General features: G+C 35.7%; 2 protein-coding genes and 1 long non-coding RNA gene across 4 annotated transcripts; all 3 read left to right on the top strand.

Moving 5' to 3' along the window:
* The first annotated feature begins 1,662 nt into the window (after positions 1-1,662).
* Positions 1,663-7,042, top strand: LOC132618802 (uncharacterized). Its single transcript, XR_009574324.1, has 4 exons — positions 1,663-1,898; positions 5,560-5,628; positions 6,183-6,268; positions 6,497-7,042. It is a non-coding gene; the product is annotated as an uncharacterized LOC132618802 (long non-coding RNA).
* A 1,121-nt stretch (positions 7,043-8,163) lies between these two features.
* LOC132618859 (protein Brevis radix-like 4) lies at positions 8,164-14,835 on the top strand. 2 transcript variants are annotated; one of them, XM_060333860.1, is made up of 6 exons: positions 8,164-8,724; positions 8,869-9,040; positions 9,358-9,749; positions 13,357-13,492; positions 13,606-13,991; positions 14,492-14,835. In XM_060333860.1, the coding sequence occupies exons 2-6, from the start codon at positions 8,918-8,920 to the stop codon at positions 14,571-14,573; spliced, it is 1,119 nt and encodes a 372-aa protein (XP_060189843.1). In that variant the 5' UTR covers positions 8,164-8,724; positions 8,869-8,917; the 3' UTR covers positions 14,574-14,835. The 2 variants fall into 2 exon arrangements, with proteins under 2 accessions (XP_060189843.1, XP_060189842.1); XM_060333859.1 differs by having other exon boundaries at positions 8,165-9,040.
* Positions 14,836-18,416: 3,581 nt separating this feature from the next.
* LOC132619732 (uncharacterized) lies at positions 18,417-19,412 on the top strand. The gene has a single exon (XM_060334548.1). The coding sequence runs from the start codon at positions 18,417-18,419 to the stop codon at positions 19,410-19,412; it is 996 nt and encodes a 331-aa protein (XP_060190531.1).
* Positions 19,413-61,645: the final 42,233 nt, after the last annotated feature.

Below are 61,645 nucleotides of genomic sequence, written 5' to 3'. Positions count from 1 at the left end.
CACCCATCAAATCGAAAGTATACAAGTCTAGTTTCCAACGCATTAAACTGTTCATCCATACGACTTCGGAATAGATAGATATTTGCATTTTTGCGAGACTGCGCAGTCAGCTCCTTTGGGACCCACTTGAGGCGGTGGAAAATATTCAGATATATATCAAACGCCTACAGCTCGTTTTATTTCATATTTTTCACTATTCCCAGACCCAAAATACTCCCAAAGCCTCTCCTAAGTTTCTCCTATCAATTAGATCAAGTTTTACGGGTTTATAACGCAGTTCTAGTTTTAGAAAGTTCATGGAATCCAAGTGCTCTTCCTCTCTCTTCTTGTTGATGTTTTGGAAGTTGTTCCAGTGGGACTCAAGGGCTGTTTTGGGTTGTTTGAGTTAATAATATCTCTCTACTTCATATATTTGGATTTGTAGATGTGATGGTTAGCTTGTTTGGTTAAAAATCCGCAAGTAAAAGCCCAAAAATTGCACGTATGTTGGTCGTCGAATATAGGACTGTTTTGATGGTTGTTGCAAGCTAAGTGAAGCTTGGATTTCGACTTGAAGCTACTGTAAGTGGTAAGTATATTGTGTTCTTGCTTGTGCTTAAGGTTATCTTGATATTGGTTAAGTTAAATGGATGTTGAGAATAATTGGATTTGTGGACTGTTTTCTTGTTATAAATATATGGTATAAGGCTGGAATCATTGATGAATAACTTCATTATCATGTTAAGGATATTGTTAAGTTAAATTAAGAAGTCTATAAGGGGTGATATGAGGTATACGGATTCCAATCTGAGCTTGCCGCTCGTCGTGAAATAGTTATGATTTGTTGTTGCTATATGGTATCTTGTTGTTGATGTTTATGCTTGCTGGATTGCTATGGTTGTTGTTATTGGTATATGGTATTGGAGTAAGCCCTTGTTACAGAGGAGACGCTGCCCGAATTTACGTAAACAAGCTACTAGCCTAAGTTACAGACTTATCCTTTACTTAGTATTGATCATGGACCCTTTTATGTTATATTAGATTAAGATTGAATTGTTGGAGAATCAATTGATGTGTATTGACGATTGAGCGGGATTAAGGTATGTTAAGGTTATTCCTTTCTCTTGGCATGATCAGAATGAAACAAACGTAACGAACGATATCCACAATGGTTCTATTCTTAGAAAGTGTTAGAAGATTATGTTCTTGTTTCCATATGACGGTTCTTGTATTATCTTATAATCCATTGATTCTTGAAAGAAGTTATGTTGATGATGTTAGTTTCATAATGATAATCGGAGGTGCAATGACCAATGATAATTGGAGGTACAATAACCTTATGCCACTCCGATAGATTAAAATTGTCTTCTTATCATTCATGTATTATATACACACCCCTCCATATATATATATATATATATATATATATATATATATATATATATATATATATATATATATATATATATATATATATATATATATATATATATGTATTTATTTTATGACACCGAGCCGCGCTATAGTCGGTCCGGTATGGCACCTATTTTGCACACCACTGCAGTTAGGTACAGTATGATGATAATAGCCCCAAAGAGCGGCTTAATAATGATGATGCACCCCCACAGTGTGGCTTATATATATGTATATGTTTTAGAAGAAAGCATGCATGTCATACGCCGTCAGAGGCATTCAGATGTACATGTTGACTCTCTTTTATCTCATGTTATCTTCATGTCTTTATTATGTTGTTTCTCACGCCTTATATACTCGGTACATTATCCATATTGACGTCCCTTTTGTCTGCGGATGCTGCGTTTCATGCCCGCAGGTCTTGAAATTCAGGTTGATGGCCTACCCAGTAGGATACCAGCTCAGCAGACAGTGTTGTTGCACTCCACTTGTTCCGGAGTTGCCATGTAAGTCAGTATGTCATATGTATGGGTATGGCGGGGCCCTGTCCTAACTATGTTTTGTCATGTACTCTAGTAGAGGCTTGTAGACAGTTATGTACAGTCAAATATTATATGGCCTTGTCAGCTTATGTACTATTGCATAGATGTATATGACGGCCCTGTCGACCTCGTCCAGTATGTCCAGCTTGTTATGTAGTTATGTCCTTTCAGACTTGTTTTATTTCAGTCTATCATTTCTGTGAGTCGACAGGTTATCTCACGGCGGCCCTAATGGCTCACCTATGCTTATGATTATGTTACGGATGTATGTCTAGTGGTACTCGGCAAGTAAGGCCAGGTGCCCGTCATAGCCTTCTAGTTTGGGTCGTGACAAAAGTGCTATCAGAGCAGTTCTGTCCTAGGGTTGTCTACAAGCCGTGTCTAGTAGAGTCTTGTTTATGCGTGTGTTGTGCACCACACTTATAAACAGGAGGCTGCACGGCATTTAAGGTGGTTACTTTTGTTCCTTATTCTAGATTGTGCTATAGAGCCGAGTCATAGGATATGAAATTCTTAACCCTAACCTTTGCTGATCTTATAGTTGGAAGATGACTTATTCGGGAAGAACTACAGATGGTCCGAGGGCTGAAGTGACCATGGGGTTGGGAGTGAGTTACTCTCTAGAGGAGGACCCAATTGAGGATATATCCTCTATTGAGAAGGACCTTTCTGAGATCATATCTTTTATGAAAACAGACCTGTCTGAGATTCGGAGTGATTCAGTACTATAGGTATCGTTGACCTTGATGAGTGTAGAGGAGCCAGGAAGAGGTCCGATGTCACCAGTTTCACCTTTGGCTCCAGCTGGCAAGAAAGAAGAAGAACAATACCGGGAGTTGATCCCCAAGCTTTGTACCATGGTTGACCATCGGAGGGTGCAGGGCTTTCTGAGAGACCGAGGAGTTTGCAGCCTGAGAGCCTAACTAATCGAGACTTGACGTCATCTATAAAACAAGGTTCGAATGAATATGGTAGCCAGACCACGAGGGTCAGTATAGTTTGTACGTTTGTAAAGGTTCCGAGTGGCGATGAACAGCCAATGGAGGGACAACAAGAAGAAGAATTTCCCCAGCCCATGTTAGAACGATTTGTGCCAGATCAAAGCTCTAGAGTAGGGCTATGGCAAGGTTCGCATCCGTCGGGATTTTCAGACCAGAGCGACTGAGGATTGAAGGTATATTCACCGCTTTGATAAAATGTTAGAATTAAATGAGTGTGATTCTGAAATGTTTTATCTTAAGCAACAACAATAAGTCGTAAAGCCCCAAAGTTACATCTAGAAAAGGAAAAAGGGTAGTGTTAATAGAAGAACCTTAAGTGGAATCTGTGGTTAGACTGCAGGTTAAGATTGTGAGTATGTTGATAAAACAGTAAAGACATGTTTTTGTAATAAGAAGATGATATGATTAGATGGTCGTTGTAATTGCTTCAAAGGAAAGATATAGAAAGGCTATGTATGTGTTTCAGTAAGACACCTAAGTCTTATTATGTAAATGGTCTGCGAACAAGAAGGTAAAACATAAAAGGTGGAATAAGAAAGGAGTGTAGATTACAAGGATTGTAATGTTTATGGCCATACAACACTGAATTTTAAGATTTGTACTAAGATAGTTTTTCTGGTTGGACAATGAATGGGATCGAAATATTCAGAAAAGATAGAAGAACGACAAGTATTATTCATTAAGATGTATTTTGATGGAAGTTTTCTTACTCATGGTTCGATATTGATAAAGATGTTATAACGCTATATGAGTGTAAGGGTATGCGAATTATGAGCTGTTTTTGAAGAAGATAGAGCTGCATTTTCTTTTTAAGGAAAAATTATGGGAAGGATCGGAGTATGCCTTAATATGACACTTGAGCAATTACGCAAATGATTTATGAGCCAATGAAGTAAAGAAACAGTATAGATTATATCGTTAAAGATGTTATGCAGGGACATGAGTATAAAAGTATATGAGTCATGGGTTTTTCAAAGGAATGTATAAGACGAAAGGTAGGACCAAGGTATAGGGGATTATCCTTCAGGAAGTTTTACGACAACGGGATTATTGAGTTAGTAATGTAAGGCTATATTGCTAATGGGGGGAAAATAAGAAATGTCTCGAGAAGGTTATCTAGAATAAAAGCAAGGGGCGAGGAACCAAGAAGGTAGAAATAGAATCCAGAGAGGATGGAAAATGAAGAAGTTTAAGGTTGCAAAGTGATACAAGCTATGTTTGTCCTTAGCGATGAATTAGTAATCTAAAGGAGGTCTACTAAAAAGTCGAACGTCTATACAACGAAGAGATGTCAACGATCAGGATAGACCTATGAGAAGAAATCTTGTGCTAGCTATCATTACAGTGATAGGTAAAGAGAAAGATAATTACTAGAAAAAGGGTAAGGGAAACCATAAAAACCTCTTTGATAAGAGGTGGAACCGGTACGTCAATCAGAGTATGTGACCTTTATATGTATATGCACCACACCTGAATAGATGGACTAAAAGATGAGTAGCTACTGTCAAGATTAATCGCGAAAACGTTAGGAATATGTACTTATAGGAAATGGGAAGATAAATGGGATATTAACCGTAAAACGTTGGACCATTACCTTAAGGGGGGAAGACGAGACGATAAGTATTAGGTCAGAAGTATGCTTAGAAAGATGGTAACTGGAAGGGGTTAGAAACCACTTCAAAGAAATCCCACTAGCGAAAATATAAGTTGTAGGAACGAATGGCTAATAGAAGTAAGTTAAAAGCAAAACTAACTTTGAAGAGTAAGAAAAATCTATACTATATTAAAAGGAAATAATAAGAAATAATATTAAGTCAGGTGACAAGCTAATAAAAGGCACATGACAATATAATCATATCAAGTCTGGATCTGAACCGTGAAAGTTTTATACATGCAACCTTTGGGACAAATACATTTTAAGACCTTTGTGCTTCTATTTTAATCGTTCATTATCTAGCGTCAGATACTTACGGCAATCTTAGAATGTATGTTCTTCGCGTTATTCGACTAGACAAGAAACATATGGATACAACTTATTATTAATTTGTTGTTGTCTTTCGTGGAATTGAAGTGAGAAAATACACTTTTTTTTTTCTTCTCCAGCTGATTTTGCGGTAGCTTCGTCACTTTTATAACCCCTGATAATTGACGTACATTACTTGAAACCTCTAGATGATAATAATTCAAGCAAATTGGTTGATTTATTTGATCAGCTAATGTAAAAGCATACTTTTAGTCTATATGGACTTGTAGGAGTATTTTTTACTATAAAATTCACACTTAAGTTTAAACAAAAAAGCGCTACAAAATATATTTTTGAGGAGTAGCACGTCTCTCACAAGTAGAAACTATCTAAAGTTTAGGGTTGCGTATATGAGAAGCCATGATGTGAATGAGATTTTTTTTGGTCTCTCTTTAATTTCATTTTTATTGTCAGGTAAGCTGGACGACTTTTTGTAAAAAGTTGTTGCAAGCCGTTAAAGATATTAGCAAAGCTAAATGAGTTGGTTGACTTTTTGCCTGATTCAGAAATTGAACTTTTTGAAGTTGAGTTCTCTTCTTTTGTTGTTAGGTTTTTGACTCAAAACGTTGATGTGTGATTTTTCTGGTTTTGTTATTCGCAGGAAATGAGATTTGAATCAAAAGTGATGAGTAAACATACTGACAGAAAGTTGAGTTTTTGTGGTTGTCAGGTATGTGAAATCAATTGCCAGTAGCCACTTTGAGGGCTTTTATGCATTTGCTTCTGTAGTTGATTTCTTTTAATAGTTGTTATTTTTATTTCTTCTGCTGAATTTTTTAGCAAGAAATTTTTTTATGCAATACTCTATCTTTGCAACTAGAGGATAGGTATATTATTTTCTTTCAAAAATTCCTTCGAAAGTAAGGTAATGAACAATATTGCTTTCTAGAGTTCCTTCATTTTTGGAGGACGTCCACAATAATTGTCAGATTTGTGTTGCATGCTTTTATTGTGATTTTTGCCCTTGGAGTATAAAAGATTGTATACTGTTTGAAATAATGAAGCTGTAGCAGCTGCATATACCTCCTTGATTGTGCATTTTTCATTGAATGTTGACCTTTTGCATATGGTTTTGATGGGGTATTTGTGCATATTACCGTTGATTATAAACTTTCACAAGTTACATTTATAATTACTCTCACCACTACTTCGTTGGGGCAATACATGATATACTTGTTAAGTGTTCCATATACTTACTCTTCTTTCTCTGTGCTTTATGTGCAGATTTAAGTTTGAGCACCAACAACGTTCGTGAGTGAGATCCATTATATTGCTTCCGTTGCAGTGGTGAACTACCAGCTTTGTTCGCGGTGACTCAAATTATCTATCTTACTTATGTATTTCTTTTAGATAGTGATGTATTATTTCCACTCTTAGTAGCTTATGACTCAGTTGAACCAAGTTCTTGGGTTATTTTTTATATTCTGCATTGTATGAGATATTGTATGATTCTGATTATTTTATCGCTATCTTTATTAGATTTTATATTATTTATGATCTGTGATAAATTTTTTTAATGTTTTTGGTTCGTTTAACAGGGATACAAAATGCTAATAACGACTTTGGGGTATCATGCTTAGGGGTACTAGTGTTGTACTCATACTACACTTGATGCGCTCTTGTACAAATACTGATCCAGGCTTCAGTCTAAGATTTCATGGCTGATCGAGAGTCAGTGATTCGAGACTTTCAAGGTGAGCTACATGGTCGTTTGTGGCCCCTGAGACTCTCTTCCTATTTATTTTCTGTACTTAATTTCTACCAGGTGGTTCGCATACCGATGGGAAAGTGGTGCCATCATGACCGTGAATGGGTCGTGACACACATACAAAGAAGCAAAATAAACACTTAAAGTATTCTTTAAGTTTGAAATTAATTTTATATTCTGTTTGGTAGAAGGTAAAAGTTTATTTCTTTTACTAAAGAGAGTATAAAATTAATCTCAAAGTTAATCCTGAATATCTCACCTTATCCTTTAAGCTTGATATTATTTTATCCATATGATAGGTGGAATAAAATAATTCCAGGACTATAATCCCAGGATAACTTAGTCCGCTTACCAAACAACCCCTTATAGTTTAAGTAGGCACCAGTGTAATCAAATATTTTTCACTTTATTTGAAATATTTGAAGATAGAATTGTGTTTGGTTATACTTTTTGCAAAGAATATTTGGTTGTTTGAATGTATTTTTTCTAAAAAAAAAAAGAAAGTAAAATAGGATTTATACCCCTCAATTTCTATAAACTAGCAAAACGACCCAACTTGATTAATTTACTGAAGCATATTGCCAAATTTGCTCTAAAAGAGTAATATCTCATAGTGGATAATCACATAACGTCATAAATTGGATCTCATATACTTTTTTTAAGTACAACAAAAATTGTTTCACTGATTCAAATGTGATTAATATATGTTTTACTCTTTCTAAAATCTATCTAATAATCAAAACTCAATTAAAAAGATCCGACTCCATGCGATGCAAAACTCAAACTGGTGCACACTTGGTCAAATTGAAATGATGTCATTTTTTATAAAAATAAAAAATTTAGGGCAAAATTGGAAAAAAAAGGTAAAATAAAAAGTGAGATAGAAAAGGTGAAGAGGTTTTGAGGTGGTTTTCAAGAATTGTCAAGGCCAAATGGTGATAATGAAAAAAACAAAAAATTCGAAAAAAGGTGAATAATTCTCATGGACAAACAACTTAGTATCAAGTAAAGTCTTTCTTACACTCCCTCTGCTTCAATTGTTTTTATCTTAATTTAACTCGGCACGAAATTTTAAGAAGTAAGAATTTTTCTTGTGATATTAAACTAAAAATATATATAATATACTAAAATATCTTTTAAATTTATGATCTTAAATATGCCATGTGGGATATGAAAATTAAAGAGTTATCAGATTAGTTTTTTTTTTTTTTTTTTTTTTTTAAATAGACTAAAAAAAAGTTGTTTAAATTTCACTTTGAAAGAGTATTTTCATTCTTTCACAGCATAAATTTAAATTAATTAAATCAGTAAACTTCAAGCACCAATGATTTAAAAAGAAATTCGCACCAGTAAGTAGACTTTTGGCCGGTAGATGGTAACACGGATCCCTATGTGCTGCAATCTTTTCAAACTCAAAAATGAAGAATATATATATGTGCCCAATAAAGAGACCCCAAAAAAGGAATTACATAACGAAAAAGAAAAAGAAACAAGAACGACATAGCTAGTGTAGTTCTATAAGTGGAGTCTGAAGAGTATAGTGTGTACGTAAATCTTATCTCTATCTTGACAAATAGAGAGACTATTTTTGATAGACCATCAGCTCAAGTAACACAGAAGCAATATCTTGATAGCAAGAAAAATAAAATAGAAAAGACAACCAGTAACAATAGAAAACTAAGAATAAGAGATATACGAATATTGAAATAAAAATACGAAAAATAGACAGAAAAAGAAAAAGAAAAAGAAAAAGAAGAAGAGAAAGTAAAAGCAAATAGAACTTAGCTTAGCCCCAATAGGTTCCTACTCTGTTAAAGCCAACACTAATAAATTCTTTCCAATTTCTTCATCTTCAAGCTCTTAGTAGCCATTGTTTCTCTTCCCTTAATTTCTGAACCATCCATCTGTACAACTGAGACTCTCTTCATAATTTTTTTTTCTTATTTCTTGGTTTTAAGTTTAGAATAAATGATTTAGTTGACTGTTGCTTCAGGGGTGTCTTACTTAATGTACTACAGGAATCTCTTTGATGGCGCAATTTAAGGGAACGCATTAAAAGTGCGCACTTCATTTTTCCTTATTACCCTCTTCCTCTTATACAATATTTCTTCATATTCCACCCATACTCTCTAATTACCCTTCTCTTCCAATTTCTTCAATTCACCCAAATATTCATTGCATTTGTTGATTCCCCTGTTTTAGGTGCTTTTCAACTTCAATTTGGCAATTAAGAATTTAATTGTGTAGAGAGATGCTTACGTGTATAGCTCGTTCGAAGCAAGCGAGCGATGATTCGCTTGATCATCAACCTGAGAAATTCAATCCTAATGCTGCTCCGGCCAATAAACAAGCCGTTAAAACACTCACTTCTCAGGTACATACATTTCTCATATACTTATTAATCACCATTAGATATGGCACAAGCATATATTAATTGATTGGATGAACAAGTATTTAATTTCTACATTTATATATATACACATTGAAGGAGGGACCTTGGAGCAACAGTAAAATTGTTTCTTGTGTGATCCATAAGCCAATAGGTTCGAACCGCAGAAATAACTATTGTTGCTTGCATTAGATTACATTGTTTACATACTAACACGCAAGAATGTCTTAATAAAATTAATAGCATAAAGCCAAATTTTAATATGAGGCTTTTAAAATATGCATCAAATTGTGTCATTGTAGATCAAGGACATGGCATTGAAAGCATCAGGAGCATACAAGCAATGCAGTCCATGTGCTACAACTCAGCCAACTCTCCGAAAAAACGGAAGCCAAAACGACTCAGACTCGTCTACATCGTTGGATAAATTCCGGTGGTCATACAAGAGAACAGGGAGTTCAAGTTCCAGCTCGACGACGGCGGGGAGGAAGGAACTGGAGGCAAGGCTGAAAGGGATATCGAGTGGTGAAGTTACGCCGGTATCGGCGTCAGCTAGTGGGCGGCGAATTGAAACGGTCGTGTTTGTTGAAGAAAGTGAGCCGAAAGAGTGGGTGGCTCAAGTCGAACCGGGTGTGCTAATCACTTTTGTTTCGTTACCACGTGGCGGCAATGATCTCAAACGCATTCGATTCAGGTACTCTTTCACGAAATTTTTAATTATTATACTAATTATCAGAGAATTTGTCTTAATCGTTTTCTTATTATTTAATTTATTACTCTCTCCGTCTCAATTTAAGTGTACTACTTTTCTTTTTTATATGTCTATAAAGAGAGTGTCTTTCTATATTTAGTAAGTTGATAAATTAAACATTATGCATGTCAAAGTTTATAATTACAAGATTTAAAAATCTCATTTTATTTTTTGAATTTTGTATCTAGTCCTAAAACACTTAAATTGAAACGAAGGGAGTACTATTTTCATTTGTTTTTGTTATTCATGAGTGGGGAACCATTACTTGGTACTTAATTCGATTTAATAATTTTGTTGGACCATTGTTTATTTTCTCTTTGATGGACCAACAACTTTATAGCCGTCTATATCTTATAGGTTAGACGAATTGTTAGTGGAATTTATTCACATTGGGGATAGAGGCGCGGATCCAGATTTTCATCAAGGGGTTAAAAAATAAAAATGTAGTATCTGAAATTTGAACTTTCAAATTTTAAATTCTCTTAGTCATTGAACCAAGCTCTAATCTTTTATTTAAGGGATTCAAAATTTATCTATTACATAAAAAATAAAAAAAAATTATCTCATATATACAACGTAATTTTTTACCACAGACTCTCTTAGATCCGCCTCTGACTAGGGAAGTACTTCGGAATTTCATTTTCTTTTCTTTTATCCCCTAGTTAGATGGTAAAGGACATAATTTGGGCCTAGAATGTTCTTGGTTGTCAATAGTAATTCTTAAAAGTCCTCTTTAACCACTTAAAGAAAAATATTAGGATACATTTCTTGACTACATAAAGGAGAATGACTAGTTAAACTCCATGGTCTCCAATTGAGCCTTAACCGAGGAATAAGAAGAGCTATTTTACTTTTGAGTACAACTTGCATGTTTCATTTTGTATTAAGTGTGAGTTGATTGGTAGAACTCTTACCATGTACAGTAGTACTATTGAAGAGAAATATACCACAGAATTCTGAATTCTTTATAAGAATTGGACAATCATTCTCTTTGAACTAGCTTCTCTTTGAACTAGCTTTTGAGGTATGAATAAGGCGCAAGCCCTAATTTGACAACTATTCAAGTGTGAGTCGAATCACTGTAGATAAAGTAGGAGTAGCATCTATTCATGAAAGGATGCATTACAAAACAGAAGTACAAAATGTCAGAGAAAAAAGAGTGATGCCTATGGCGTTTACAAAACATTTTTGTGAGTATTTGGTTTGAATGATTTGATTTTGGCTTTTTGTGGTGATAGAATTTGTTTTATGTTTTGAATTTTTGTTTCATTTAGGGGGAAAACGAGTGTAAATTTCTTTTTTTTCAAAGACAAAAAGGTTTGTTTTTGTGGGTTAAAAATTGTTATACCTATTGAAAGGACTCCTCTGTTTCGATTTGTTTGTCTTGGTTACTATTTGGACAATTAAAGTATATTTTCTTTGATAATAATAATTTTCAATTGTTAACTATTATAATACTTTTTATGTAGTTTCTAGGTATTTAAATTTTATTTCGAAAAAGATAAAATTTTTATAATCGATACCAAACATTTGTTAGTTTGTCCATCCTACTCCGAATTAAGCCAAACAAATTGAAATAGAGGAAGTATTAATTGTCACCTAACCATCTTTTGTCATAATATGTAATTCTAAAATTAGTGGAGAACGAATTATCACAGTCCAGGATGTATATCCAATTGTCGGTGTTCACAGTGGAGATTAATGGTTCCTTTCAAAGTTTCAAACCCAAACTATGTGGCTAGTAAATGAATGTCGTATTGTTATTGTCAATTAGCAACAGTTTATGGTCAAAGTGACATGAAAGAGCAATTCATTTGTGTTTCGGTCGGTCTTTGCAAAAAAGTTTACCTGTGATTATTACCAAAAGAAAGCGTGCTAAAAGTTAATTTTGACGCCCCACCCAATACTACCTTTTTTAACCTCTGTTCATACGAAGAAATGAGTAGGTGCTAGTGGTAATTATAACCTCCGATCATGAAAAAAAAGGGTGCAACAAGAAAATAAGATTCCTTTCAAATTAAAGTCTAAAAAGGAAAAAAATCATCAAGCACTTTGGTGGGCCAGTTTTGATTGTGTTGGCAAAAACCTTTTACTAATGTTGTCTTCTTGTCGGGAGTTGCCACCCCCTTTCATTTTCAATCTTTGATCATGAGTAGTTCTTCCATTTTGTCATCTTGTAAGTACTTGGCTGTCAAAGTTTTGTCTCTCAAGACATTTATTCACACTTGTTTTGCCACACAATGTAAATAGTGACAACCGGCGTGGAAAATCACTAGGAGAAAAGTCTATGTTAAGGTTGTGACCCTAGAAAGTGGGAGCCAAGACTTTTGCAATTGAATACTGTAGGCCTCACCTTAATTAGTGGAAGCCGTGCATCACAAGATTTGTGAAGTGTGATAGTCTATAACCTTCCTAATTATCACTAAAAAATATAAAATACAATTGTGAAAGAAATACCGTTCAAATTCTTTTTTTTTTCAGAAACAGCCTCGCTCTACCCTACAAAGTTAAAGGTAAGGTTTGCGTACATCGTACTTTTTCCGGACTCCACGCGTGAGATTACATGGGATATGTTGTTGTTTGTTGTTGATTGTGACAGAGTTGATCAATCATTGATGAACGGTATTTCTTAATAATCTGTTCAATGGCCTGTGAGTCACTATCCATCCCCGTGAAATAAATTTAATCATTTTCTTGGTTGGTGAAGGATAGGATGTCCTCTAAGCAAAGTCAAAGGCTATGCATTTTATCCATGCATTAAAGCCAGTTTTTGAGTTATTGGTCCCCTTAAATTATGAAGGGAATCCCCTTTGTCTAAAAGCTTGTGTGAGTGGTAGGCCATGAAAGAGGACACTTACTCCATAACATAATCTACTAATTACATCACTTGCTATAATGTCTTAGGAATTTTGACCGCCAGACTATGGCTAATTTAGTTTTCTTTCTTTGGTTCCCGCTTCAACATTTCTACCTTCTTACTTTTCACGAAATAATTACTACTTCTTCCGTTCCAATTTATGTGAAAGTGTTTGACCGGATATAAAGTTTAAGAATGAAAGAAAGACTTTTAAAGCTTGTTGTAAAAAATAAGCTATATATATATTAGTGTGACTTTAGATCATCTCATTAGAGGTAAATTAGAAAGTTTAAAATCAAATTGTTACTATATAGAGATGTGTCATTTAGTTTGAAACAGACTAAAAAGGAAGGAGTGTCACATAATTTGAGATGGAGGGAGTAATAATCTAAACATTCAGCTGGTAATGGTTTCAGCTTAGCAGGTGCTCTTAAGGTGCATTGCATAAACCACAATGCCCATGAATCAAATAGGCAACCAATGAACTATTATCATGTCGAAAAAAAGTCCTGTTACCTCATGTATGTTCACTTTACAAAAACGTGGTTTGACAAAACTTCAAGAAAATGAAAAGGAGGAGCTTATGTATGTCTTATTAACGGAAAAATAGTTGCATGTTCTAAATTAAGGATTTTTTCGGATAGATCATAGATGAAGCCGAATTTCTGACTCATGGTTATTTTGTTATAATAGTCGAGAAATGTTTAATAAATACCAAGCTCAAAGATGGTGGTCAGAGAATTGTGAGAAGGTAATGGAGCTTTATAATGTCCAAAGGTTGAATCGCCAAGCTTTTCCCCTGCCAACACCTCCAAGATCTGAAGACGAGGTACCCATCTAATTCCCGCTTCATGGTGTTTAAGTGTGTCAAATATCTGTTCCTTTATATTAGTCCTTTTTTGCTTTATCATGAATATCAATCAACTCTTCATTCTTTTGTAGATTTCAAAAATCGAATCCATTGAAGACAGTCCTGTGACACCCCCGCTCACTAAAGAACGACTACCCCGTACTTTGTTCCGTCCAATGTATTCATCTTCAGATTCTCTTGAACTACACTCGACCCATTCTCGCTATAATTATGACTCTTGCGGTGTCTCCTCAACTCCAAAACTCTCAAGCATCAGTGGAACAAAGACGGAGATATCATCAATGGATGCCTCTATTCGGACTAGCACATCAAGAGATGCAGATCGCTCTGGAGAGCTATCCATCAGCAATGCTAGTGATCTTGAAACCGAATGGGTTGAACAAGATGAGCCTGGAGTTTACATCACCATACGATCTCTACCAGATGGCAAAAGAGAACTCAAACGTGTCAGATTCAGGTTAGTTTCGTCTCTCTGATTAGAGAACTCAAACAGGCATATTTGATTGCACTAGCACATTTAATATTTCAAGTTACATCTTCTTAAATGACCTAAGGGTAATGATGTGAGTGCAGTAATATGGACCTACTAGGCAAGCCTAGTTATGCAAGTGGACCTATAAGAACAGTGTCAAAATTATTGCCTCAAAATGCTTATTATTACAGCTGCACCTCTGTCCATTTTGGTAATAAGAATTAGACCATTCTCAGTTCAGTTTTCATCATAACATGCTTGATGAAGTATTGTGTAGATGTATTTCACATACATATTTAATTTCTTACACGTTTTTAAAATGCGTTGATGGTAAGAAGAAAAGCGTATAGAGAAAACTGCACTAATTATATTTTACTGTATACATTAAGGACATGGTCTTTGAGCTACTTTTGCCTCTCTTTATTTGTTCTCATTGTATAATCTTTCTGATTGAGGCTGATATAAGCTTATGCATGTGGATGCAGCCGAGAAAAATTTGGAGAAGTGCATGCCAGGTTATGGTGGGAAGAGAATCGTGCTAGGATACACAAACAATATCTGGGATGAGAGCGCTTATTATTGCGAATATTGCTATATTTCCTGTTGGTTGCCAATTAAGGAGATGTGGCCTACATGGGTGTTACACTTCTTTGGCAATGCTCATGGTATTCATTATACATATGTGGAGTCAGAGATTAGTATAAGAGAGGCAATATACAAAGAAGAATCTAAGCTTTGTTACCTTTGCAAACAGCCACCTAGGTTGTTCGCATGTTCTTTCTTTCTTTGTTTTTGTTTAATTTCCTTCATCTAAATTATGGCCGGGGGGCGGGGGGTTGGGGGGGGGGGGGGGCGCAATTTGTGGGTATAAGATTTTAAGGGTTGAGAATTTTGATGTTGATTCCAAAAAGAAGAAGAGATTTTAATTTTAATGTTGGATATGCAAAAATGTTAATAATCAAGGTGGAAGAGTCTCTTCTCTGCTATCAAGCTGTCCTACCTTGACTTTCTTCCCCTCTTCTGTTTTAAGCTTAAATTTGTTGCACGCGGATACATAGTCCGTGAGAGATCTCTCAAGGCTAATCCTTTTTACTACTACTACGAGGAAATTAACGAGTGTGTAAAATATATATTTGTATTTTTGTTTTTGGTTTGCTGAAATACATGAATTTCTGTGTCATGCAGCACATCTTGCCTATTTTTCTCATTTGTTTGCACTTATTGGAGGTCTGAATCAGAATGGTTCAGACTTTAAGTCATTAAGTGCATTTGTTTGCATTAAGATCTAAGTATTTATTGGGTCTGAATAGGTCTTAATCATTAAGATCTTCAACCATGTCTTAATATCATTAAAATGTATTTTTATATGGAACCTTTTTATCACCAGCTCCAACCCCCACCCCAACCGTCCACCTCAACCCCACCCCACCACTAACCCCAATCCCACCCCACACCACCCACCACTAACCCCTACACCACACCACCACCCCTACTCCCCCACTACCCCTACCTCCCACCCCTCACCCCAATCACCCACCACCCCCACTCACCACCCACTACGATTACAAAACATCTCCACCATTACTAGTGAACATATATGTTTCATTTTTTTTATCAAATAATAGATATTTTTTATTAAATTTGTATTTATTTTCTACCATTTAGTTACTTTTTAATTTGAATCATATATTTATTATGTTTAAATAAATACATTATGCACATTCAGATATTGAAAAATAAACAATCTTAATCATTCAGTGTTAAGACCTAGAGACAACATCTTAATCATTTAGATGTGCATTCAGATTTAGAAATCTTAATCTTAATGAAAATAAATGCGGTCTTAATTTTGCTTCATATATTGACAGGTAAAGAATCTTACTAGTTATGTACTACTATAAATTTGTTAAGCTCTGCAAACTTTCATGCTGAGTTAGAGCTTTGGACTCTATAAGTAATTTGTATTTGGGCCTATTGAGAGTCTTTCATCCAACCTCCCCAAAACGAGCTCACAACTATAGAGCTGACAAGCCATATAAAAATGGGGAAAGAACGCACGTGCCCTCTTAAATCAAAATAATTATATACTCAAACCAAAATAATTACCTACACATACCCTCATGACTTTTGTACCCCCAGGAAAAATTAAAATTATTTACCCAAGATGTCTCCAAAATTATGATACTAAACATGGTATATAAATATACTGAGATGATATCATGGAAGACTGCTTCAGTCCTTTTCTAGTCCTCCATGATACCAACATGATATATAAAATATACTGAGATGGTATTATGGATGATCGTGTTCATTTATTCAAAATGACACACTTTTCTCGAGAAAAACCTCTATGATACAATCGTCTTATATACATATATTGTGATAGTATCATGAAGGAATGCTTCAGTCCTTCAGTGAGACACTCCTCAGGATCATGGTACCATCGTCGTATATAAATATACTGAGATGGTATCATGGAGGACCGTGTCAGTCCTTCTCTTAGTCCTTCATGATATGGAGGAAGGGATTTGGGCGAGGGAGTATGTCGGGTAAATATTTCCGGCCAGCTGGGATAGAAGCGAAATTACTTTAGGAGGGGCATGGAGCGGATAAATATTTTATATTTTAGGGGTATTTGGTGTTGCTTTCCCTTAATTTGTCTGTATAGAAGAATTTCTTTCTCTAAAGGCAGTTTCAATAAAGAGTCTACAAAAACTTTCTTTATTAATATACCGTTTCTTCTACACACATATCCATAATAGAAAATGGTATGCAATATTAGGATTAACCAACTTGTCTGTCCCTCTTTTTTTTTTTAAAAAAAAAGTAAATCGGGAAGAACTTTCTGAGCCCCAAAGGCACCACCCTAGACGTCAATAGGAATGTCATTGAGTGAAAAATATATCATTTATAAAACTAAAAAGCTTAATTATCTATCTATTCAAAAAAAAAAAAATGTATAAGGTCCCAAATGTTCTAACAAAAAATAAAATTAGTAGTCTTTCTTCTTGAATTGACACAAAAAGGGGTGAATTGGGTCGTTGCAAATTTTCTCTATGAACTCCGAAGTACCTGCCATTTGTTCATCCTACATAACTAACATATAGAACTGGTTCTTCGAATTCTTCTTGCTAGTTGCCTGCAGATATTGCAATACACATAAAATCAAGAACACACTATTTTACGTAAAATTTTACCATGCTCAAAATGTGTAACAACCACGATTCGTTCCTGTGGGATTTCAATTAACTCTCTAGTAAAACAATGAGTCATATTTGTTTTAGACTCCCTTTATCCCAACAATCACTTGATTGTTGCTAACCCCTTCAAGTTAGATCTAACTTAAAGCCAATTGCTCTCTCAAAGTAACATTACAAATTGCTTCTTGAATAAGCAAAAAAATTACAACTCGATAGCCTAATACAAGAAACTAGAACGGGACTCAAACAATTTTGATAACTTTCTGAACAAACATTTCGTCCAACTGATTTATCTGAATGTTCCTTCTCACCAGAACTCTCAATGCTTGAATGCTCTTGATTCTCACTATTACGTTGATGGATATTATTGAACGTGCATAAAATTGCTTCAATATAATCCTGGACTATTTATAGATAGGTCTCGTTAGTAGCATAAGAAAGCCCAAAGTAGACAAGGAAACAATTACCAAAAGACCTCCAATGAGTTGTCACCTCAGCACTTACCATTGGAAGTGCGGTGACAGAGCCCATAGCAATTTTTTTTTTCCAGGAATCTGGACCCCTAATTTTAATTATTAGGTGATATGACCCTATTTAGGATTAATGCTAATTAAGTGAAGTTAAGTTATTGGGGCGCCAAATTAAGCCCCCAAATTTTAAAAAATACATTTTCGTCCAAGGATTTAAAAAATAAAAATAATAAAATAAAATTATTATAAATCATTTCCCCCCATTCGTCTCTTCCATAATCTTGCTTTTTTCTTCAAATGAAGCTCTCAAATCAGCTCTTCTCCTTTCTTTCGATCTTAACCCTAGTATAGCAGAGCTATCCTTCTCATTTTCTCCTCTCGTTCCTTCTTTCTCAGCTGCCATTGTTAAACCCATTGAAGCTTTTGAAAACAAATTTTGATTTGGGTGGTTATTTCTGGGTTTTACGGCTTGGGATATTACTCTTTTTGGTTATAGTTTGGTCCGGTAAGCTTTAATTCGTGATTTGGTAAGCTTTAATTTGTTTTTTTCAAAATTTATAATTTTTGATATTCTGTGTCTAGTGTGGACCAATTTAAATTTATTATGGAGGGTTTATATTAAAACCGCATGGAATTGAAATTCTCCACAAAACATCCAACCTGTTGAATTGGATAATTATCACACTGATGATGATTTGTTGAGGAGCGTGATTCTGTCTAGTAATATATACCCCTTGTTGATGAAAGTGTCCATTAGCTACATAATTGATGCTCCTAAAAAGGGACTGCCTCCTATCTATATCACAAATGACCATGAAGTCTGTATACACCTTATGAATGTTGATAAGGATGGTTCCAGGCCTACGTTATATGTAAGTTTGAAGGAGAGGATTGTCGAAAGTCCAAATTCATCAGCTGCACTGAATTCATCAGGGGCAGCCTCAACAATCATCGATGAAGATCCTTGCGAACCTCCAATGGACAATGACATCGATAAAGATCCTTGTAAACCTCCAATGGACAATGACTGTCCTGATAATGTTCATGGAGATGATTTGGAGAATCCTGCTTCCAGCAACCATAGCTATGTTGATGGAACATGTTTTAAGAGTGGCGACACTTTCAAGGACAAGCGTACGCTAGTGGAAGCGCTTGGGATAGCTTCCTTGAAGACACACTTCAATTTCTATGTCTGGAAGAACAAATCAGTCAAATATGTGGCTAGATGTATTGATGATTCTTGCAAGTGGATACTACACGCCAATAAATACGTAGTACGTTATAGGTTTATTATAACAGTGTACTGCAATGAGCACACATGCGGCATACAACAAGTTTTTACTAACCATTCAAAGGCATCATGTGTAGTTATAGCTAGGCACATTATGGGTAAATTTGAAGAAGGCGCAAGGATCACTCCCAAAAAAATACAGAAGAAAGTTTCTGAAAGATTTAGCTGTGAAATTAGCTATTGGAAGGCCTATCAGGTAGGCATAATTGCTAAGGAATTCATAAGGGGGTCAGCGGCTGATGGGTATTCGAAATTGATTCCTTATAGTTGGATTGTACATAGTACAAACCCCGAAAGCAAGACAAACTTACAACTCGATAAGGAGGGGAGATTCTTATATTACTTCTTGGCTTTTGAAGAGTGGATAAGGAGATTTAAGCACATGATAAAGATCATAGCAGTTGATGGCACACACTTAAAGGAAAAGCATGGAGGTGTTTGTTGACTGCTGTGGTACAAGATGTGGAGAACCATGTTTTCCCAGTGGCCTACTGTGTGGTTGACTCGGAGTATGATGCCTCTTGGAATTAATTTTTCCAACAATTGCTTGACATTGTGCCTAACAACTTAGATTTGTACATAATATTTGATAGGCACCACATCATTAAGAAGGCAACACGACAAGTTTACACCAATGCTCACCACGGTGTTTGCACAAGGCATCTTTGTGAGAGAATGCGTGGGAGGTTCCATAACGGATCCTTCGAGAAATTCTTTTACAAAGCAGCAAAAATATATACCTCGGAGGTGTTCTATGATCACCTTAGTGAAATTAGCGCGTTGCACCGGATGTAGCTGATTGCCTTAGGGATGAAGTTGGGTTCGATAAATGGAACAGGGCATTTTTCCCGAGGAACAGATTTGAAGTGATGACACAAAACACTGCCGAATCATTCAACTCAATGTTTCTAGTGGAGAGAGAGTTCCCCATAAGTTCCATTTTCAACACCATTAATACGAGATTTGCTACCAAATTCAATGAAAGACGTACCTTAGCAAAAAATATCCTCTTATTAAACAATCGTGTCATGCCTCGAGCTGGAACAAGGATAAGGAAGAGAATGGAAGGAAGCAAAAATGTAGTTGTCATCGGGGTAAACGAAAACAAGTACACCGCGTGCGGACACGATGACCATGCAACTATTAACCTGTCGACTATGTCATGTTCTAGTAGAGTTTTTGATGTGGACATGCTCCCGTGCACATATGCCATAGCAGATCTGAGTAAGAGGTATTCAGATACATTTGGAGACTCCGTTTATAACCACTCTTCTTCATATTACTCCGCAGATGCATACTACAAAGCATATGAAGGTGATATTGTCCAAATTCCTCATGAAGGTTAGTGGATGATTCCTTCATATATGCAGGGCGCACAAGTTCCCCCACCAAAATACGTTCCTAAACTAGTTCGAAAGAGTAATAAGCGTAAGAAAGGCGTCTTGGAGGGAGAACGTAGTCATACCAAGAAACCAGCCAAGAAAAGAAATAAATTCTCCCTATACAAATAACCTGGACACAAGAGAACCACTTGTAATATGTATTTGTCACAAGTTGAGCATAATGTGTCACAAGTTGAGCAAAATTCGTCATAAATTGAGTAGAATTCGTCACAAGTTGAGCAGTGAATTTGTCGTTGGTCTATTAGTCTATTACCCTTTTGTTTGCTATGGCTGCAGTAAAATGTATTTTTGTTGTTGGTCTAATGGTCTATTGCCCTTTTGTCTTCTATAGTTGCAGTGAATGTATTTCTGTTGTCCTTTTGTTTTTGATATGGCTGCAGTGAATGTATAACTATTGTTGGTCTATTTATAACTGTTGTTGGTCTATGTATAACTATTGTTGGTCTATGTTAAATGTTGCCATTTTGTCTTCGCGTTTAACGAATGCATTCAGTCTAGACATAAAATAAGCCGACAATTGATTATAAAAGGAAACACAATCAAAAGGAACCACAAACGACCCCTTTGGTAATTAAAAATGATACTCCCTCTGTCCTAAAAAGATTGTCCTTCTTTCCTTTTTAGTCTGTTCCAAAAAGATTGTCCCCTTTCTATATTTAGAAACAATCTAACTTTGAGATGATTTACAGCCACACAAATATCTAAGGCTTGTTTTGGACCACACATTTCTAAAGTCTTTCTTTATTTCTTAAACTTTGTGCCAAGTTAAAAGAGGACAATCGTTTTGGGATGGAGGGAGTACTAAACACAACAACATCCTCTTCATCTTTTCTTTCCCAACTTCAACTGCCTTCAGTTCTTTTTTTGCTTGATCCCTCTCAGTTTCAACTGCCTTTCAGCGAATCCCTCTTGGTATGAGCTTCCTTCATTTGATCTTTAATCAGTCCCTCGATGCTTCCGCTTCCAAGAAGAGGCTTTTGACTTCTCCCAATGACTCTTCAGCTTTGTGGAGCTTGTACATTAAATTAAATTTCTCCTCCCCAATGATTAATGGGGTAGCATCGTCGACCCATTTAAAATAACCGCAATCACCATCTTCTTTCTGCACAAATCAACAAAAAATTAGCAGTGTATCAAGTTAAAATAGACGTAAGCAAATTAAATAATAACTTTTACCTTCATACAGCCATAAAACTCTCTTCCAGGATTTTGTGGTTTCTTTGAAATCTTAATGGGAGCTAAATCACCACACACTTTCATATTCCCTTTTCTGTGTCATACGAATTAAATGACGATTTCTGTGACATTTTAGTAATTAATGAATCGACGCTTCTAATAATCTTTTATGGCGTTATAATAAAATGTTGGGTTTTCACTCTTGGGTAGAAAGCCTCGGGATGAGGGTATTTATAATGAAAATATTACCATTATTTGAACGTTGGGTTTGAAAAAAAATATTACTGTTGGAGTTATATGCGAGTTATGAATGTTTAGTTTATAATTCACCTTCAACATATTAGTAGAATATACAATGTAACACGTGTTTTTTCAACCAAAAAACATTTATTAAATAAGAATGGAACTAGCTTTTGAATTTAAAACTTATTTTTTGGACTACACAGTAGGTTGTCATCACACAATTAGAGAGGCAACTTTATAATCATCTAAACAATGATGCTAATTGAGTAATGTTAATAATATACTAGTGAAAGTCTTTGGTTGTGATGATCCTATGTAACAACTTGAAATTGGTGACATAACTATATGTGAACATCATATATATTTTCATTGATAGTGGTGTTTATATTAATACTAGTTCCACGACACGTGCGTTGCTGCACGTGGTCTTATAACTATTAACATAAAATTTGTATTCAAAATAATTAAAACTTTAACCACGATGCATGCTTTAAATATACATGTTTGAATATATTAAGTGAAAATTAAAAAGAATATCTTAAATAAGTATAGAAAAAATTTCTCAATTCATTTACAATGATTAATGAGTCGATTTAATCACTTTATTTATTGGGTTCGATATGATGCACTCTAATCCAGGGTGTTCCTGAGTTATTTTACCAACCCAATTTATGTTATGAGACTGGTAGGAACAAGTTCAGATTCTCGTTGTGAAATATGTTAAACATTTGCTTTATAATTCTAGTCGATTTGTCTTTAAATTCTTAGAATATAAATTTTCAATAACAACTTATATTCACATGAAAAATATATGTTATTCAAGATTATCTCTTTTGAAATGGTAATAGTCCGATGTTTCTATTAGTTTCATTATCTTGTCAACTAATAAGAGTTTCATGAGAAGACTTGCCAACATTTAATTAGTAGGAGACACTCAACAAAACATTTTTCTTTTCTTCAGAAGACTCCCCCGCCGAAGTATTGAAACAACTAAAAGGCACAATTGATTTCTTCCAAGAGACTTGTTAATATGATGCAAGACACATATAACCTTAAGTTTCTAATCATAATATGCATGCAAGATGCAATATATATTATGAGATCAGGTTCTATCAGGGGCGGAGCTACACCTTACAAATGGTGGTCAGATTAACACTCTTCGCCAAAAATATTGCATTGTGTATATAGGTTAAAAACTGTTGTTTCACGAATATCATATTCATTGAACAACCTTTGAGAAACTGAGTGCCTTGGCTCAGCTGTAAAGGGTATTCAAAATGGGGTTCACTTCATGGGTATAATTCGCCCCTGAAGCATCCTTTTCTTTAACTTTTAAATTGAATACAGAGCCTTGCACCGTGAGGTCAAGTCCCACTATAGGCATGCTATTCTGTAAGTTTTAAATTGAATACAAAGGCTGTTTAACATGTATTGGCTATCTTTGGAATTACTCGGTAAAAAGCTGTCAAATTGGATCTCCACTCAAAGACAAATTTATCTTTTCCTCTTACTTTTATTATTTCTTTCTAAATATTAGTCATAAAATATCATTAAAGAGATAAAACAAAAATGTTTCACTCAGATGTTCTTGAATACATAAATAGATTAACTATTCATATAGTTAAATTAATACAATCATACATTAGATTCCACCCAACTAGTATTAAAGTGAAATTTTGTTTTAAAAAAAATATTATTTTCCTTTTATAAGAAAATCTAATAGTGAAAAGTTGCAGTTAAATGTAAACTATAATTCTAATAAAAATGCTAATATTTGTGATTTCATTAATATACTATTATATTCATATGCTTGCAAATATCTCGACTAAATTTATTGATGTTTTTCACAACATATGCAGCGTAGATACTAACTTTATTTAAAAACAAAAGTCCACTTGAATTGTTTTTAAATTACTCCGAGAAATCTGTTTAAAACCTCGTCGTCGGACGTTGTCGAAGTTGGATAACTAGTTCTTTTCTTCGTGGGTTCTTCTTCTTTGTTATCTTTTTTTATTCTCTTTTGTTATCTTCCAACTTTTTCTTAACTTGTGTCTGGTGATTTTTTTTATTGGACTCCCTTGAGTGATTTTCTTTGACTATTTTTTTTCTGAAAACCTAAAAACAATTTAAACTTAATGTTTGGATAATTCTTTGTGGACAAATTACAAAGCAAAATGCAAAATAAAATATTATGTAGTTTGATTTTTAAAAAAAATTGTGCACCCACTCATTAAAAAATTTACTTTATAAATTTGAACCCCCTTAGTTAATTTTCTAGCTCCGCCACTGGGTTCTACCCTATAGGTTTCTTATATAAATTAAACTTCACAAGGTTAGAGAAAAGAGAAAGTTTAGAAAGTAGAGCCCGGTTTTATCGTCACTTTCTTGAAGGTGTAAAGGCGAAGAACAGAAATCAACAACTTGATACATCTTCTTCATAAATTTGCAAAAGTAAAATCATCAAAATTATGTATGATGTATGCGTTCTTTGTCAAAAGTGGAGGTTGTTTCTCGTCTCCATGCCTTGTTATATAACCAGGCCACATTGAGTGTATTCCTCATGTTGGGATAATTAGATCTAAATCCACTGAATTAAACCATGAAAAAAAAAAGAGATGTTGATCAGGTGCATCATTTGTCCAATCTAGCAGCATAAGGCATCCATCTTTGTGGGAAAATTATTTGTGAAGTGCGGTTTTGCTTTCCATCTTAAAAGATCACTGTTTGAAAAGTTGTGATGAATGAAGGAACACGAAGGGTTTGCAGCTGTTTTGGCCGCGGCTTTTTTTAATGAGTTTGGTAAATGATTTTGTTTGGTCAAAAGTAACTAATTTTTTTTAATAAGGGTAATTAGGTATTTTTATTTCATAATTAAATGGGTTGAGGGTATTTATGTAATTTAACTTTCAAGTTGGAGAGTTAATTCTTTTAATATAATATAGATTACGTTCTATTAAAATCAAGTATCCATAAAACGACCATCAGCTGTATTGTTCGCAATTGACTGCGTTATAGGATCCAGCCCTCGATAGAACTTCTCTATTAATATGTTCTCAGGAAAACCATGAGTCGGAAACTTCTGCAAATATTCTTTAAATCTCTCCGAAGCTTCGTATAATTGTTCCCCCAGTCGCTGCTTGAATTCATCGATTTTGTCACAGATCTCAGCCTTCTTGCTAGGAGGATACCATTTCTTGAGAAAGACTGCTACCATCTCTTCCCATGTAGTAATAGAATTCCAGGGCAGCTTCTCGAACCAAGTTCTTGCTTCTCTAGCTAAGGAATATTTGAAAAGTCTTAGCCAAATAACATCTTGTGAAACATTATTTGGGATATGATGAGCACATACATCCACAAAGTTCTGCAAATGTCGTTGATCATTATCGGTAGAGTTCCGAAAGTAGCCCTCAAGCTTCAACAACTGGTAGAGATAGGAGTCAATTTTGACACTTGTAGCTCCAACCCGAGGATGAACAATAGCAGATGCGTAGTCCTCCTCATTATTCAGATCAACAAATACATTCTCCTTATCATCCGGGAGGTCATTATGTTGACCACCCTGGTTACGAGGTGCTGCACGCTGATTTCGCATAACCATGATCACCTGGTTCAGACAGTATGACCTGAAATAATAAAATAAATGTGTTAAAACTGTCCTTACAAGTGAAAACTTCCCTTAAAATAAACCTGGTCATCTTGCTCTACCCTTAATTTGGACAAAACTGCCATACAAGTGAAAACCATACTTACTCATGAGCTCAGAAAAGACATATTTGGACTACTTATGCTGTTAACACTGAACCACCTGAAACTTTGAAACTATTAAGCTCTTTAAGATATCACTTTATTTACTAAATCAAGACCTGTTACCAGAGATGCCCATGTAGTGCCAAAGTTTACAGCTGGTTACAGGCTACATATTCAAAAGGTAGTTTGAAACACATGCTACTTATTCATACTTTTACAGTTAATGTCAAACAAGATGGCTTCATGTTCCAGTTAAGAAATGAACTAATTGCTCTAGTCTTAACTAGTTGGAGGACTGTTTTAAAGACATGTATATTCATGACTTGAACCAAAAAAAGAAAAAAAAGGACATGTATATTCATGAAGACTTAGCCAAAATTTGGACAATTTGTTAACAACATTAAGACTGTCATAAGTTAGAAAAACATTCAGTTTCGCCTTCAAGGAATCATATACTCAAATCAATACAGATGGTAATTACTTTAAGGAAACAGGTAAGCAGGCATCGGAGGCACACCGGGATTCGAATGGTGACATGATTATGGCCTTTTCATCCCTTGTCAAGTGCCAAAGCAGCAATATGGCAGAAGTTCTCACGGTTGAGTTTGGAGGGAAATGGTGTAGGAGGAGGCAGAAGTTGAAAAGCAAGTAAAGAAGAATACTGTGAGGATAGACAGCACGTACAAAATATCCATGCATTTTTGGTAAAACCAATACTTTTCTAGATTGACAAATATATTGGGAAATGCCTTGAGGAGCCTAAGGATATAGATGAGTAGTACCGTGAGAAGGTTGAGTATTTTCAGCAACACTAGGCATCCTTGATGTTTGTGGTACTCGTTCATGGCCACTGTTGGCATCAGGGACCTGATAAATATTAACACGTTAGTTGATAATACCTTTTTACAATTAAAATTTCATTAAAAAAGTTTAAAACTTATGAAATTGAGTTACCTGTTCACTTGAGGTGCCATTGATATCTTAAGGCGTAGATTCAAAGGGAGCACATTTGCGCATTGATTGTCTCATTTGGAGTAATTCTGACTGCATAGCTCAAAGATATCATCTAAACAATTAAAATGCACATTAAATTTCAATGAATAAGAACATAATGTCTTTAGAAAGTTAGGAAAATTTGATTAGCGACTATATAGGACTATATAAAACTCAATCTGGACAATAAACCTCTTAGAAACAAAGTTCTATTTTCCTCTCTGTTAAAATAGAAGATCTTACATATTTTTTAAATCTTTTGTCGATGCTGATCTGAAGAACATAATGCGCACAAAAGAAAACAGAAGTTCGCACGCAACAAGAAAGAGCACACATTCATTTGGTTAGATCTATTCTTACATCAGGTCTTTTCTTCTTCTAATTTACTTATGTCAAAATCTGTCTAGCTTTTTAATCTTTTAGGTCTGTTTATCATTATTCACAATTTAAGCCCTTTGAAGGCTATATAATAAATTATTGCCAATTTTTTTAGCTTGTAGGTTTCTGTTTAATTTTTATATTATGTATGTTTCTACCTTGGAGTTAAATTGAATTTTTTCATAAAGTCCATCTAATCTAATGGTGAAGTCTGATCAAGAAGAGGAAAAAAGAGTAATCTAATTCTAACAAGCACCCTGCTTTAACTTATCACATTTAAAGCATTAGCAAACAATTGCCACCTCAAATAGAAGTGTATCCTAAATTTGAAGCTCAAGTTGATTTTTATGCATTTCACTTTATTAGCATAAGAGTGATTGCGTCTAACATGAGTGCGTCTAAGATGGTATAGAAAAGATAATAAAGAGTGTAAAAGAAAAGTTTTGCATTTAGTGAGATTCACTCAACTGCAAAAAAAAATAAGGATGGTTAATTAGACAGGAAGTACAACAATTTACACACTTTTTTTGTCACTGCCATTTTCAAAAAGCATGAGTTCCTGTTAACTAAATGCAAAAGGTAAATATGTAGCTCTCCCATAGTCCCATGTGGAATTAAAGCTCATTGAAGTTTATTACTCCATAATACGATGATTGATAGAATTCAGGTTCACTTCTCAGTTTTTATTAATACATCATAATATTTAAGTCCTTTTATAACTTTACAATGGTTTAGTTTTAAAGCTAAAGAGATCTTCAAATTTCTGAATATATAAATGCTAAAGCACGCGATGGTCTCTACTCACAACAGACGAGTTTTCAGTCTAATCCAATAAACTTCCAGTGTTGTACCAAGTATTAAGCTTAGGAGATCGATTAATAACCATACAACATATCACAAAAGGTCACTTTAAAAAGCTCACAGTACTTATTGCTTTTTAGATAACTCAATTGAAAACAAATAATGTTTCTTCTATTGGCAATGCATCTTTTGTCATAGACTTATGTGTTCTCTAAGGTAGCTGGAATTTCTAAGCAGAGATATTCTCCATTGAATTGGTTTTCTGTGTGTGTTATATCAATGCCCAGGAACTGAGCTATAAGGTAATAGATATTTTTAATGTTCGGATATTAGTAAGAAATTATTCTGGTCTTTTAAGACCTTCGCGCGGATAAACTACCAGGTCAGGGTCTGGAAACTAGAATAAAGTCATAAACATAACTACAAAGTTCAGAATAAATACCAATAATCATGACATATATCAAATAGGAATGAAAATCCAAATCATCTTTCAAACTGAAATATATTATCATTCATCATACATAGAGATGTAGGATGAGTAGATGGCATCAAAAGCAATATTAACTATTCTTCAAATTCTATGGAATTGCTCAGAATTGAATATGGAACACTGAGTACCTCTTTTTGGAATCAATATAAACTCTTGAAGTGAAATAATCAGCACTTCTTTAATCAACCAAGACACCAGAGCATAAAGAATATCCAATTAGACAAATTCAAGAATTTATCTTTTACATCTCATTGAAGGTATTTATGCAATTATTTTAAATATTAGATTAATAAAATACTCATTACACATCCAAACTGAAACTCCAGTAGAGAAATTGACATTATATACAGCTGCATTCATCAACATTTTCATTAATCACCTGACTATAAATAAATCTGGTCAGGGTCTAGCAACCAATAATTTTGATAGCATCTCTCTTATAGTTGTAAATAATTTTTGAACCTTTAAGCCGCTAAAATTCCCTTAGTATTTGCTAAGAAACCAGCAATAAACCTAGCAAATTGGAACCAGGACTAGGCATTTGTAAACAATTAAAGAGTCTGTCGTACACATTTCGAACACAATTGAATTCACATCTCGACTTGTGGAAGATTCAACTAAAACCTCAATAGTCATCAAAAACACTCAGAAAACTTTAAACAATCACGAAAATCTGAATATAATAACAACAGCCTTAGCAAATAGAGGAACCAACTCATAAAACAGTAGAGGAAACAAAGGAGGAATTAATCAAATATTGCAAAACACGACTTAGCAAACAAAGAAAACTTTACTTTACAAATCAGAAAGACATAGTTGGTTATAAAAAATATCAAATTGACATAACCTCAAGTGTTTGGGTACCTGAGAAGCAGAATATTTTGCCGATGAAGACAAAAAAGTGAAGGAGAAGACTGATGTCAGCAACAATCTTGAAACCTACACGAAAAAGAGAAGGATACCGATGAGAGGGAGAAGATTGAGACAACCACGGTTGAGCAGCACCTACCCAAAATTAACATTGTTGCAAAGACGATGGCTGGCCGGCGACCTCAGTTTCAGAGAGAGAACAACTGCGGCGACCGTGAGTTTCAGAGAGAGAATAGTTGCTTTAGTCTACGATGCGCAGCTAAAATTGAATTTTGGGCTAGGTTTTCCTTTTATTTTTTCTTAATAAGTGGAGGGAATATCAAAATGTTATGAAAAAGAATTGGAGGGAAAGGTAAAATGATAAGATTGGTTTCAATTAGCGATTTTTAGTGGCAAATTATTTCTATTATCGGTAAAACTATTTCTTTCATCGGCTAATGTTCATGTGCCGTTAATATTTCAGCTTAAAGAATCAATTAGCGGCAATTATCTTATCGTCGCTAAATAATTGCTGGTAATGGCCCTTTTTGTAGTAGTGATGGAATAAGAAATATACTTCAATCAAAGCAAACACTATGTAGTAATTTCAAAACCGTATTCCCCAACAACGGTGTCCAAATTTGGTACGCTCAAATTAAACCTTTTATTAGCGTTAAGTGGACAATGTCAAATATAGTAACCCAACAAGGCTGGGGTCGAATCCCACATGGAATATGGTGTGGAAAGGTTACTAAAATCGTAGAATGCTTTATTTAGGTCTAATGTCTTACTCCGATGAATTTGTAGAAAGGTGGTTGTTTTTGACTAATTGCTAACTAATTGCTTTGGATTGTAATCTATGGTAAGAGAAACTAAGGTTGTGTACCCGTCAGATAAAATGTATGATCATGGGTATTGATCCTGATATACTTATAATGGATCGTTGTATGAATACACTTAATTGAGTACCCAGACCTTCTTGGAAAGATTTCCAGAACTTGGCTGTAAATTACGCTCCTCTATCTGTGATAATGAACATCGGAATACCATGGAGTCGCACAATCTCCTTGAGATACAACCTTGCATAACCTTCTGCTAAGTATGTGGTTCTAACAGGAAGAAAATGAGCTGCTTTCGTGAGTCTGTCCACGACCACCCATATGGAATCATACTTGCCTCGGGAACGAGGTAATCCCACAATAAAATCCATGTTGATCACTTCCCATTTCCAAGTAGGGATTTTTATTACTTGCAATAATTCTCCTGGCTTTTGATGTTCGATTTTCACTTGCTGGCAGTTTGGACATTAAGCTACAAATTCTGCTATGTCTCTCTTCATGTCATCCCACCAATATATCAACTTGAGATCATGATACATCTTCGTTGTGCCTGGGTGAATAGAATACCGAGAATAATGAGCTTCTTCTAGAATTCGACGGCGCAATTCTGTAACATTCGGAACATATAGCCTGCCTCGGTATTTAAGAATTCCATCCATAGAAGTTTTAAATGGAGACTTCTCTTTTTCATGAAATGTGTCTCTGTAACGGCTCAACTGAGGATCTTTATATTGACGCTCTTTCACTTCCATATTCAAGGGCGAAACTGTGGGATTATTAATGCCAATTGTTGCACTACCTGAATCAATTAGACGTACTCCAAGATTAGCTAGTTGGTGGAGCTCATGAATTAATTCTTTCTTCTCCGGAGGAACTTCACATAGGTTGTCCATCGATCAGCGGCTAAGCGCATCAACTACTACATTTGCCTTTCCGGGGTGGTATAAAATACTCACATCATAATTTTTCAATAATTCTAACCACCGCCTCTGCTGCAGATTCAACTCCTTCTGTTTGAAAATGTATTGAAGACTCTTGTGATCTGTATAGATATTAACATGCACGCCATACAAGTAATGTCTCCACATTTTTAATGCATGAATAACTGCAGCCAATTCGAGATCATGAGTTGGGTAGTTCTTTTCATGTTTCCGCAGTTGCCTTGAAGCATAAGCAATGACTTTACCGTGCTGCATTAACACACATCCTAACCCAACACCGGAAGCATCACAATATACAACATAGCCATCTGGCCTTTTTGGGAGTGTCAAGACTGGGGCTGAGGTTAATCTGTCCTTCAACTCTTGAAAGCTGCGTTCACAAGCATCATTTCACTGAAACTTAGCTTACTTTTGGGTTAGCTTCGTCAATGGGGCTGAAATAGAGGAAAATTCTTCTACTAACCTTCTATAGTAACCTGCCAATCCCAGAAAACTACGGACTTCTGTGGGCGTCGTAGGCCTTGGCCAAGTCTTCACAGCCTCAGTTTTCTGAGTATCAACTCGAATGCCATCATCTGAAATAACATGACCTAAGAATGTCACAGAATTCAGCCAAAACTCACACTTTGAAAATTTAGCATACAATTCTCGAGTTCGAAGAATTCCAAGAACAATACGAAAATGGTCAGCATGTTCTGATTCTGTGCGAGAGTATTCCAGAATATCGTCAATGAACTATTACGAATAAATCTAAGAGAGGACTGAATACATTATTCATCAAATTCATGAACACTGCCGGAGCATTAGTTTACCCAAACGACATCACCCGAAATTCATAATGGCCATATCTCGTTCTGAAAGCTGTTTTGGGAATATCTTTTTTTTTAACTCTCACTTGGTGATAACTTGACCTCAAGTCTATTTTGGAAAATCACTTGGCACCCTGTAGTTGATCAAACAAATCATCAATTCTCGGAAGAGGATATTTATTCTTTATCGTCACCTTATTCATCTGCCTATAATCGATGCACATTAGTAGGGAACCATCTTTCTTTCTCACGAATAGGACTGGTGATCCCAACGGTGATGAACTGGGTCTAATAAACCCTTCTTAAGCAAATCTTTCAACTGTGCCTTTAACTATTTCAATTCTGCCGGAGCCATTCGGTAAGGAGGAATAGAAATAGGCTTGGTGTCCGGCAACACATCAATGGCAAAATCAATCTCTCTTTCCGGTGGGAGACCTGGAAGTTCATCTGGAAATACATTCGGAAATTCATTCACTGCCGGAACGGATTGGAAAGTTGGCGACTTTGCTTCGGTATCATGAACTCGGACTAAGTGATAAATATAGCCCTTAGCTACCATCTTTCTTGCCTTAAGGTGGGAAATAAACCTACCTCTTGGAGATGCTTTATTACCCTTCCATTCAAGCACGGGCTCTCTCGGAAATTGAAATCGAACTACTTTCATTCGGCAGTCAACATTAGCATAACATGAGGCCAACCAGTCCATACCCATAATCACATCAAAATCTAACCTCTCCAGCTCAACTAAATCAGCTTTAGTCTGGCGGTCGCATATCATAATTACACAATTATTATACACTTGTCTAGCTATCACAATATCACCAACCGGAGTAGATACCTCAAAAGGTTTAATTGGCTCAGTTTTCACCCCAATACGACCATCAACATACGGAGTAATATAAGAAAGGGTAGAACCCGGATATATCAATGCATACACATCATGGGAAAATACAGATAATGTTCATGTAACCACATCCGGGGAGGACTCAAGATCCTGTCGTCCGGCTAAAGCATACATACGGGGCTGAGTGGCACCTGAAGTAGATGCTCCCCCTCTGCCTCTACCTCGACCTCCTGGGATCTGGGGAGTCTGCCCTACCGGGCGCACCGAAGAGGAATCAGCTGCTGATCCTGTAGGCTGAACCCCACCTCTACCGTACCTCGAGGGACAATCACGCATCAAGTGCCCAGTCTGTCCACAAACATAGCAAGCATCTGTGCCCTGGCGACATGGCCCCGAATGTAATTTACCGCACTGACTACATCGCGGCACTGGTGGTCTCCTCTGACTATGATGACCCCCAAACTGAGAACCTGAAGCTCTCGAACTCTGACCCAGTCCTGAAGGAATGGAGCCGTCAAATCTCTACCTGCAAATCTTGGAGGTGCACTAGTCACCGACTGGCCTGAGTGTCTAGAATATGCCTGCCTTGATCCCCCTCTATAATCACTACCTTCCCCCATAGATCTGGCCCTCTTGCTTTGCCCTCTATCAATATCACGATCACCCCTTTGCGGATGTTGTCCTTCTGAATTCTGGGCATGGGATTGAATGCAGGAAATATCCATCCCATCTTGCAACGAAGCCGTCAAGCAGTCCTTGAACAAATGTGGCCCTAATCCACTCACGAATCTGTGCACTTTATCCCCCATGTCGGCCACCATAGTCGGGGCATATCTAGCCAATGAATTAAACTGAAGGCTATACTCCCGGGCACTCATATTTCCTTGTTTTAGATTTAAGAACCTATCCGCTCTAGCTCGGCGGACCTCGGGTGGCAAATAATGGCGGATGAAGGCATCTACAAATTCTTGCCAAACGGGAGGAGGCGCTGTTGCACCCCATTTTAACCGGGTTAAATTAGGAGTACAACATTTTGGTGATTCCTATTTTGTTTTGTTTAAGGAGTCGCCACCTAATTGATTTTAAGGTGAATTAGGACACCTAGATGTTAACTAAGGTAAAGTTAAAACTAAACCTCTGTTAATAGTCTGCTTAACCAATGTGATTCTAGGTAAGGGCTCTATATTATCCTAAAGGGAAGGTGTTAGGCATCCTTTAGAATCCGTTAACTATGGTTATCCGGCCAAACTTAGGTTAATTAATTAAGGTGAGAATTTGTATAAAAGAGGACTTTGAATTCCATTTTTAAATAAAACTTATAAATATTGTTAAGGCTTTAAATAAAATGCTATTTAGAAATAAAACTTATGAAAGATGGTTCACATAAAAGAGGATTTTAAATGTTATTTAAATAAAGCTTAAAATGTTGCTAAGACCTTATATGAAAATATAATAAATGCCATTCAAGATAAGACTTGTAGTAAATATGATAATTTGCCCATAAATAATAGCTTTTGAGAAGAGATTTAGCAATTTTAAACTTTGAATAAATTATGTTATATATGAATATAGCAATGTAGAAAATCTAGGCTTATGAATAGGATTCAAGAGGAAGTGAGTTTTTCTTCTTCCTTTTTATTATTTCTTATTAACTATGCTTAGCTAAAATATGTGTGATTGATTCAAACTTGAAGAGCTATTTATAAAACATACTTGAATTTATGTTTACATATTAGTGATGTTTTGGAATTTCTAGGATAGTAAGGATAAAATATGATTCTCTTAACTCGAAATATATAGTCATGCTATTTTACAAATCAACTATTCCAAATAAAATAAAACATGAAAAGAAGAGAATAAAGCTTATGGAATTAATTGTTAGTATTTCTTAAACTAACTACCCATTACTAAAACTAAACCTACTGATTAATTAGGATTTATCTAAACTAATAAACAAAACAAACAAAGAGTTAGTTGCATAATACAAATTAAATGCACAAAATAAATAAAGAAGGAGATAATTTAAATGGGCTCAACCCATTTTTTTTAAGAAGGGCTGCTGTTGTTGAAATGGGCTCAACCTATTTTTTTTTTTTTTAAAAAAGGACTGCTGCAAAATGGATCTGGCCCATTTGGGCCACTGCCGCAAACGTTGTTTCTGTTATATTTTGCTGCGGAATAAGGACTGATCGGGGATGACTCGAGATGATTATGTTGGACTTTTAGCCCAACACCGAATGCGGAAGAAGAACGAGTCCCTCGGACTCGTGTGCGATGGTCATGCATAAAACGAAAAGAAGAAAAGGATTAGTATGTGATCAATGAATATTGTTAAGCATATAAAATGTAAACTAAAAGAATGAACGGATAGTGTATATCATATAAAACGAAAAGTAGCTTGTATATATTGTGTATATGCCATGTACATCACGTAGCAGTAGCATAATAGCAAAGAGAAAGAAGGAGAGTAGAAGGGTTTAGCAACATCATTCCTTGAAATGCAGTAGTCACTCATCAGATCAAGACAAAGAAATGCAGTAGTAGATTACCCCAAAATGTAGCGGCAAACTACAACAGCCAACCACAAAGATAGCAGCTCTTAAAATGCAGCAACAAGCTTGTTTAAGTGTGACGCTTATTTAAGGGTAGGCAGTTGGAGAGAAAAAAAAATAGTAGCCAACATAACAACAAGTTGGCTCATCAAGTGAAGTATCTGTTCGTTTCCGTTTTCTTTTCTTTTTAGATACCAACATTCAGCCTTTCAATACGCAGCCTATAAATCATTCCCATAAATCAAAAAGAACTTCATGAACTTGCGACACTTCAAGTCAATGGAAAGCCTCGTTTCCTTTAGGATATCAGTGCTTAAAGTAGTTTGGGAGTTCATAACTGACATGAGAGATACTAAAAAAAAAACATTCAAGCTACATACAGAATCACATTCTTTCAAAAATTTGTTTGAACTCCTCAATAAGAAACAAGTGAAGGATAACTCAAAGCTAGAAATAAAGCTTCCAGTTTTGAGGTCCCTAGGTCATGTGTTCTCATTCAAATGAAGATTATTTTCCAGTGCTTAAATTTAGCTTCAGGGGAAGACTTCAAGTTGAATTTACTCATTATGGACAGATTCAAAGAACTTTAACATGCTTCAAAACTCATACTTATTTAATTAAACACTCTACTGGATGAACCTATCAAAAGGCGTAATTATGTACAAACTACCTCAATCAGATTCAACTTTCAGTTCTTAAACAAGAGCAATTAGAAGTGTCCACAATACATATCATAACAGCTCTTTTCATACATTCAGGTAGTAAAAGGAGCAGAAATTACATATTCCTCATGTAGCCTAACAAATAAAGATCCCGAGATGTGCACTAACCAACACATGAACTCTACATAACTGTTAACTGGAGTTCAAACACAATAAGATCAAACGGCTGACTTAACAGTATTTTAAGTTAAACTAAGGGATTCTTACTCCATAAATTAAACCTTTTGTGCACCGAAGAAGAAATTGAAAAGGACTATTTACACAGCTATGCTTTAAACAACAAATATTTTGAGCTTAAGGCACTTAATCCATAACTACATTCCAATATTGATATCAAAAAGGAACTCATCAGAATTAGAGCAAAATCTTATTAACAACTTACTAAACCAGTGCAACACAATAATCTTTATCATCAAGCTGATCTAATTTAAACAGTAATGCGAACAGGCACTGAAAAACATTAAACACACACTAATAATATACTATACTAAACAGAAAAATGAGACTAACATTAAAAAAGAGAAAATGTTACCTTTTTTGGGTGCAATGAACTGGGGTGTCGAAGTCGTCGAATCTATGCTCGAACTCGACAAAACTCGAACCCAATTAAAATAATTAGAGTTTCAAACCGAAAGTGAAGATAGAGTGATATGCAGCTACTGTTTTGAGACCCGAAAAAAAAAAGAACTCGGTTTGAGCAAGTTCAAGGTTTTGAGTAGTAGTCGAAAAAAGTTGAATGTGGTAAAGTCAGTCCTATATTCGAATCCTTCATCCAATTGTCCAAGCATGAAGCCAAAACAAATTCTAAAAAATAAGATCAAGCATGAATAGATTTAAACTGAACAATCATGCTAGAAGTACAAGACAAATTAAACACTCGACACGTCTTAAACTGAACTAAAATAGAACGAAAGTAAACGAAAAACACTCAACCAGATGGAACAGAAAACTACATCATATCAACATTTTAAGCATACCCTAACGATAATTAAACTAAACAGCAAACTAATCACATAACACATCATATGCAAGAACTAAAAAATGAATGAAAGGAATGAAGTTCACTGACCTTCTTCGGGTGCAGCGAAGTGGGTGCGAAGGTTTCGATATCTACCTCGAAGACTACCAAATCCGTGCTTGCGAGGCTCGGATTCACAACAACAACAGAGCAGCTGAAAAAAAATAACAAATTTGTTTTGGTATTTCGACTCGATATTTTGAACTATCACAACCACTGCAAATTTGATATTTTTGAAAACTTTGGGGTTTTTCAACTTTAATCTCTAGGGGATTCTGCCACTAAAACAAACCTGTTCTTAGAGGATTACATGAATCAAAAAAATCCCCCCTCCAACTGGATCAAAAAAAGTGAGTATTTATAGGGAACTTTTAGGACTTTTCGTTTGACAAGAAGAGAGAGAGGAGCGGGGGGACAGATGGGGGTGGAGGATGTAGAGGAGTGGGGAACAGGAGAAGGTGGAGGGAACAGAAAGAAGTGGTTGGAGCGGATTGGTGTGGGGTGAGGAGAGAAGGGAGAGAAAGAGAAAGGGAGAGGAGAGAGAAGACGATGGGGGTGGCGACTGATGAGCAAAAAATGAAATGGATGGGTCGGGTCCGGGTCAAAATTAAACGGGTATGGGTTGGTCCGTTTGGGTAATTATTTGGGCTGAATTGATTGAAAATGTGGGCTGGGTGGAAGAAATAGTTTGGCTTCTAAATTTACATAGGAAACCCATTTTAAATTAATCATGTACTGAGTGTGCTAAAATATCCCCTGATATAAAAGTATGTATTTATTAATATTTAGATGAAAATAAAATGACGTCGTAATAGCCGGGCGATAATATATTTAAGATTCAACAGTAAGTAAATGCTATTATTAAATTACTCGAAGATAAATGCGATGCGTGTGCATACGCTGGTAAAATGATAAAAATTGTGAATTATAATAATAATAATAATAAAAATAATAATAATAATAATAATAATAATAATAATAATAATAATAATAATGGTAGTAGAAATGGTAATAAAAGATAATGACAGCATAATGCAATGCCGGTATTAATAAAAACTAATAATTATAGTAAAAATATAAATACATTTTTTTTAGATTTGCCAAAATATTAGAAGCGTAAATAGGTATTTCGGAGGAAAGGCGGGACAAAATTGGGTGTCAACAGGCGCATTCTCTTTTCTTGATGATATCCAATTATTGTACCATAATACCGCCACATCTCGGAGTCTATAAGATGCCAACTCCACAGATTCAGTTTCGGAGGCATGAATAATCTTCAATGTTCTCAGCATTTCATCGATAAAACTTTGCGGGTCTTCATTCGGCTTTGACCCGAAAAGTTCCGGAGGATTCAAACTCATGAAATCACGGGCTCTAGTACTAGCTGCCCGATCACTTGGACCTGTATTCTGCCGCTGTGCCTGGGCGGCAACTAACTGCGTCAATAGATGAATAGCCTCGGTCACTTGTTGACCCGAAGTAGCCGGTGGAGGAACTGGAGGCATAGGAGCTGGAGCTGAAGCCCCTTCTTGTTCTTTTATAATAGGCGGAGTGGCAGAAGTATTAGATGGAGCCTCATTATGTGATTCGCCCTCTTCCACATTCATTGGCGGCTCTCTTTCTACCCGCTTTTTCATCGTAGTCTTGCCCTTCTGGGCGGCTGTAGCTTTTCCCTTTGGCGGCATTTCTGAAATCATAGCTCACTATTAAGGAGGAGAAAATCTTATAACACAGCTCTATCGCACGATCTCTTAAGATGAAAGATGGTCATTTTTCCTAAATGCCCTATAGCCTCCTGTTTATTAGTGTGGCGCGCAACACAGCATAAATAAGACTCTACTAGACACGACTCGTAGACACTTCCTAGGACTGAACTGCTCTGATACCACTTTTGTCACGACCCGACTAGGGGCCATGACGGGTACCCGGGATTAACCACCGAGCACCGCTCATACCATTACCCATCGTACACATCAAGCGTCCATTCATTAATCTTATACTCAAATCATAGGAAAACGATTTCCATTTTGAAACATATTTACCTTTATATACATAAGCCCTTCGGCTATCAAAACATATATACATACACGTGGGACAAATCGTGAGACCATACTACCACACATGCGTATCTGCGAGCCTCTACTAGAGTACTAGACATATGGACAGGACAGGACCCCGTCATGCCCAAAACATATATATATACACAAAAGAGAAAAACAATGGCACCTCCGGAACAATAGAGTGCTCTCAAGTCTGCTAGCTCCTATGAGTCTGGACTATCTCCCTGTCTACCTGTGGGCATGAACACAACGTCCAAAGAAAATGGACGTCAGTACGAACATTGTACTGAGTATGTAAGGCATGAATGAAATGAATATAATAGAGAAATCATAAAACATAAGATGAAGATATGACCTGCGTAACTTTTAAGGACGGATACATTTTATACATATATCATATATAATCATAGGACATGTATCATCATAGCGCATACATCATCGTATCATATATATCATCATCATAACCCGCGTCCGGGTAACCATCATATGCCGCCCACTAGTGGTGTCATGCTCGGCCCTCTAGGCTCGGTGTAAACATAGCAGCCCGCCTTAGCGGTGACATGCCCGACCATTTAGGCATGGTGGAATCGTATGCAGCCCGCCTTCGCGGTGACATGCCCGACCATTTTGGGACGGTGGAATCGCATCGTCATATACCCATCGTAAACTTAACATTTTCATACATTGCATAGGCATATCATAAGCTTGGCGTCATTATACATTTATCATCAAACATACATTAGAACTTGAAGGCGACTATGGCTATATCACGGTGACATAAGGTCGTGAACCCCCGATTACCTTATGGAGTGATCATAAGCATTCTGCCTCACGTTGGAGGAATTAGCATATAAGGTGAGTGTATACAATAAACAACATCAATGGGTCGTAGTTAACATCATTAGCTTTGTAGAAACATCATATCATGAGCTTTAGGAATTCTAGACTTAGATTCATCGTCAGTATTGTCATGCTCTTAACGTATCTCTTCTCTTTATCTTGTATGAAGCTCTTTATAATCGCAGACTTATAATTTCCGATATGTAGGAAAATCATGGAAGGATAGGAGGATTCATGCCACAGGAGTCATGCCTTAGAAAGAAGGGACTAGCCTTACATACCTTTTCCTTTAGCTATTCTACCGCTTGATCGTTCTCCTTCAACGCTCACGTCTTTACCTTCAAGGGAGTTCATATTAACATTAGCTAAACGATTATAAGAACGTGCTTACTAAAGCCAAAGAAAATTGGGCAACATTTCATTTGTTTATACAACTTCCCTCATATTACATATCAACTCCCAAACATCCCTAACAACATTCACAACATTATAGGCAACAATCATCATTCATCTACATTATCCACATTTCACAATTTCACTTTAATTCCTCCATAATCATGGTCATAGTTCACTATTGCGTTTTCTCACATATAATACTTATCCCATGTTCTAAATGTCACTTATAGCATACTTATAATCACAACATATCAATATTCATGACCCATTCCAAATTACTACTCAAAATGTCACTATTCTTACATTCATGACCCATTTTCTATTTCCTTCTATAATCTAAGTCTTTCAACCTCTCATTACCTTAAACAACATGGAATGATCATAAAACTTACCTTAGATAGTGTAGGAATAAGCCTTGAGTGGAAATACTTCTCTTGCACCAAAACCCTAGTTCACTTCCATTGGAATTTCTTGGCTTAGATGAACCCTAGTGAGTTTCTTGCACTTGTTTCTCTTGATTTGATGAAGTTGATCCTTAGTTTCACTTGGATTCTTGTAGATGAAGAGTGGAGAGAGTTCTAGAGGGTTCTTGAAGTGTTGGGTGAAAAATAAAATGAAATAATGAACTTGGGTCTTCTTATTAATAACTTAAAAATCTGTCCCGACTAAATTATACGGACACTTATACGGTCCGTATAAATTTATACAGTCCGTATAAGTGACCGTGAAATCATCCCAACCACACTTCATTTCTGTGACCATTATACGGCACATTATACGGTCCGTATAATTTTATACGGTCCGTATAAGTGACCGTAAAATTATCCCAGCAACAACTCATTCTGTGACCATTATACGGCACATTATACGGTCTGTATAATTTTATACAATCCGTATAAGTGACCGTATAATCCCATCAGTGATGGAACTTTACTGTGACGATTCTGCGGATCTTTATACGGACCGCATAATGGTCGTATAATCTATCTTTTCTCCGATTTTGTTCTCTCACTTCGTTTGATCTCAAATCCTTATAGAACCTTCTTAGCACTTGTTTAACACTTCATTAACAATCTAAGGGGCATTATAACTCTTCTCTAAAACATCACTAATTCGATACTCATAAATCTTGCCCGACACACAACATATACCTTGCTTTCCTTAACAACTTTCGTCTCCTACCTCAAACGTCTTTGAAATCTCATTTAGAATCATCAAATGTTATTTCTTACTTACAAAACATCGTATACGTCGAGCCTTTCGTTAGTCTACTCACTGTATTTTAACGGAAAATTTTTCCGGGGTGTAACAGAACAGCTGCGGCGACCGTGAGTTTCAGAGAGAGAACAGTTGCTTTAGTCCACGATGAGCAGCTAAAATTGAATTTTGGGCTAGGTTTTCCTTTTATTTTTTCTTAATAAGTGGAGGGAATATCAAAATGTTATGAAAAAGAATTGGAGGGAAAGGTAAAATGATAAGATTGGTTTCAATTAGCGATTTTTCGTGGCAAATTATTTCTATTATCGGTAAAACTATTTCTTTCATAGGCTAATGTTCATGTGCCGTTAATATTTCAGCTTAAAGAATCAATTAGCGGCAATTGTCTTATCGCCGCTAAATAATTGCTGGTAAAGGCCCTTTTTGTAGTAGTGATGGAATAAGAAATATACTTCTATCAAAGCCAACACTATTTAGTAATTTCAAAACCGTATTCCCTAACAACGGTGTCCAAATTTGATACGCTCAAATTAAACCTTTTATTAGCGTTAAGCGGACAATGTCAAATATAGTAACCCAACAAGGCTGGGGTCGAATCCCACAGGGAATATGGTGTGGAAAGGTTACTAAAATCGTAGAATGCTTTATTTAGGTCTAATGTCTCACTTCGATGAATTTGTAGAAAGGTGGTTGTTTTTGACTAATTGCTAACTAATTGCTTTGGATTGTAATATATGGTAAGAGAAACTAAGGTTGTGTACCCGTCAGATAAAGTGTATGATCATGGGTATTGATCCTGATATACTTATAATGGATCGTTGTATGAATACACTTAACCTCTATCTGAATCTCTACTATTTTCCAATAAATAAAGATTATCTCTTTTTATAATTTTCCCAAATATAAGAAAGTGGATATGAAGAGCGGTTAATTATGCCAAGTAAATTCTTCTTATTCCTAAGTGAATTTATCAAACAAAGTTTAAAGCTTTGAGTTCTTGTTATTTATTCTTACCAAACCCTAAGTACTTTCCCAAGTTAAATAGAGTTTTGGCTTTAATCAATGTTTGCAACCATTAATTATGAATGAAGAATGAAGAATATATAAACCCCAACAATCCATTATGCATATATCAATACCAATTCACAATCGCAAAACACCCATCCTAGGGTTCACAACCTTAGTAATTGATTTAGCTACTCATAGAGAAAGAAAAAGATAAATATATAGTTGATATCATGATGCTTACGAATGATTGATTGGAATTGAAGAGAAAATAATTGCAATTGTTTGTAATCCCAAAAGGCTCCAAAAACTATGAGTATTCAATGCTAAGGAAATTTAAACTGAAATCTAGTCAAATATATTCTACAAAAATCCTACCTCAAGTATCTATAATGGTCCAAGGCGTGGAAAATAAGTTGAAAAAATTGTCCCCGTCGGATCATTATATGCACCGTAAATATTATACGGTTTGTAAATCTCTTGCTTGTGTCCGTAAAATGGTTGTCTGTCTTGTGAATCTATTCCCATCTTATTCGGACCGTAAAACATTTACGGTCGTATATCTTGACTGTGAATCTAGGCTTTAGTCATGGACTTGCTGTTGCTGATCTACGGTGAGTTTTATGGACTGTAAATATTATACGGTCCGCACTTTTCTGCCGTCAATCCTCTCTTCTTATCAGCTGTCTCTGTGACTATTCTACGCCATTATTGACGGACTGTAAAAGTTATATGGACCGTCTTTCACTCTGTAAAAGTCTATCTTCAGTCACATTCACTTTTTGCACATCTTTTGTTGCTGTTGTTATTCATTTTCCCGACTTTGGCCATAAACACGCTAAATACCTGTAACATGAAAACAAGACATCAAAACGACACGAACTTTCTTGAAAAGAAGCTAAAGCTCTCCGTTAAAAGCATCAGATGTGCCGAAATTACACGGTACATCAGTCTTGCAACCTTATCCTGATGAGCATGTCAGATACCAAGTGTTCCATTGATATAGTAGAAATTGATCTATCCAAATTCTCTTCCTTACGCCCTAGTCCATAGGACAAAGAAGTACTTTTACCATTATACCATAAGAAACCTTACTTTCTCACACCTTAGCACAAAAGTCGCTTTTCATTCCCTTATCCTCAACTTCTCTTTAACGTCTTAACACGGTTACTATCCTCATGTTAGGTGTGATGATCCTCCCCAAGATTAAACTTATTTCCATATATCGAAAATCTATACTTTGCCATTTCTTTATCATTGACTTGCCATTGAATACTTGTGCTACCTCAACTATCATAATAACTTGACAAAACTAAAACTTTACCAAACCGAACTAAAGAGTCTCAATCATAGCTGAGAACCGCACTTGGTCATATGTCTGTATCAGAATGACACACCTCGTGCCATACAAAATCACCACATAAAAACCACTCATTTACAAATTCAAGAACGTGTTCTCACCATCAGTAACATAATAGAACAACAGATTCAAATACCAATTTGAATGAACTCACACATTAAGAATGAAAGAATGGAAGTTTCCTGGTCTGAACTCGTACAAGAGGTTCTATCCTTAATATTATAGCTGAAATATTAAGTACTAATCTCAATAAGTAATCCTTTCCTTTCCCATAAGTCAACCAGATAATAGATAATGAAGACAAGATCAGTCAAATATCACAATTATTATCCAAACATGGCGACAAGCCCACACAACAACGATCATACCAACCTAAGTGGATTTATCACCACAACCATGCCCGAGGCCTATCATTCTTTCCCCGTCAACATCTACTAATACATGCAATTCTCTAATCGGAGTCTAATAGGGATAAGCCATAACCTATCTCGGAGCCGAACAAGTGCTACGTACCCTTAAGCCGGAGCCTTTTCCTACCGGAGCGTTCCCGAACGATCAAACTCTATCAAATATAGAATCTACATTGAAATACGAATCCACAGATACTCATATTGTTTTATTATATTTTCTGACCCAAAAAGGCAATTCCGAGCCCCGAAGGTCAACACAATAATTTTGTTGTAAAATTGGGTCTAATAAATTCAAAACAGTGATCTGTTAGTCTAAATGAGTCTAATTATACCCATATTATTATAATTTGATTCAAAAACAAAAAATGAACCCAAAAAGTGACATCGGGCCCACAAGAGCAAAACTAGAATTTTATTTCAACAAAAGTTTAACCATAGCCTAATTAGCCCAAATCTAAAATACCCAATAAAAAATCCATGATATTGACATCCAATTCCCCTTTTTTTCCTAACTTTCACTTTAGGGCTAAAATCCCAATTTTTAACCCAAAAAATGATTTAAAAATACTAACTAATGATAGGATTCAATGGAAAATTAAGGATTTAGGATTATAATATTACCCCCAAGCTTAGATGAGCAAAACCCCTTTGAAACTCTCCAAACCGAGCTCTAGAACTTCTGAGAAAAGTAACTAAATACCGCAACAAGTGGAGATAATTAACGCAGCAGCTGTTTCGGTCAAAACCAGGTGCTAGATGACCATGAAACTCACATTTGAGAAGCCCATTATAATCCTTGCGAAATTTGATATGATCTTAATATGCTTCTTTGCCATTTTGTATACTGCATGTACATTAGCTGGCAGTTAGGCAGTTAGTTAGTAGCGTGTGGGGTGCGCGCGCCTATCCCAAAGTTAGTTACAACTGCTTTTACTTCCTAGTTTGTGTTTATAAAAGAGAAGTCCAAGCTCATTGTAATTATCATGATTTTTAATCAATGAAATGCAAATTCCAGTCCCTATCATTTGTGGATTGAATCCTTCAGCTCAATTGTAGCTTTCAAGTGCATCTGTTCAAGAGAGTAGTTCTTCTCTTTATCATTCAATTTCATTCTAAATCTGTTCTTGAATTTCCAGTTCATATAATTGGTATCGAAGTAGTGATTGTCTGACCTATGAAATGGGAGACCACAACACTCGTATGCAAAAATTATGAAGAGAAGTTTACACTCTCAAGGGATCGATGGAAGGAGTTATCACTTTTGTTGCAGATATGCAACAAGCTGTTGATGCTAAAGTAGCACAAGCAGTCGAGTAATTCAAGAGGCTATTAATAGGGAATTTGAACCCTGTAAATGCCCCAGTTCATCAAGTTGTCCTAGAGGAGAATAAAGTGCATAATGAAGCTGAGAATCGTGCAAATGTGAGGCCTAATGCAGCAGTTAATGAATCGGATTATAGGGGCCACGAAAGGGCTAGAGATCAGTTCACAAATCATAAGTACCGGATGGGTTTTTCAAGTTTTGATGCTACTAGGTTGAAGGATTGGCTGTAGAAATATGAACAATTTTTTGAAGTATATGAAATCCCTAATGATTCAATGGTGAAGATTGCTTCTTGTCGATTGGAAGGAAAAGCATTGGAATGGCATTAAGCTTACATGAAGCAAAGGCTAACAAGAGATTATCCAAGGCAAGGAGAGTACATTAGATGTTTGTACTCTAGGTTGGGACTGAACTCTTGATGATCCCATGGATGATTTCAAGGACTTAAGGCAAGTAAGTTCCGTTCAAGAATATGCTGATATCATTGATGAATTGCTTACTAGAGTAGATCTTTTTGAGGAGTATTTGATCAGTTGTTTTGTTAGAGATTGGAATGACAGTTAAGATGTTAGGTCCAAGAAGTTTGGCTAAGGCCATTAGCTTGGCAAGAATCCAAGAACAAACGCTAGTAGTCCAACAACATGTCTTTTTTCAGAATTTCAATTTGTCAAATCCAGAAATACCCCTAGATTTGTGCGACCTTTTCAAGGTACTAATCAACCTTATTCTACACCATATAACCCATCTAAACCAACCAATGTTTCTAGACCAATAAGCACTGCTACTAATAGTACTAATACTGCTAACAGTTCTAAACCAGTTTTTTGAAATCCAAAATTACTTACTCCTACTGAAATGGAAGAAAGGAGAAGTAAAGGCTTATGCTACAACTGTGATGAAAAATACTCATTTGGTCATGTTTGTAAGAAGAAAAGGCATGTAGCACCCCCTTTGAGAGGATTCCACTTACGAAACAAAAGCTATTTTTTGCAACATTTAGAAGAAGTTTATTTAAAAAGATATTCACAATAATTTAGTAGTGGAAGTAGGCCAATACGAAAAAGGTTTAAAAGTGTGGCATTTTTGTTTCTTAATACACTTCGTAAAATTCCTTAAATGAAATACAATATCAGAGTATCAATTTAAAGTGGTAGTACCCTTCTTGAATAATCAACGCTTTGAAGCAACTTTCTAATGAAATTATATTTTCCATTCAACACCACTGCAGGTTCATATTGTACCCGAATTTCAAAATTCCGAATATCAAATGAAAACTTGTCTCCTCCTTTGTACATAATTCCAAGGCAAAATGTAAATTTAGTACATTACATGACTTGGGTTATTAGCACAACCTAAAACAGCGAAACAAGACACCAAGTTTAAGTTATAAGCTTATGGTCTTGCGGTCTAATAAATCTCCAAGATTTCATACCTAAGTGTAACATATGGATCATGTAGAAGTCCCAAACTATACAAAACTTAAATACATATGCAAATGTGATCTTCACTAAAGCTCCCAAAATGTCTACTCCAAATGGCCATCATCAAATCTCTTCCCGTACATTACCTATGAAGGAAACAACTATCACTAAGCATAAACCTCAGTGGCGTATAAACTTTGGGCTTGGAGCCATTAGATTCTACAATTCCCTTAGCAGTCATATGTACCTCAAATGAGATAAAAATTAAGTCAAGTAAACAAGTATATCGAAGGAATCAAATATCAAACCTTGAAGAGTTTCAAAAATATAAATATCAATATTCAAAGGCTTAGCTGTCAAGAAAGCTTATAAATTCAATTCAAGATAGTTTGTCAAATAACAAATTCAGCCCAATATGTATGCCATTCCAAGTAAACAAGTATATCGAAGGCATCAAATATCAACCCTTGAAGAGTTTCCAAAAAATAAATATCAATATTCAAAGGCTCAGCTATCAAGAAAGTTTATAAATTCAATTCAATATAGTTTGTTAGATAAAAAATTCAACCCAATATGTACGCCATTCCATCACACCAAGCATAATAAATATCAAGATGGACCGAAGACCAAATAAAGTAGGGTCGAAATCCAATAATCAAGATAATCAGGAACCATATTAAAAATGGCTTTCTAGTTCGTACTTAGCATGGAGAAGTTCCATAATTAAGACGAACCACAAATACAAAGTCAAGATAGAAAATGATCCGAGTCATGAGGCATGCCGATATCGGTGACAAAGTCACATCCACAAGAAGCACAAAGTCCCAACAAGAATGCAAAATGATCAAGCAATTCGTACAAGTGGGCGATTTAGCAAATGTCTTGCAATACTTGAGATAATAACCATACAATGATATAAAGTGAAGAGAAAGTAAACAATAAATCAAGATACTTCAAAAATTCAAGCAAGGAAAGATATTTCAAGTTCAGGTTTATACACAAACCTTGGTGTTATACCACATAACAAGTTCTACCACAACTTGAGGAGTTCAAATCGTCCACGCCATAGACCAACCAAATTTCTCCACTTCCTCAAATAATCCCTCTTAGCTTGTACAAGAGTATATATATACCTTAAATACACAATCAAATATCTATTTAAGTTAAGTGGTTTTAGCATGTCAAAAGTAAACATGATATCAGTGAAAATCACCTTAAACTATCAAAACAGAAATTCTGGACAGTACCACTGTCTTGTATTGTGACTCAGTTTTGAAGGGGTAAATGGAAAAACTAGATTTCATGGTCTTCATGAAAGTTGTAGATATATGTCTTGGGTTTCCACATAAATTAAATAACCCCAATATTAGTTTCTTACAAAAAGATATGCTCCAAATACTAATAGTAGTACATGGAGGGTTTGTAAAATCGAAAATCTAGGCAGCACACTTCATCACCCTTTTCGGCTAAATACAAGCAAAATTATGTTTTGGAGCCTCAACAAAAGTTATATAGCTATGAAATAGATTTTCAGATCAACTTGGCTCACTTTAAACAGAATTTTATACAAGAAGATATGCTAAAAATACTAACGGCTATACGGTTCAAAAACGGGCTTGGTAGACTTACTCAAAAGTGTGGAGTAGCTTGTGGCTCAACCAATAAGTCTTGTTGGTGATTTAGTGGGAGAATTTGACGAGAGGAGTTTTGAGATTTTATTTTTCTGGAGAAAAAGAATTTGAGGAGGTGGTTAAAGGTATTTCACAAAGGTGCTGTCTATCGCCTTGGGTAAGGATGAAACAAAACGATGGCTGCCCAAAACATTAAATATCTATTGTATTTCATAACAAATTTATCGAAATTATAATAAGTGTTAAAAATAGCAACACCATGGAATTTCCTTGTAAATATTAACACAATCTAAAGTAAGAAATTTCCTTATATCGTCAAATTCGAGTAGGAAGTGTGAAATAAAATATATACTTATTATAAAGATATGGTCAATTGAAAATGCAAATATTAGTATTAATATCTTAGGTTGTTACAAGGTGGTTATTCTCTATGGAAGTAGAAGACCATGAAGAACCAGTATAGGTGAAAGATAAATTAATGATGGATCTAGGAGACTTGTTGGCTTTAATGGCTCAAGGGTTAGAAACAAACTCTGAGGGTTCTATCCTGCCACATGTGTCAATGCATGCCATAACCGGCACTCGTGATTTTAGAACCACGAGAGTGACAATATCTGTGAGGGGCAAGGCCATTAAGATTTTGATTGACACTTGAAGTACTCACAACTTCTTAGATTAAAATACTGCTAAGAGATTGGTTGTGCTTTGACTGCTATAACCCCTTTTAATGTATCCATAGCTGATGGTAGCAAGGCTCCAAGTCAATATGTGTGTAAGAAGGTAGATTGGACGATGTAAGGGGGGTCTGTTTTGAATATGTATGTTGATATTACCCATTGGGGGTTGCAATATGGTATTTGGAATCCAATAGTTTATTACACTAGGAGATATCATGTGGAATTTCAGAAAACATAAGATGGAATTTTGTATGAATGTAAAGAAGGTGCCTCTTAGAGGGGCACAACCAATTACAGTTAAGATGATTCCAGCTGGTCAAATGGACAAACTGCTTGCTCAACCTGCTAAGCTTTGCATGATATCAGTGGGTATGGTCATGGAAGGAGGACAAGAAGAAGGAATCAGTTTATGTGCTATGGAAGGGGAAACTGTTGCAAAGGAGCAGAAACATGATTTAACAACTGTTTTGGACAAGTACTCAGACTTGTTTGACATTCCTACTGAACTACCTCCTTCTAGGATCCATGACCATAAAATCATTCTCAAGGAAGGTATTTCTCCAATTAATATAAGACCTTATAGATATCCCACTATACAAAAGAATGAAATTGAAAAAAATAATTGATGAAATGTTAAGCAGTGGTATGATCAGAAATAGTACCAGCCCTTATTCTTCACCTATTGTAATGGTGAAAAAGAAAGATGGTTCATAGAGAATGTGTGTTGATTATAGAGAACTGAAAAACTTTACCGCCAAGGATAAATTTCCAATTCCTGTCAAGGAATTGTTAAATGAACTGCATGGTGCCAAATTCTTCTCCAAATTGGACCTTAGATCTGGTTACCACCAAATTAGACTGTTTAAGCCTGACATTCCCAAAATTGCTTTTAGAACACATCATGGCCATGAATTCCTAGTCATGCCCTTTGCCCTTACTAATGCACCATCCACATTTCCAAGCTTCATGAACCAAAATTTTCACCGCATATCTCAGAAAAATTATCCTTGTTTTCATTGATGCCATACTCATCCACAGTTCTAGTTGGTCTGATCACTTGTCATACATGGAAGAAACCTTTAATATACTAAGAAACAATGTGCTCTTTGTCAGAGTAAATGTGACTTTGGAGTACTCAAGATTTATTATTTGGGACATGTGATCTCTGAAGGTGTAGCAGCAATGGATCAACACAAGGTGGACTTTGTGTTACAATGGCCTCAACCTAAAACCTTGAAGGTGTTGAGAGGATTCTTGGGCTTGACTGGTTATTATAGGAGGTTCATTCAAGGTTATGGAAGCATTGCTAGGCCCTTTCATGATTTCTCAAGAAAGGCAGTTTCCATTGGAATCAAGATGCTACATCAGCCTTAGAAAAGCTGAATTTGGCTCTCACCTCAGCACCAGTGTCGGCTCTTCTCGATTTCTCAAAAGAGTTCACTGTAGAAAAATATGCTTCAGGACATGGTATTTGTGTTGTCCTAGCCTAATACAATAAGCCTATTGCAATCTTTAGCAAGGGGTTATCTGCTAGAAATATGGCATTGACTGTATATGAGAGGGAACTTTTAAGCTTGGTTACTGCAGTTTAAAGATGGAGGCCATATTTGCTTAGAAAGCACTTTACCATTAAGACTGATCATCATAGTCTTAAATACTTATTGGAACAAAGAATATCAACCCCTAGCTAGTAGAAATGGTTGATTAAGTTGCTTGGTTATGACTACTCCATTACATACAAAAAGGGAAAGGAGAATATTGATGTTGATGCCTTGTCAAGGCAAGGGGAATCCATTCAACTGTACAGAACCTCAGGTGTAGAGTCACCCTTGATTGATGAAGTGAAAACATCTCGGTCCCATGATCCTGACTTATAGAAAAAAACTGCATGGTATTCAGACCAATGCTTCTTCCAAGCTCTATTACCAGTTCAGTGCTGGCATTCTGAGTAGGAAATGAAGGATTATGGTAGGGGATGATGCTTAACTGAGGAAGAAATTGATGTTGTATTTCCATGCTTGCTTTGTTGGTGGTTATTCTGGTATCTCAGCAACTTGGCACAGATTAAAACAACATTTTTATAGGAAGAAAATGAAACAAGATGTTTACACCTTTGTTAGAGAATGTGATAGTTACCAGAGGTGCAAAGGTGAAAATGTTGCTTATCTGGTATGCTGCAACCATTACCCACACCTGAGAAGGTATGGTAAGACATATCAATGGATTTTATAGAAGGATTACCTAAGGCTGCTGGTAAAGAAGTCATTTATGTGATGGTGGATAGGCTGAGTAAGGCAGCTCATTTCATGGCTTGATGTGGCTCAGTTATTCATGGATAGTGTCCTCAAGTTACATGGCATGCCCAAGACTATCATTTCTGATAGGGATCCTGTTTTTGTTAGTAGGTTTTGGAAGGAACTATTCACTCTATAGAAGGTTTCCTTACTAACTTCTAGTGCTTACCATCCTCAAACTGATGGTCAGACTGAAGTTGTGAATAGATGCTTAGAGTGCTATTTGAGATGTATGACATTTGAGAGACCTAAGGACTGGCCTAAGTGGTTGGGCCTTGTAGAATGGCGGTACAACAGTTCCCACTACTCTTTCATTAATATGACCCTTTATGCGGCTGTTTTTGGTCAAAAACCTCCTCCATTACTTAATTACTCTCCTTTTGATTCCAAATTAGATATTGTTGAAAGAAGCTTACTATCAGAAAGTTGACATTTTATTTGAGCCAAGCTCAAACCAGAATGAAAGTGCAAGCTGATAAACACAGAACTGAAAGATCCTTTGCTGTTGGGGATCGGGTGTTTGTTAAGTTGCAGCCCTATAGGCAGCTTTCCCTCAAAGACCACTCTTTTAAAAAACTCTCTTCCATGTTCTTGCTAAAGTGGGATCTATTGCTTACACTCTTTCTTTGCCTACTGGCTCTAGAATTCATCCAACATTTCATGTCTTTCAGCTTAAGAAAAAGTTGGGATCCCATACTGCTTCTACTATTCTACCTGAGGTTCACTTTGATTCTTATCACATTCTTTTAGCTCCTGAAGCTATTCTTGACAGAAGGCTTGTTAAGAAGAGGCGTAAAGCTATTACTCAGGTCTTGATGAAGTGGTTGAACTCTGCTGATAAAGAAAACACTTGGGAGGATTTGCTGGATTTCTCTGAGCGATTCCCTCACCTTTAGTCCTTGAGGACAAGGATGTTTTTGAGGGGTAATATTCTTCTTTCCCATTTTGTATACTGCATGTATATTAGGTATATTAGATTAGTGGCTGATCGATTAAGGTAGTTGATTAGTGCAATTAATTGGCAATTAACTGTCAAGAAAGCAGTTAGGAAGCTAGTTAGCAGTGCATGGGTTGCACGCACCTATCCCAAAGTTAGTTACAACTACTTTTGCTGCCTAGTTTTTTTCTACAAAAGAGCGTCCAAGCTCATTGTAATCATTATGCTTAAATAAGAATTCCAGTCCATATCATTTGTGGATTGAATCCTTCAGCTCAATTGAAGCTTTCAAGTGCATCTGTTCAAGAGAGGAGCAGTTCTTCTCTTTAGGATCATTCAATTTCTTTCTAAATTTGTCTTTGAATTTCCTGTTCATATCATAATTCCACCCAAGATAGCCTTCTGAATCACTCAATTTGGCCTTAATATGAGAGAGATATGCTGTTTTCAAGTTTTGAAGGAATGCATAAATGGTATTTTTGGTATTGTTACACCAGAAATTGCAACCTTAGTTTTAGCACCCGAAACTCATAGGAACCACCACGCCCATCCCCGCAAGTCATAAACGCCGAAATGAAACTACGAGAAGGGTATTTTAGGAAAAAGATGTCTAAAAGCTCAAATGGCCAAATGGGTTGTTACAACAATTCAACCCAGTGACCAATGCAAATTCTCTTAGCCCAAAACAACATGGCATATTTTCAATAAAAATACACATCTCATGCTTTTTCTTTCGGTTGTTAATTTGCGTCAGAAGAAGCGAATGAACAAACTTTCCACTAAATTTATCCCAATGTAATGACAGGTTCAAGAAGTGGCCGAAACAAGTTTTACGAAACATATTTAGAAGCTTATGCTTTCATAATTGAACTTTAAAGTCAAGCGACGACTTCATAGTAGACCTTACTATGATACTGGCTGGGAAATCAATGCCTTTCAAAATCCATGAGGTCAATCCAAGCCTTTCCAGCTTTTATATGGCGATGGACTTGACATTTTCAGGAATGGACAGGCGATCACTATTGTACTCCTCATCTTTCGGCACCTCGCATTCGCCACATTCCTCTTCTCCAGCACCACATTTGGCTATTTCTTCTTCTTCTTCTTCTTCTTCTTCTTCTTCTTCTTCTTCTTCTTCTTCTTCTTCTTCTTCTTCTTCTTCTTCTTCTTCAAATTCAAATTCAAATTCATCAATCTCCTTGAGAATCTTTTCAAGAGACGTCTCGTCTGCCTCATCTTCATTTCATCTATTAATCAACTCATCTGGTTCTTCATTTCATCTATTAATCAACTTATTTGGTTCTTCATTTCGTCGATTAATCAACTCATCTAGTTCTTCATTTCTTCTATTATTTAACTCTTTTGTTTCTCGGATCTATTATTTAACTTTTCTAGTTGTTTCTTTCTCTATTATTTAACTTCTTTGCTTGTTTCTTCTGTGGGGCTTCAACTTCACTTACGTCGGGATCTAGGTCAATGAATTATATGAAGAAATCATGTAGTCAACTTTCCAAAGTGATCTGGAACGCCCTCTAGTCGTCACCATGACTATAGACTCAAAATAATCAACAAATAAGACATGCAAAACACAATGGAACTCAACAAAAAATCAGAATAAAAAAGCTTCGCCATGACTGTAAAATCAGAATCAATAAACAATCAGAATCAATAAACAATCAGAATCAACTAATTAGGGCTTCGCCATGACTGTAAACTCAGAACAACACATTAAAAATCCCATTTTGAACTCGAAAGAAATCAGAATAGGGAAAACAATTAGGGCTTCTGTAACCTACAACTGTTATTTCGCTGAAATCATCAAATATTGGCTCTTGAAATAACTTTTTTTGCTCCTAAAGCCGCCTTCAAATTTTTTTTTTTTTTTTTTTTTGCAGATGGAGGTGTGGGAAAATGTGAAGCTCAACGATTTGGTGGAGTTGGAGGGAAAAAGAACGAAGAAGTAAGAGGGAAAGAAAAAAAGGGACCCCAAAGTTTTTAAAAATATAAAAAGGAGCATTAAAAAAATGGGGGCCGTGCCACTTAGAAAAAAGTTTTGAGGTCCTGCCACCTCAATCTTCCCACTTACTATCGTACCTTAATTTAAAAGTGAGTTTCAGATAAAGCACAATATTTGACAATTCTAAGAATAAAAAGAGTCGCTGCCTAAAAAGTTAATTAGGTATGCTGGAGCACCTTTATTTCTAATTAGCAAAATTAACTTCATTTGAAGTCTAAACCTAAAGATCTAGGTAAAAGTTTAAATTAAGTTGAAAAGAACGTGTTAGACATCCTTTGAAATTCGCATAAAGTGATTCCCTTCCGGACTTACTGTGTGATCAAATTAAGACTTAGGGTGTGTTCGGCATGGAGGAAAATATTTTCCTGGAAAATGTGTTCTTGAAAAATAAGTGAATTTTTTATTTATTTTCTCATGTTCGGTTGGTTGGTAGAAAACATTTTCACCCAAGCCCCACCAACCCCACTCAAATTGCACCCCACCCACCCCCACCCCCACCCAACCACCACCCTCGAATGCACTTCATCTTCACCCACCGTTATCCCACACCACCACCCACCTCACCCCACATCACCTCTCCATCCAATCATCCCACCCACCTACCCCTTCCCAAATTTTCTATTTCATATATTTTATTTTACTTTTATAAAAAATTTAGAAAAAATGGGATTTTTTTTTACCATATAACCGCGCAAACTTTCCAGTTTTTAAAGGTAAAATTAAATATGAAGTACAAAATTCAGGAGGGGGTAGGGAGTGCGGGCTGGAAGGCGGGGCAAGGGGGATGGGTGGGTGTAGAAAATCAAAAATGAAAATTTATGAAACTTTTTATTTTAATTGTTTTTTACTTGGAGGGGGTGGTATGGTGTTGGGGAGAGTGGTGGTGGGGTGGAGTAGAAAACCAAAAATAAAAATAAAAATTAAGAACTTTTTTTTTTTTTTTTTTTAAATGGAGGGTTGGTTTTGGGGGGGGGGGGGGGGGGGGAGGGGGCGAGGGGTTGTGGGAGTGGTTGGGTTTGGTGGTTAGGGGTGGGTTGGGTGGTGGTAGGATGGTTGGTGAAATGCCACTTGTGAACTTGTTTTCCTTACTTTGATTAGGGAAGTCATTTTTCCCATTTTTAAGGAACTTGTTTTCGTAAAGAAAATGTTTTCAAAAAATTTTGACCAAACGAACATGAGAAAATTGAAAAATATTATTCAGATTTTTTTTTCCTCCGTACGAACACACCCTTAAGTTATTACTTAGTAGTTACTTGTTCTCAGTGGTGGAGCCACATAGAGCCGAGGGTGTTCATCCGAACCCCCTCGGCGGAAAAAAATACTGTTTTTATAAGGTTAATTTTTTTTATTTTTATATATATATATAGTAGATGTTGAAACCCCTTAGGCTTCTTCGTATGTTTACTTTTTTATATTTTGAACCCCTTCGACGAAAATTCTGGCTCCGCCACTGCTTGTTCTAGACGAGCTAGGTGGTGAAGCAATAAAACAAGAATAGAAAATTTTAAATTGGACGATAAGAAAGTCTTCATATAATAAAGATTTTGAGTATGATATTTAAATAAAAGAAAACATTATATAATTTGCAGGACAAAACTACCTAATAAAATTTGAATAAATGCTTAGTTGCCCCATATAATAATACAAGTACAATTAATAAGTTTAAAAAGAATTACAAAAGACACAAGATTAATGAATTATGGGGAGGCTATGTTTCCTAGGCCTAAAAGGATCACTGGCCACCGGGTGTGATATATAGGTTAATTTATGGTACTCGTGGGCCCATGGTCTCTTCGCCAAATTAGATATTTTGTTCGGATATACATTTTTAGAATTGATATGATATTAACTGATGACGCTCATTCTTCAAAAAGAATAAATGGTGCACTTAGTTGAAAGTTGAGTTATTTACCTAAAGGAACAAGAATTAATTCTCACTTAGTACTTTTCCCATCCATTTAGAGTGATGCATCTGTGTTATAAAATTCCTAGATCCGCCTCTGCTACCCACTGTGAATTGGATACACCTTTAGAACCCGTCTACGTATTCCGGGAAGATTGCTCAAGATATCCGATGAGCATGCTCTATCATTTCCAACAACTGAATATTGATTATGTTATTTACTTAAGGCGCTTCTCATGTAAAGCATAAAACATGTTTAATATTGCCTACGCATCCCATTCTTATGTTAGAAAATTATGGAGAACAAAAACGAGCTTAAGATGTATCAAAGACATTGTCCTTAAAAATATTCCATTCATACAATGAAGCATAAACTCTAAGATTCAACAGGCTCTTTTAATTAAAAATTAGGAGCAAAAACAACAAATTCTAGAAGAAAAATAACCAGTAGAAGAGATACAACTCTCCAAAGAATCATGTTTATATAGGTATTAGAGAAACAAAATGTTAACAGTTATTGTACTAGGAATTAATATCAAATGGCTAGTATATTAAAAAGTACTTCATAAGGTAGAGGTAAGATCTGCATACATTTTATCCTCACCGACTAGCTTACTAGCTAGTTAAAAGAATTAAATTGAAACCCATTAGTTTTTGACCATTTTATTATTCAACAGGTCATTCAATTAATAAGAAAAGTAATTGTTATAAAACCAAACAGAGACAGCCTCTTACATCTAAGGAAAAAATTACATCAGGAGCCTGGCTAATAACATAAAGAACAAAATCCTATCTATAACTCTTTACATTTAGAAGCATAGAAGTAGAAAACAAATGAGCTAACACTAAGAAAATAGTTGAGGGTGTGCAATATTGATTGCAGCTATCCACAGCTCATCCTCTGATATGTATATGTATTGTGGCGGAGCCACATGCAGGGTGTCAACCGACACCCCTTTGCCGTAAAATTACATTGTGTAAATATGTAAAAAGACATTTTTATGTATATAGACTATGTGTTGAACCCCCTTACTTTCTAGTATATTTACTTGTTTTTTGAAAAAAATAAATATTTGCAGCATCAAAATTGCTCCTCTTAAATTTTAGGGAGTTCTTTCGCATCAAATGCAGTAAATCACCATGGCAAAGACACAGCTTGTGATAGAGGCACTACTAATCTTTATCTTTGCCAGCTTACACATCCACTCTAATTCCTCTTCCCAAATACCAACAGTGGTGTAGCCTATCCATCGAAGTAGTTTGCATCAAATAGTATCAGTGAGTGGACAATCAAAGAACAAGTGAGTGAAAGTTTTCACACAGCTTCTACAAAAAGCACATAGGCACTTAAATACCAATCTTCTATAGTCTATTCACAGTTGAGAGTCTCTATTAGACAACCAGCTGCCATAGTTGTGACCATTTTAGAATAAGATAAGATAAAATAATAGATATTAAGTAGACATAAAAAAAAAGTGCGACTTGAATCACGCCTCATGTTTATCTAACGCACCGGGGTTGGGGAGAGGGGGGGAGGGGGGAGGAGAATTGACCCATTTGTACTTTTGGCCAACTCTTATGTGGGTATGAACCCTATTTCTTTCTTGCTCTTTACTAGCCCATTAGAAAAAGAAGCTCTTCAATGAGGGACGGTCTCCCTTTTGAGATACCTATACTTTCTTCCAATAACTCGTGGTCTAGGAGGCACTAAATGTTTTGCCTATTTAAGATGGGCTATTAAACAAAAAGAAAGGCATGAAGTCATGCTTAGTTGGTTATTCTACTTATTAATCACAACATACAAAAATAAAGTACTTGAACAAGTACCAACCAATAAAAGAAAGAGATTTTATAGCTGCCCACCAAATCGGTAAATGCCTCTTTTGTATATAGTATATAATGTACATATATTATACATATTAATATATATTTTTTATATATGTGGCTAGCGATTCAATTATATTAGTCGAGTAGTCAAATGGGTTTTAAAAGTCCTAATAAAAGCTTCAGACTGGTATCCCTCCATTAAGTTAATTAATTCATGAAAGTAATCTAAAATAGTAACATGAGCCTTTCAAACTCAATTTTTCTAAATTGAAATGAAATAGTTGAAATGAGCCAATATTTTTAAACAATTTATACAAAATACTTGTTGTTGGGTCAAAATCTATCCTGTCTTGTTAACGAAAAGAGAGGCCAAAGGCAAATTGGTGGACCAGACTCAAATCAATTTTTGTCCAAAAAATACACTTAGCTTTTCAAAAATAGGCCAGAGCCAAATCAGATTCAGGTTAAGAGAAGAAAATTATAGATTAAACTCTTTTAGAATTGGGCACCAAATCATCCAATTAAAAAAAGAGAAAATTAAAGGCCATGTCCATTCCGCCATCTAACTCACCAATTTTAACCTAACTATCACTTTGTTACGGGATAAGACCACTAGGCCATTTAGTTTACTAAAATTGGCCCAATTGTTGCAGATTCAGTCAACCTAACATTAGTCCCTTTTTTTCTTAAATTCTGTCCCCGCTCTCTTTTTCTCTCTCCCATGTGACTTTGTCTTCAGTTCTCAATTCACTTTTTTTGTCAACCCTCTCTCATTTCTTTATTCTCCTTTGCAAATGTCTCTATCTCCCTTCTCTCTACGTTTCTTTCTCTATCTTTCCATATTTCCCTCTTTCCTTTCTTTTTTTCATTTTTCTCCTCATTGTTTGGTTAAAACATCCAAATTCAAGGTCTTTTAATTCAAATAAAAAAGATTAGCTGGACAAATATTTTGTAAACTCCATCTCAAAGAGAAAGAGCTTTCAACTCTGAAATTGAAAAGGCCCAATAGCAAACTAATGGTCTTCTTGTATCTTATTCTTATTCTTTCTTTTGTGCATGTGGTGATTATGGTGTTAAAATCAACGTGTTGTCTTTTTGTAATATAAATGTGTATCATAGGTGTATCTACACTGCTATACATAATTATACAATATATATATGGTTATACACTATTTATACAATATAGATACATTAGCTATACATTGTATAACTCTGTGTGTGTGTGTGTGAATGTATATATACACAGTGTGTGAATATATATATGTACACACTCACACACACATACACACATTCCTTATACATTGTTGTATAATGTTTATACACTATATAATGATGCTGGTGGTTTACTGGAGAATTTTCATCCATCACTATTTCAGCACCCACATTGGAGAAAGAACCCAAGAAGCGCGTTGTTATAACTAGGATGTGTCTTGTTTATGTGTTTTAGGAATGATGTTGATGCCTGCTATGATAAGCTCTTGGCTGATGAAAGTGAGATTATTCTCAATCAATTTAATGCCTTTAAGTTCCTCATTAAATTTAGCAGGATTTAAAGCTGAAGGTTATATTGATGGTAAGAATGATAGAGGCTTGATAATGCTGGGAAAAAAGCTCTTGAAAATGCGGATCCTGACAGCGACAGAGATAGAATGTCACAACCCAAAGCCCCAAAGTGGCCGTGAAAGCACCTACCCTAACTCGTAGGCGAACTCAAGTAAAAGCCAAAGTCTTTCAACAATCATAAAATCAGAAATAAAATAAGAATAACTCATAAGTCAATAATAAGGTCTCATAACTCATAAAATGCGAAAATCTAAGTCATATACCTTCCAAAACCTGGAGTCATAAGTACAAGAGCTACTAGATACAGAGTACAAGTGTGAAAGTCTACAATAACTGTCCGAAAAGCAAGGAACAAAAATTAAGATAGATATGGAGTCTTGTGCCGCGGAATAGCTAACAGCACACCCTGATAACTACAAAAGGTATGCCCCAACGATCATCAATGACTCGTTCACTACTAGAACTCGGAATAGAACCTGCAGACAGAAAAAGTGCATCAAGTGTAGAGTGAGTATGGAAAAACATGTGTACTCAAGGACCACCCACGGATACCGGCATGGTTGCATAAATGGGTCTGCTGAACTGATGATGGTGACTCCTACCAGGATGACCTCTATGATAAGCTCAAATTACACCTTTTATTAGCGTGAAACAGACGATGTCAAATATAGTAACCTAACAAGTTTGGGGTCGAATCCTATAGAGAATATAGTGTGAAAAGTTTACTAAATGAGTATTATACTAATCTTGCGGTCCTGGTGTATTCCAGAAAAAAGGGTTTTATAAGATTTTTGGTTTGTGGACTAATTTAGAGTGACTAGTAATAGAGTTGTAAAAATATGGGTAAAAAGAATCAAGGTTGTGTTCCCGTCAGATAAAGAAAAGATTATTTTTTCTATGCTTTTCCCAAAGATAAGAAAGTATGCATGATGAACGATTAATTATGCCAAGTAAATTCCTCTTATTCCTAAGTGAATTTGTTAAACAAGGTTTAAAGTCTTGAGTTCTTGTTATTTGTTCGTACCCAACCCTAGTTATTTTCCCAAATAAACCAAAGTTTATGGCGTTAGCTAATGTTTGCAACCACTAACTATATGATTAAAATGAAGAACAAATAAACCCTAACAATCCATTATGCGTATATCAATCACAATCTCCAATCACAAAACACCCATCCTTGGGTTCACAATCTTAGTAAAGGCGTTTAGCTACTCATGGCAACAAAGAAACAATAAAAGATTAAAGATTGCATAAACTCCAGATATCTAAAAAATCAAACCTAATCAGGTATTTATACAAGTCAAATTCGGAATAATTAATCCCAATCTAGTTCCAGGTCGGCTTGCAAGTCAACGAGCTGTCTTTGCACTTTGACGGTCATCAACATGTTGACGGTGCATAATGACAATCTGATGACAAATTTCAACCTGTAGAACTTCAACCGTAAATGTACAACGATGACTGTTGATCATGTTGACGGTGTAAATCGACGGTCTGATACTTCTCTCTTATCTGCCGAATGTGTATCGACGGTGAGCATGGCAGACGATGCACTCCCAGTCGAGAACGTTTTTGGTGATGAGTCAGATATGGATGAAGACTTTGTATCTGCAATAGTTCATTCTAGGGTGACTGCTGCTACTATTAAGTTTGACCAGTCCCTCTATCATATGCTCAAACAAGAGGGATACTTTTGGAATGCAGTTGATGATGATCTTCACCAGCATATAACAAAATTTTTGGAGGTATGTTCTCATCATATCCAAAGGGGTGTGCCTCAAGAATCTGTTCGGCTCAAACTCTTAAAATATTCATTAGCCGGAGATGCGAGAAAATAGTTCACAAAGCTGCCCCAAAACTCTATTGCTGCATAGGAAGAGATGGTCAAAGTGTTTCTCAGAAAGTGGTATCCCTCGAGTAAAATAGCTGAGATTCGTGATCAGATTTACGAGTTCAAACAACGTCATGGGGAGCAACTTTGTGAAGCTTG

This window comes from Lycium barbarum, chromosome 11, assembly GCF_019175385.1.
Source record: "Lycium barbarum isolate Lr01 chromosome 11, ASM1917538v2, whole genome shotgun sequence".
NCBI classification, from domain to species: Eukaryota; Viridiplantae; Streptophyta; class Magnoliopsida; order Solanales; family Solanaceae; genus Lycium; species Lycium barbarum.
Note: the sequence above shows the minus strand (reverse complement) of the source record. Positions and strands in the feature narration are given on the sequence as shown.

What these genes read in the sequence shown, in the direction of transcription:
- LOC132618859 (XM_060333860.1), top strand. Translation starts at nt 8,918, where the DNA reads ATGCTTACGTGTATAGCTCGTTCGAAGCAAGCGAGCGATGATTCGCTT. An exon ending in TTAAAACACTCACTTCTCAG is followed by an intron (nt 9,041 to 9,357) that starts GTACATACATTT and finishes GTGTCATTGTAG; the next exon opens with ATCAAGGACATGGCATTGAA. An exon ending in CTCAAACGCATTCGATTCAG is followed by an intron (nt 9,750 to 13,356) that starts GTACTCTTTCAC and finishes TTGTTATAATAG; the next exon opens with TCGAGAAATGTTTAATAAAT.
- LOC132619732 (XM_060334548.1), top strand. Translation starts at nt 18,417, where the DNA reads ATGAAAGTGTCCATTAGCTACATAATTGATGCTCCTAAAAAGGGACTG.